The sequence below is a fragment of the Ictalurus punctatus genome, chromosome 11, assembly GCF_001660625.3.
Source record: "Ictalurus punctatus breed USDA103 chromosome 11, Coco_2.0, whole genome shotgun sequence".
Classification (NCBI taxonomy): Eukaryota; Metazoa; Chordata; class Actinopteri; order Siluriformes; family Ictaluridae; genus Ictalurus; species Ictalurus punctatus.
Genome location: NC_030426.2, coordinates 27043699 through 27096198, shown reverse-complemented (window position 1 = coordinate 27096198; position 52500 = coordinate 27043699). Strand labels below are relative to the sequence as shown.

General features: G+C 41.1%; 3 protein-coding genes and 1 long non-coding RNA gene across 10 annotated transcripts in view; 2 read left to right on the top strand and 2 right to left on the bottom strand.

The window, feature by feature from the left end:
• The window catches only part of stk35l (serine/threonine kinase 35, like), an 8568-nt gene extending 3244 nt beyond the window's left edge, over positions 1 to 5324 (bottom strand). The window contains exons 1-2 of one of the 2 annotated variants that reach the window (XR_001813946.3): positions 4613 to 5324; positions 2827 to 3644 (exon numbers count right to left, since the gene is read on the bottom strand). Coding sequence is in view for 1 of the 2 variants with exons in the window: in XM_017479662.3 (XP_017335151.1) it covers positions 2920 to 3644; positions 4613 to 5111 (1224 nt within the window). In the remaining variant the exon portion in view is untranslated. Of the gene's footprint in view, positions 3645 to 4612 lie in introns of both variants that reach the window. The other variant, XM_017479662.3, reaches the window with a different exon arrangement.
• Positions 5325 to 17356: 12032 nt separating this feature from the next.
• On the top strand, positions 17357 to 30110 carry cnga3a (cyclic nucleotide gated channel subunit alpha 3a). Of its 2 annotated transcripts, XM_053683564.1 has the most exons (9): positions 17357 to 17492; positions 23226 to 23363; positions 24062 to 24175; positions 25053 to 25229; positions 25500 to 25550; positions 26975 to 27145; positions 28113 to 28214; positions 28295 to 28401; positions 28488 to 29893. In XM_053683564.1, exons 2-9 carry the CDS (start codon positions 23263 to 23265, stop codon positions 29891 to 29893), a joined length of 2229 nt encoding a protein of 742 aa, XP_053539539.1. In that variant the 5' UTR covers positions 17357 to 17492; positions 23226 to 23262. The 2 variants fall into 2 exon arrangements, with proteins under 2 accessions (XP_053539539.1, XP_017334691.1); XM_017479202.3 differs by lacking the exons at positions 25500 to 25550; positions 26975 to 27145 and having other exon boundaries at positions 28488 to 30110.
• Positions 30111 to 32295: 2185 nt separating this feature from the next.
• On the bottom strand, positions 32296 to 45791 carry ube3a (ubiquitin protein ligase E3A). Of its 5 annotated transcripts, XM_017480119.3 has the most exons (14): positions 45633 to 45783; positions 44009 to 44077; positions 43801 to 43852; positions 43600 to 43694; positions 43421 to 43499; positions 41560 to 41873; positions 40211 to 41445; positions 39597 to 39741; positions 38232 to 38437; positions 37305 to 37469; positions 37032 to 37187; positions 36870 to 36943; positions 35865 to 36008; positions 32296 to 34908 (listed from the first exon to the last, which is right to left on the bottom strand). In XM_017480119.3, coding segments are annotated over exons 5-14 (2562 nt in total). In that variant the 5' UTR covers positions 43423 to 43499; positions 43600 to 43694; positions 43801 to 43852; positions 44009 to 44077; positions 45633 to 45783; the 3' UTR covers positions 32296 to 34787. The 5 variants fall into 5 exon arrangements, with proteins under 5 accessions (XP_017335608.1, XP_017335607.1, XP_017335609.1 ...); XM_017480118.3 differs by lacking the exon at positions 44009 to 44077; XM_017480120.3 differs by lacking the exons at positions 43801 to 43852; positions 44009 to 44077.
• Positions 37439 to 38250, top strand: LOC128634015 (uncharacterized). The gene is made up of 2 exons (XR_008397194.1): positions 37439 to 37505; positions 38078 to 38250. It is a non-coding gene; the product is annotated as an uncharacterized LOC128634015 (long non-coding RNA).
• Positions 45792 to 52500: the final 6709 nt, after the last annotated feature.

Below are 52500 nucleotides of genomic sequence, written 5' to 3'. Positions count from 1 at the left end.
ACCTATCTGTCTCTCCCAGTCCTCTCCATATATCTGTCTCTGGCTGCCCCCCCATCTGTCCATTTATCTGTCTGTCTGTCCCTCTCTCCCTCCATTTATCTGTCTGTCTCTCCCTCCATTTATCTGTCTGTCTCTCCCTCCATTTGTCTGTCTGTCCGTCCTCCTCTGCTCGTCTCTCTCTCTCGGCGTGCTATTTTAAGCTAACGTGTAGTCTTCCGAAGAGAGACACCCGACAGCCGCAGACTTCAGTTCTCGTTTCTATCCCATCCGTATAAAATCCTCACAGTGACCCCCACGAATCCGTAGCCAGAGTACAAACATTACCCCAAATACATCATCTCGCAGTGGCGCGGTCTTTCTCTCAGCGAAACTTCACAAGCACGACGGATTTCCGGGATCCAGTACCGAGACCATCCGAATGGAAAAAACGGCTTTTTTTCGCCTTCGTGATTTACTGACACTTTTTTATATTAGGTCACATTGACAGATCTGCTGTGCTACATGATGGTGAACTCGATCGCTTCCCCCTGACGTGCATTACGCCATGTACACTGGATATAAAATGTCTACACACCCCTGTCAAAATGGCGGGTTTTTGTGATGTAAGAAAATGAAACCAAGATAAATCCGGTCAACTTTTTCCCCAACGTGAACGTACAGACGCATAAAAGTCGAACTGGAGAAAAACTGAGCACATCCTGTAGCACATCCTGTAGCACATCCTGTTGTAACTGGACTTTCTCCACATCTTCTTGTTTCATCCGACTGCTGAAGACACGGACCACACAGAGCTTACAGAGCCTGTACGGTATCTCACCTGGTGAAAGATGTCCATCAGGAGAGGGGTACAAAAGAATGTCCAAAACGTTCAATGTAGCATGGAACACCGCGAAGGCCATCGGCAACAAGTGGAGAAAACGGAGCACCACAGTGACATCACCAAGTACAGGAACGTCCATCCAACATTTATAAAAAGCACAAGACAGAGAGACCAGCGGCAGCATTAAAGAGCTGCAGGAACATCTGACGAGCACTGATCACGCTCTGCATGTGACACCAATCTCTCAGGGTGGGCTGGCGAGACAGAAGCCCTTTCTCAGAAAATCAAAACAAAACCCAAACATCCAAGCTCAACTAAATCACCCAAACCCTGTGGCAAAAGGTCTTCTGGCCCGAGGAGACCCATTCCAAAAGCTGTAATAATTCCATAAGGTGTGTTTGGCACAAAAATAAATAAATAAATAAATAAATAATAAAAAATTTCACACCACCAGAACACTGCAGTGTGTACGGTGAAGCACGGTGGTGGCAGCATCATTACGGCTGATTTTCTTCAGCCAGAACTGGAGCTTTTATCAAGTGGAGGTAAAAATCACGTATAGCTACAAATACCATCTGATTTTAATCCGAAACCTTCAGGGGTCTGCTAGAGAGCTGAAGATGAAAAGGAGTCTCCCCCTTCCCTGACAATGACCTAAAGCACACACCCAAATCAACAAAGAACGGCTTCGCCACACGACGACCGATGTTTCTGGAGTCCAGATCTAAATCCAACTATAAACCTGTGGCGTGACCTGAAGCGGGCTGTGCACAGGAGATCTGACGGATCTAGGATGTTTTTGAGAAAATATCGCTAAGTCAAGATCAGATGCGCCATGCCGATGGACCCTTACCCCAAAAATACTGAGTGCTGCGATAACATCAAAAGGGGCTTCAACAAAGTGTTCGTTTAGGGGGGTGAACACTTACACAACTAGGTTACTGTCCCCCCCAATAAAAACAGTTTGAGTATACTAACAATTTGTAATAAATCCTTTCACACTGAAGGTGAATGATTGAAGGTGATTGACATGATTGATTGATTGATTTTAGTATCATTCTTTTACAAAAACCTGCCATTTTAACAGGGGTGTGTAGACTTTTATCTACAGTAATTAACGTCACGCTTCGTTAGCTACCACGGTGCTCTCTCTGATTACGTCCAGAGCGTGAGAACACGAGTAAAAGAAGAACGGTTCTTTAAATCGGGGTGAATGATCCGGACCGTGAGCGTTTGTGTTCTCCGTCTTGTTCAGAGAGAGAGAGAGAGAGAGAGAGAGAGAGAGAGAGAGAGAGAGAGAGAGAGAGAGAGAGAGTGAGTGTGTGTGTGTGTGTGTGTGTAGGGTGGAAGAGTGCGGCGGACAGCTGGAACACTCTCATTAGCACCGAGAGACAGATGAGTGCAGAGAACCGGGGGTGAACGGGTTCAGTTGTGTAACGTCTCGGCTCGATTAGATAAAGACAAAAGACAACACACACACACACACACACACACACACACACACACGTCTGGGTGTACAAGTACAAACACCCAGAGTTCATGTTAGATAACTTTACCCCCTTCCAGAAAACATCTAGATTTTATAAATTAAAAAAAAACAAACAAACACAATCTATGAATATGCAAACAGGAAACGGTCTCGAATCCCTCCTCTCATCACAAAATAATGAACTCTGTTTGTTTGGCTAACTAGCTCACATCACTCGCTGATTTGATTTTGGCCGAGCAATCGGGGATCTATTTTAACGTTACCATGGCAACCGCCATCTACTCACCGCTAACGTTAGCCACATTAAATAGCTAGCTCGCTCGCTTAGCATGCAGATTCTGCATGTCGAGAACATGATCATTCATTCGCCGTAATTTGCATATCATTTGGATATGACTGGATTAAACGGAATTGTGAGGTCACAAACTGAGGGTATATGTAGCCCAAACAAACTGTACCCAAACAAATCAACGAACATTCAAGAGAAACAAACTTTCAATTCATTTTTAAGACATACCTTTGTGTGTGTGTGTGTGTGTGTGTGTGTGTGAGAGAGAGAGAGAGAGAGAGTTTGTGTGCGAGAGAGAGAGAGAGAGAGAGATGTGAGAGATCATCCAGCACAGATGACGCGATTGATCCTGCCGTGGAGCTCCTGAGCATCGGGTCGGTCCTGCGGGTTGACGGCGAGCATGTCCCGCAGGAGTCTGCGGAGGTCGGAGGACATGTGCGAGCGCCGCCGCTGCGGGATGCTCAGAACCATCTTCGGGTTCTCGAGCAGCGCCTCGCCTACAGGTACAATGTCTGTGCCCTGGCGTACATACGTCCCGAGCTGCTCGCGCTTCGACTCGCCGTCGATGAAGGTGATCCGCTCGATCATGGCCCAGATGATGATGCCGAGGGCGAAGATGTCTGCCTTGGCCGTGTAGTGCCCCTCCCACACCTCGGGCGCCATGTAGAAGTCCGACCCGCACGCCGACGACAGCCAGAACTTGTTCACGTTGACTCCGGGTTTGTTTTTGTCCTCGGCGTCGGCGCAACGTCCGGGTCCGGACGCGAGTCCTGCGCACACTTTACTCAGCCCGAAGTCGGCGACCTTGAGCACCGGCGCTCCGGAACGCTCCGAGATCAGGATGTTGTCTGGCTTCAGGTCTCGGTGCACGATGTTATTCTGGTGCAGGAACGCCACCGCGCTGCTCAGCTGCTGCATGAAGCTGGCGTTGGTGTGCGGGTCGGGCTGCCGGGACAGGACGAAGCGGTTCAGATCGCCTCCTTCGCAGAACTCCATCACGAACCACAGGTAGCACGGCTCCTCCGGACTCGACAGCACACGCTCACCTGCGAACGACCATCACAGCAACGTTAATCAGGAGCGCACGGACATGACGACTAACCCCACCGCATACTGGATGATTAACGCGTCACGAAAGAGCAGAAGGTTTACACGACGTTCGTTTAACATCATTTAACTCAACTTGGCATCATTTTAATCACTAATACACTTTAAGAATAAGAAAGTTTTAGCATTAGTATTTAACACTCATCCCTGTCTTTTTAAGCATCAGTTATCCAGCCGGATATTGTTTTTAATGTATTCTGTATATTTTAGTGTTTTTATATTTGGTCAGTAAATAAATATTACACAAATAAAATGTACGTAACGCTAACGGGGATAGATTCGGTCCTGATTTCTTAATCAGTGGTCTGCGACGCTTATAACTCCACCCACACACCCCTGTTTAGCGCGCGGGGGGGGGGGGGGGGGGGGGTATTCAAAACAATTCTGTGTCATTGTTTGGGAGCGCACTAGTTTATAGATAACCTTCAGGCTGACATATTCACACTAAAAGCCACTAAACTTCCATTTTGATTTCACGGGGACTAAGAATAAGTCCCTGTCCCTTTAAACGAGCTGCCGACCAATCAGAGTCGAGTATCCGACACTGCGGCGTAAACAGGTTTGTCTTGGTTTTCTGAGCTTTTGTTTTGCTCGGTACAATCCAGGACTAGTTTCTAGACTTCCTTTGCGCCTTTAACTTCATTTTTGGTCTTCGTCAGAGCATTTGCTAAGCGAGGAAAGGGAAATTTGCGCCTTTAAAAAAATAAATAAATAAAAATCAGTGTAAGGCGAATCAATATGCGCTTCCGGGTCAAGGCTGTCCTTAGCCCCGCCCCGTTTGTAAAACACTGTTGCATAACCCAGACCCTGGAGATTTAATGGAGGAGAAAAACATGGCCCTCAGGTGTAAATGATGTAAATGTCAGCGCTGGAGGCAGGTTAGAAGACACGTGGAGGTGTTCAGTACCTTTGAGGGAGGTCTCCACCAGGCGCAGGTACTGTCTGGAGCGCTTGTTGCCGTGACTCATCTTCTGCGCCATGCCGTTCCTCTGGAGCACGCACTCCTCCAGCTGCACCACGTTCTCATGCCGCTTCTCCAGGCTGGTCAGGGCCCAGAACTCGGCCAGCGCCAGCTCCACGTTCTCGGGCGCGTCGCAGCGCAGCTTCTTGACGGCCACCACGGTGCCGGAGCTCCGCGCCACCGCCTCGTACACCACGCCGTAGCTGCCGCGGCCGACCTCCCGCACCAGGCTGTACCGCGGCGCCGACACCTTCTGCTCCAGCGGGTTGTCTCCTTCTCCTTCTCCTCCTCTTTCTCCTTCCTCCATGGCGCCGGCGGCGGTGTCGTTATGAGCTCGGACATTCCCGGTGCTCAGTGAGCGCAGGACCGGGACGTGTTCCCCGTGTTCTCCTGAGCGCTTACAGGCCCTGGTCATCCGCTTTCTCTGTCTCTCCGCAGCGTCCATCACATCTCCTCCTTCAGCACAACACACCTACATAACCCGCGCGCCGTGCTGCTGCTCCGCTCCCTCTCTGGTTTGTTTTGTTAGATATAAAGCGGCAGCCATGTTGTGACCCCGCGAAGCGCGTCACTCACTCTCTCACTCAGAGCACCGTTTGAATGGAGTCCGGACTGTACCATTATTCCTCAGGAGGGGGGAGGAGTTCAGTTCACCCGTTTCCCTCTAGTAGTCTAGTTGAGGAACTTCGGCCGGGTTGCCAGGTCAGCTACAAAAACTGTCCTGTTGCCAAATCTTTTCATAGTGAGAGTTCCTAATAAGTGCAGGAAAAGTCGCCGAGTGACTTCTTAATAATAATAATAATAGTAGTAATAATAATAATAATGATAATCATCATCACCATCATCATCATTTGCATATTAATCGAACCGTCCGGCTCATTTGCATATCAAAACGTGGTACATGACGAAGCAATATTTTCTGAAGACAATAGAATAGGGTTTTATCAGAACTGAAAATAATACACGGTAACTTGTGTCTTATAGAATGAAATGTTTATTCACATAATTATTATTTACATTTTAATGAAATTATTTCATTTGAATGCAAATGAAATGAAGCTGAAGGGAACTGGGTGGGATAACTTGGTGCTGTTGCTGATCAGTGATTGGTCAGTAGGAACAGTAGTGGTCAGTGATTGGTTGATGTGAACAATGCTGGTCAGTGATTGGTTGATGAACAATGTCGGGATGGGGAAATGAAGCCTCATAAATCACCGAGGCTTTCCCCTGACTGTTCCAGGAAAAGATAAAAAGTTTCAGTGTCGAAAACAGCGCCATCTGGTGGTTAGTAAAAATGAAAGTTTTCCCTCTGATAAGTTACACATTAAAGTATGAACTAATATAATTCAGTATGATGTAACAGAAGAGTAACATACACAGATATGACTAACAGAGTTGCATATGGCAAGTATTCTACCTGAAATTATTAGTATTCTTCATATTACTTATATGACTAGATATTTAAAAAAATTTTTATCCCACTGCTTTAGTTTGTGTCCATTAGTTTTCCGAGCATCGAAAACGTAGCTCATCAAAAATGCCATTTCATAATTCCCTGAGAAGCTTGTTTTCCGATTATTTATATATATATATATATATATATATATATATATATATATATATATATATATATATATATATATATATACTGTCCCTAATTAGAAGCTCAGTACAGAGGATTATTTCAATAAAATTTTAAATGTTGGATTTATGTCAGTATTAAAAATACACTTTTCCTAATTAGGTCTTTAACTGCAGTCTTAAAGTTGTTTCCTGATAATAAATAACATAAAAATATTGTAATAAATAAAGAGTATCTTTGAGTTTCTTTACTCACACACATCTAACATTCGTTCCATCAGTTTGAATGAATTTACTGTGCAGAAAATACGTCATATTTTTTATTGATATACTATTTTATCTACGTTTTAACTTTAAAAGTCAGACTATATTTACAATAGTAGGTGCGCTTGTGGTTTGGGTGTACAGAGTCAGCGTTCCTGAATGAACTGAATCTATAGCAAACACCCAACCCGAAGTTTAAAGGTACGCTCAGTTTTGTTCAGGAGAACCGACATGCAGAACTCTACGCTACTCTACGTTACGCCACGTCCGCCACGTCCGATGAAGTCCCAGAATTCAGTGCGGCAAAACAATGGCTGACCCAAAACTGTTAGTTTTAAGGTCTTTTTTAACAACAATAATCTATATGTGCATGTAAAAGGAATGATTCAGCTGCTTTAGATTGAGATGTATATGAGGTTGTTGAAGAGTCGAATTTATCCCTCAGAAATATTTTAATTAAACTACGCTAGCTTCCATCCTGAGGTAACAATAAACTCTTTAGCTTAGTTTTTAGTTAACATGAGGGCGCAGTTGCAAACAGTGAGCTCACTACATTAAAACATGCTTAAATAACTTCGGCTTAATCAGACAGGTAACAATAATCTATTATTTATACTGTAAACCTATAATCTGAAACATATTACTTAATGAGCACTGAAGAGACGATGTTGCTATAGATATTTTGGTTGTTAGGACACTGATATATATCCATCCATCCATCCATCCATCTTCTACCGCTTTATCCTTTTCAGGGTCACGGGGAACCTGGAGTCTATCCCAGGGAGCATGGGGAACAAGGCGGGGTACAACCCTGGACAGGGTGCCAATCCATCGCAGGGCACAATCACACACACACTCACACACCCATTCGTACACTATGGACACTTTAGACTCGCCGATCAGCCTACCATGCATGTGTTTGGACTGGAGGAGAAAACCGGAGTACCCGGAGGAAACCCCCGCAGCACGGGGAGAACGCGCGAACTCCACACACACAGGGTCACGGTGGAAATCGAACCCCCGACCCTGGAGGCGTGAGGAGAACGCGTTAACCACCGTCGCCCTATAACATAGCTAATGTTAGTGATAAATATCCTTGTAATATCCCATATACTGACAGGTTTGCTTGCTGTTAAACAAATCAAATCAGTATTATTAGTAGTGTTATTAAACTATTAACTAATCTATTATTAAATCTAGATTCATTTTGAATTTTGTTTTGAACAAAGGCAAAATAAACCCAATCTTCAGTTTTTGTTTCTATAAGGAATGATGTGTTGAAGTTCTTATGACATAATATTCATTACTACTACTACTACTACTACTACTACTACTACTACTAATAATAATAATAATAATAATAACAGTAATATGGATAGAGACAGCGCCAAAATTATTGCGTAAATAAAATATCACAATGAAAATATGAAATTAACTGAAGTAAATAAAATCCGTTCATCAAAAAAGCGCCATTTTTTAACACTACATGCATCACAATTATTGGCACCCCTGCATTTAGTACTTTTTTCATCTTCACCAAGGGTGCCAATAATTTCGGCGCTGCACCAACAGGAAACAGCAAAACACCAGACTATGAGTATGTTTATGCGGTGCGTTGTCATTTTTGCACATTTTCAAAAAATAGGTATGTTGAACACATTTATTGTTAAACCTGACGTCTCAGTGATCTTGTGTTTGTCGGTGAAAAGTTCAATTTAGCATGTGTACTTCTAGAAATGTGAAGAGATTATACTTGTAAAATAATAAACACTATGCAAAAAGCAAACAAACTATTGTTTATGCTAGTTATTCTTACCACTTACACCCAGAGTATATAAAGTGAATATTTTCTCATTAGGAGCACTATAATCAGACCTCATTAATTACAGGTTGTTTATAATTACAGGATGTTAAGAGCTGTTCTCACACTTCTGTTAGCATAAAGACACTAAAGTGCTGAATCTAAGTGAAGATGAGATTAATAAAAAGAGAGATTAATGAAATATTTGTCTCTGAAAGTATGAATGGATTTCTCCTCTCCTCTAGAGGGCAGGATCGGGATTTAATTACATCACATCACACACCTGAGTGGAGACTTCCCCATGTTATCTTCTGTTTCTTGTGACGTCATGTTTCTCGCTGTTTATCTACATTTATATTTATATTTATTTATTAGTTTGGTTGATGCTTTGATTACGGAGACGGGCAGATGATGCTCATTGAGGGCTTTGAACGAGGACAGAACAGTGGAAGTTGGCGGTACTGGGATTCGAACTCATAACCTTCTGATCAGTAGTCCAGACCCGTAACTGTAACTCATGTTCATTTTAAACATAAATTGATAGTAATGTGATTTGCAACATTACCATTTAGTAAATCTTGATTTTGTTTATTTATTTGTTATTTCAGGCTTCTAGTTACACTTTCTGGCCTGGAAACGAGCCCTGAGCTGAGAACCGATACCCAAGAGCCCTCAACTCTGCCCTACCTTAACTTTTATAATGTTTAAACGGAGGAGGTGTGGTTTGATTTGGTTGTGGAAAAGGCAGGAGTGAGGATTTGTTGATGTTTTCACTGTAATTGCTATTCACCCCTCAGGCAGCAGAGGGCGCTAAACATTATGTACCACAGCTTTAAAAAATAATGCTATATGGTCGACTAAAGCTGTAATCTGTTGTACTCGGGACTCAGAGTCGATTCTGGTCTAAAAATGTTCCAGTACTTCTGCTCGGAAAAACATGGCCGCCCTGAACAAGGTCATTAGCTATGCGAAAAATTGGAATATCGTATAAAACATTTGCGAATAAAGCCAGAAAGTTATTGCTAAAGTTTCCATCCCATGTGCTTAAGAGAACAAAACTGGCACATCTCGCTCGCTGGCATTTTTACTTTTCTGAGGCAGTCATCCAATCACATGATTTGCTGATGCAAAGTCACATGACTTTTTTGATGTCTATCGAGGAACGAAGCGTGTTTCCATCGTAGTTCATGCGCATGTCTTCTTATCACATAAAAGATTTATCCACCTCGATTGAGATCGTTTTTTTTAATGCTGGAAAAATCTATTTGGGAGATTTTAATCGCACCTGGCGTTTCCATCCAGCCTATCTTTTATGATATATCCCAAAATTTGCATACAAATATGTGGATCAGAACATGACTATTTTCGTATGGCTAGCCTCAGAAATTGATAAACAAAGTTGGAGAAGATTTACATGAAATATTAAGTATATAATAAAGTTGAACCGGATCTCAATCAGGTAATTAGCTCACGAAAATGATCGTCCACGTAGTTTTATCACCGGAACGGAAGTAAAATCGAGGTTTATCAAGTACCAAATGATGCAAAGGGAAATCTCAGTGTGCTACAGTGGTGGTTACCAACTGGGAATTCCGAGTGGATGACCGTACCATTGCACTTCTCCGTAACTCAGAATTTCTGATCTCTGACTACATAAAAAAAGACAGAAAGACAGTAAGGTTCTCCTGAACCCCAAGTTCAGCTTATGACTTCAAATCAGAACGGCACTTGCACCATAAATAAACAGTAAATAAATTACTACTTCAAATAATTAGTTTATGGTCTTATTTACTTTAGGCCAATCAAACCTGATGAAAAAAATACAATAGAAACTCTCTCATAACATTTGTAATGGTTATAATGGGAATTGTATTGGTTTTAACAGAAACTGTAATGGTCCTTGTGGGTCTCTACTGGTCATTTTTTACCTTCTATTGGTGGCATGTTATATCTAGTGGATACCATTAAGGACCAATAATTTTAATGGTTGGCTGATGGTTTATAATGGTATTTGTAATGGAAACCTTTAGAATTCCTGTGATTGTTTCTACTGTTTTTTTCAGTAGGGAACACAGACAACATTAGTGGGTTAAATCTATAACACTGAACAGAAGTAAATGCATCATAAACACATGATCAGTAATGTTATCTGGCTATCTTAATGCTAGCAAGCACATGCTGTAATGGTGGCGTCCATCCATCCATCTTCTATACCGTCTTTGGACTGGGGGGGGAAACCGGAGTACCCCGGAGGAAACCCCCACAGCACGGGGAGAACATGCAAACTCCACACACACGGGTCCACGGTGGGAATCGAACCCCCGACCCTGGACGTGTGAGGCGAACCCCTAAGCGGTGGCGTCCATGTTTTTTTCTTCGTTGTAGCTCGTAAACAACGTAACTCAGAGCTCAACGTTACATAAGATTTTACTCCGTTTTTGTTTGGGTTTCTTTTGTAATTGATTGAAACATCCAACACAAGCATGTTAAATTTAGTCTTATGGCGAGTGTGTTCATTACACACACACTAATGATCTGAACGTGTGTGTGTGTGTGTGCGTGTGTGTGTGTGTGTGTTTAAATCCTCAGAAAGACAGAAAGCACAAAGACGGACTGATGTACAGCGGATTGTCACGTAGAGCTCTTTCATGAAGAGGTCTCGAGGATCCAGCGCTCTTAGGCTTGGAGTGGCTGCCATGGCAACTTAAACCATTGTCACATCTGAATTTCTGAGAATACAATGCAAAAAAAAAGAGCGAGAGAGAATACAATGCAGACGCATGTGCAATGCAAATGCAACCTTCATGAACCCACGAACGAACCTCTGAATGAATCCTACAGCCTTCCCTCGCTCAGACGCAGGGTCAGAGGGTGTTGATTAATTCTCTACAACGGCAGCTCTGACAGCAGCGTCTGTTTATAGCTGCCATAACGTAAGCGAGTACAGGAACTAACTTGTTTCAGTAACTTTAAACATAACTATAAATGGATAAAAAGTGTCATTCGGTGTGTCATTCTTTAATATGTTATAATAATGCTGTTGTATGAGGGGAATAAAACACTTCAGGACGTGCTGCTATAGGAAAATAATCAACGTCAGGGTGGTAATGGTAACTCCACCTTCATCACACCACCCAGTCACTGTTTTTAAAAATAAATATTCTTTCTTAAAACAAAATCTTCTATAAATAATATCCATAACATATGCAATATATAAAATTATAAAACAAATGATTTTATTTATAATGAAATGCTGTATTTTAAACAGTGAGGGAAAAATTCTTGGACATTTTATTCAGTAAATATATTTCCAATGAGTTTATTCACATCAGATTTTCACCAGACATCAGAATCCACTCAAGAAATCCGCAAATATAAAGAATTCACAACATTAAAGTCTGTAAATAAAGTCATGTGTAATAAAGTGGAATGACACGGGAAAAAAGTACTGAACACGCTAAGAAAAAGCAGTTCTCCAAGGCAAGGTAAGGCAAGGAACCAGCTGAAACCTGTAAGTAATTACACCCCCATCTGTGTAAATTAGTATCAGCTGGTTAGTAAAGTGAAGGTCTATAAAAAGGCTTTTCGTTACCAAGATGTCACACAAGAAACATCTCATGAACGCATACGTTTATTTAATATATCAATAAATCAATAAAATACTAATAAATAAAAATAATAATAATTAATTAATTAAAAAATTAAATAGCAGATGAATAAATAAATTATATGCAAATTATATATATATATATATAAATAATACATTTTGTTTTATGTGCTTTCATTCTCTGCAGCCTTTGCTCATACACAGATTCATAATATAAAGTATCAAAAACTGCATATTAAACTGCTTTTTAAAATTTTTCCTTTTTCATTTCACTGTTTTCAGGGCGTCTGTGCAGACGAAAAGATTTTTCTGCATGAGGAGACGAGACGTGAGGATGTTGCCCTGGTTCCTGTTGTTCATATGAAACTTCGGTCTTCAGATTGCTAATCAGGAGTAATTAAGGTGTTATACACACACACACACACACACACACACGCGCACACACACACACACACACACACAGTGTGTTGGTTTGAGAGAAGTGCTTCATCACAATTACGGTCCTCCTGCTTCTGAAGAGCGAATGATTGTCTGAGAGTCTGGAAGCCAATCAGAGACTCGAGGACCTCGATGTACCGTTCCAATCCAAGAACCAAGATGTGTGTTTGTGTGTGGTGTTTTTGGACTGCGAAGCTCTTGGAGAAGCTGTTCATGTTTTAGTTTTCTTTTGATCAGTTTGCATGCTAACTACTCCCGTAAAACCTGACATCATCACATTATAGTACGCTCTTATACGACGACATTCCCAACCCTTAAGTGTTGTTTGGTTTTCCCTCTGGGGGAACAGAAAGGCTATAAACTTGAAACATTTATGCAGGTATCCATCCCATCAGCCAATCATGTGGCAGTAGAGCTTCAGTTAATGTTCACATCAAACATCAGAAAGAATGGCTCTGGATTGAGTATTTCAGAGCTTCTGGGATCAGCACACACGACAGTCTCTAGAGTTTACATAGAGCGGTGAGAAAAACAAAAAAACATGCAATCAGCAGGCAGGAAAACGCCTTGTTCGTGAGAGCGGATCAAAAGAGAACGCGCCCAGAAGGCTACGGTGACTCAAATAACCACTCTGTACAACCGTGGTGAGCAGAAAAGCATCTCAGAACAATATCGATGCGGATGGGCTGCAGCGACTGCCGAGTTAGACGGCGGCCAGCTGGACAGATGAACCAGGAGATGTTTTTTAGCCACTCGGATAAAATTCTACAGGTGTTTGGAATTTTACTGTTATATAAAACCATTTCTGTTCAGAGTAGACTTTATTTAATTGTTATTTTTTAAAATCTCATAAAAGTGAAAAAATAAAAGGTACTCAGCAGGATGCAGCGTGTTAAATCACCTCATGCTGACATGTGTAACACCCTGTGTATGCTTCATCATCATCATCACCATCATCATCCACCTGTTAGAGAGTCTGATCAAACCAAACTAGAGCTGGCTGAAGATCGTTTCTATTTTAAGCCACGCTTCGATGCCAAACCTGCAGTAAACAGAACATTAACGCTAATCTCCTTACCAGCTATATTTACTCACGACTGCACATGCTCAGAGCGCAAGTATTCAACCCCCACATGAACTTTTCCACATTTTGTAGCTTTACAACTTCACACTGAAATGGACTTAATTGAGATTTTTTGTCATGAATCTACACAGAACAGCCCATAATATACAAATGGAGAGAAAAGTCCATATAGTTTGTAAAAAATTGTTTAACTTTCCTATTATATTATGGGTCAATTTGACCCATTTGAACATTTGAGATGTCTGAAATACTGGTTTCTTTGAAATTTTTTCCCCTTTCCTCATTTAGGGTCATGAACTTATATCCAAGTATTTCTTATAAAGGCTTGTTTTGGACGAGCCGTAATAAAGGTGTACTGTTTTAAGCTGTTCTTTGCTGTTTTTGTGTGTATTTAAACTGTGGAAGTCATTTTGATCCATAACATCATGGATGTAACTTTTTTTCCAACATAGTAGGAGGATTAAAAAAAAACTCTAAAAGTTGTGAATAAGTGGTGTGAATAAATTGCCTTCAGAAGTCACATGACAGTCACATAATATTTGAATGGAGTCGACTGCGTGGAATTAAAGTGTCACATGATCTCTATGTACAGTAAGTACACCTGTCCGTGGAAGAACCCGGAGTTTGTTCGAGAACATACCTAAACACACGGCATCATGAAGGCCAAGAAGCGATCAAAACAAGTCCAGGAAAAAAGTTCTGGAAAAGTATCAGTCATCAGTCAGATGGATGAAGATGGGATTAGTCAGAGGGAAAAAAACAAACAGGCCAACGTTAACACTCAGTGTGATGCTCCCACCACCATGCTTCACAGTGGGAGTGATAAACAGTGTTGGGTTCCGGCCAAAAGTTTTACATCAATCTTCATCTCCACATCATTTTTTATTACAAATTGTTCATTTAAATGCAAGAGAAGCTTCGTATTCATGCAAGTTTAATTGAATCCTCCTTTATGATTTTATATACGTCCTGAATGTATTCCTCTTTCTTAATTCTAGACAGAAATACTTGTACGAGGATCATATACAGCTAGAAGTAATCTTTCTGATCACATGGTTACTCTGGATGGTCTTTCTGTTTCATCATGTGCAGCAGTTAAAGACCTTGGAGTGATTATTGACTCCAGTCTATCATCTGATGCTCATGTAGATAATATTACTAGGATAGTCTTCTTTCATCTCAGAAATATTTCTAAGATAAGAAATATATTGTCACTACATGATGCAGAAATATTAGTTCATGCTTTCGTCACCTCTAGACTAGATTACTGTAATGTCTTACTGTCTGGATGTTCCAGTAGGAGCATAAACAAACTCCAGTTAGTCCAGAATGCAGCTGCTAGAGTCCTAACTAGAACCAGAAGATACGACCACATCACCCCGATCTTATCCACACTGCATTGTCTCCCAGTGAAATTTCATTCTGATTATAAAATACTACTACTGACCTATAAAGCACTGAATGGTCTCACACCACAGTATCTGAGAGAACTTTATGTCTTTTATGATCCGCCACGTCTACTTCCATTAAAAGGTGCAGGATATTTGTTGGTACCTCAAATAGTGAAGGCTACAGCAGGGGGAAGAGCGTTCTCTTATAGAGCCCCACAGTTATGGAACAGTCTTCCTATTAGTGTTCGGGACTCAGACACAGTCTCAGTGTTTAAGTCCAGGATTTCCATGAATAGAATTTATTTTGCACAAAGTACACAGTCTTATCCATCACAGGATAGTAAGCATACTTAATAATCTTTCCCTCTCTCCTTCTGTCGAGCTACACATGATACTCCTGAGATGCCAGTGATCCTGACCCTTTCTGCTCTCTGGACCTGCCCGATCCATCCTGATGCTGGTTGGAGTTCTTCTCAACTGGAGGCTACATTTTGCCATTGAGGACGACCCCAAGCAGTGCAGTCTGGAGATCGCTGAGGACGGTGCCGCTTGAAGTACCGTGGAAATGGATTTGGACCTCAATTCCACATGGACGTTCTCGCTGTGGTTGCTGGGACTACGGTTGCTGCGATGGCCTTGGGACTGCGATCACCACATGCAGTTTTACACTCAGGTCTCCTTTAGTGAACAGTGGACTAGTTCAACAAACAGACTTCATATAAAAACCATAATGAATTTTCCTTTACTTTCACACTATCCGTCGTTCCCCAGATGAGGACGGGTTCCCTTCTGAGTCCGGTTCCTCTCAAGGTTTCTTCCTCATATCGTCTCAGGGAGTTTTTCCTCACCGCCGTCACCACCGTCTCGCCCAATAGAGATAAATTCACACGCTTAAAATCTCTGTCCTGTGTTTATATGTTTCTCTAAAGCTGCTTTGAGACGATGTCCACTGTAAAAAGCACTACCCACATAAAATTATATTGAATTTAATCTTTTTATGCCCCCCAAATGAACAAGAGTCACAGTTTCTTTTCATAGTGTATCACATGAATTGTTAAATTAGAAATATTTTTTGTTAATTCTTTAGTATAAACACTGTGTTCTTATCAATCACTTATAAGCTTTCAGGTGTTTATATAATGTGTACACGAGAGCTGGCGCTCTTACAGTGACAGATGGCTGAGGTTAAAGAGAATTAAAGGATGAATCTGCATAACACCAAGGCTAAGGGTCAGACTAATGGAAAGAGCCAAATGTTTTGAGTATGCTAATAAACCACTGTGTGTTGTGCTGTCGTAGTAAAATAATCAGTGATGGGACGGTGTGATGAAGTGGAGCTACCAGCTGTTACACCCTGATGTTGATTATTTTCCTATAGTAAAGTAAAACAGTACATAGTAAACTCGTCTGTCCTGAAGATGACGGAAAAGTTACAGGTTTACCTCTGACTGTTACAATGCGCTGACACTTGAGACTCCTTCCATACAAGTCCCTGTGAACGAGCTGTTGCTATAGAAACGATAACGTATCAGATCGAGCGCGTTAATATAAGCCTGCACTACTGTCAGAGCTGCTGTTATAGAGGATGAATCAACACCTTCTGACCAATCAGGTTGGAGAACCCCTGTCAGCGTTCCTCTTTGATGGTGACTCCAGCTCCGTGCAGCAGGTGCACATGTGTAACGTAAATCCGCGAAGGAGCATTAGAGGTGCTCAAAGCTAATACCGGATTAGCGATGTAGCTCTGCAGATCGCCTGGAGGATTTCTCCGGATTCTCCATGGGAGGAGGCCGAGAGTAATGCTGATTCTAGGCAGGTCATACCACCAACCACAACATGTTTATTCCAGAGAAGCTCTAATCACCACAAAAGTGCTGCTTCAACAGGTACCCTCTCTCAGAAAACAAATCTTCTGCATCAAGACACAATCACTGTAAGAGCTAAAGGCTGAGAAAAATACGAAAACACTGCAAATATGTTTTTAAAAAGCTGTTAGATACGGGTATCACCAATAAATAAATAAATACAGAATGATACTACTGATTATTACAATAATAATAACTAATAACCAATAGTCGATCACTTTGCACTACTTACGCTGTTTTAAGTGTATAATTTCTCTAAAGATGAAGAAATTTAGCATATTAAAATACGTGTTCTGAATAAACAGTTAAATTAGGACTAAAGATCCAATCCAGCACCAGCAATAAATGCATTACGATTAATATTAATGAGATGGCGAACTTGAACACGCCCCGTCAATGGTCTACAGAGCGCCACGCTGGCCCCGCCCCTCTATAAATTCTCCACTGGCTCCACCCTCTTGTCCATCACGACGCTGTTCGTTCAGGTTGTCAGACTGTCAGTCAGAACCTCTGCCTCTCTGATGAGATTAATGTATAAATAAAAAGCGTGGAGTGCACATATGATTTACTTATAACAAGAAAAAAAGCGGATTATGGCGGAAAATCCTCCGAGTGGAGTTTATTTATCAAGAACGGGATTGTATGATTCCCCGGTGAGAGGAGCCGTTGACAGGAGATGAGCTCGAGACTTGATGCGCTCGCGCTAAAAGAGTGTGACAGGAATCAGCTCAGCTAACGGCTAATAACAACTCTGTCTGTTCATGAGGAAACTTCAGCTACCTGTGTCTCACTCTGGTGAGTAGGAGTGAGATTTGAGTTTTAAAATGTAAACTTTCCTCTTATTCTCTGTGTGTGTGTGTGTGTGTGTGTGTGTGTGTGTGTTCAAAAATATATTTTACTATATGTTATTACTTTTTTAGTGATTCAGTACAATTTGCCCACTAGTTCGTAATCATATTAATATCGTGAAATTCGATATACTAAAATGATTCGATTTTTCAATTTACATAGTTGTAATAATTTAGTTCGGTACACTAAAATGATTCGACTCTACTAAAATGATTCGAGTCTCTAATTTGCTCACGAGTTCGTAGTCGAATTTTCGGTACATTTTAGTGTACCGAACTAAACGATTCGACTTCGAACTACGAGTTTCTAATTTACTCTCTACTTTGTGGTAGAATCATTTAGTTCGGTACAGTAAAATGATTCGACTCTCTGATTTGCTTGCTAGTTCGCGGTCGAATCATTTAGTTCGGTACACTAGAATGATTCGACTCTACTAAAATGATTCAGCTCTACTAAAATAATTTGACTCTACTAAAATTATTCGCTTTATTAATTTGCTCGCTAGTTTGTAGTCGAATCGTTTAGTTCGGTACATTAAAATGATTCGATTCTACTAAAATGATTAAAATCTCTGATTTGCTCACGAGTTCGTAGTCAAATAATTTAGTTCGGTACACTAAAATGATTCGACTCTACCAAAATGATTCAACTCTACTAAAATGATTAGAGTATAATTTTCTCCCAAAAATTTGTAGTTTATTCATTTAGTTCGGTACACTACAATGATTCAACTCTATGAACTCGTGAGCAAATTAGAGAGTTGAATCATTTTAGTGGTCCAATCATTTAGTTTGATACACTACAATGATTCAACTCTACTAAAATGATTCAACTCTCTAATTTGCTCGCTAGTTCGTAGTCGAATTAGGGCGGGTTTATACAGTGGGATTTTTGCCTGTCATGCGAGCTCTCAAGCTATCCTGTCAGGAGAAGTCGTGTGGCCACGGCTCGCATCATGTGAGAGATATTACGAGCAGAGCTGAGCCGCTCACGAGCAGTTTATGACCTTCCGAACATTTGTAGACATGTCGGAAAAAAATCGGGCGCTGTCGGCTTGAATTCGTGTGGTGTGTGCGGTTGACCGAGCCGATTCATTCATCACCGACCGAGACATTAAACGTCATCACGCTGAACAGGAAAACTCATCTACTACAGCCTCGTTGTGGTTATACTCGCAAACTATTCCAACTCAAACTTTCCACCTTGTAGATTTATCAGTTTCTAGTATTTTCCAGTTGTAGTGTTTTATAAATAAAGATTGAAAGAATTGTCGGAAGTTTAGTGGTGGTGACATGTGACCGTGGTGTAGTTCGTTTATAGCCTAACGTTAGCTTTTTACTTCTGCCAATTGAATTTAGGCTTCAAAACCCATAAAAGTTGTGTTCATTTGTGAAGATTATATTAATTAGCAAAAAATTTTTTCTGCAATAATCTAAAAGTCAGTGGAAAAAACCTATTGGATGTTTGACGAGGGAACCAGGGTGATGCAAACTTCCGGGTTTTCTGACAAAAATACCTCATCCCTGCAGCGCTCTACTGATAAACGGTGGTGAAATTCAGGTGGTTGCCAGGTTGTAAAATCTTACGGTGTTGTGAAATCATTGTTTCAAATAATCTGACTCGTAACGGGGATGGGGGTGGGGCTCACGACCTCAAGACGGTCAGTTCGGTACACTTTCTAATTTACTCATTAATTTGTAATAGAATGATTTTAATTGGTACACTAAAATGATTTGACTAATTTACTGACTAGTTCGTAGTCTAATCACTTAGTTCGGTATACTAAAATGATTCGACTCTTCAACTTACTCACTAAATCATAGTAAAATGATTTAATTCAGTACACTAAAATGGATTGATTCTACTAAAATGAATCGACTCTATTAAAATGATTCATCTTTTCAACTTACTAAATCATAGTATAATTATTTATTTCAGTACACTAAAATGAATCGACTCTACTAAAATGATTCGACTCTTCAACTTACTAAATCATAGCAGAATTATTTATTTCGGTACAATAAAATGATTCAACTCACCTAATATGATTCGACTCTTCAACTTACTCACAAAATCATATTAGGAGTTTTTAATTCGGTACACTAAAATGATTCAAATCTATTAAAATGATTCGACTCTCTAATTTACTTGACTCTTTAAGAGAATATAAATGCCAGAAGTACACTTTTTAAGTGATGTGTTTGTAATGTAATATCACTGGCGGTGTAACTCCAGTCATGATTCAGTTCGGTTCGATTCATGATACTGCGTACACAGTTGTAGTTGTTCACAATTCCACTCGATTCGATTCTCAGAAAATTTGAACAGAATTTGATTGAAGCAAAAATGATGGCTGAAAAGACTTCATTTTTTATTGATTTATAAAATAAACGTGCATTTTTGTCTGTCTTTTGTTTAATATTGTAAACAAAATGTACATTTATTACAGGTTCACCACATCTTTAGAAATAACCAGGTTTGGGAGGGTTACTTTAAAAAAGTTTTTTTGCATCCTGATTACGTAAGAATGACACGTTACATGTGTTCCGTTACTCCCCAAGCCTGGAAATAAATAAGTAAATGTATAAATTCTCCCAAAAACTGTGATTGAATAAACAAAGTGTCTGACCCAGGAACTGTGAAAACACATCGATTTATTTTAAAAACTCAGTATTTTGAAAAAATAAAAAAAAGGAAAAGATTTAAGTAACGAATGCAGTTTATATCCATGACTTTTGTGCTCTGGTTATCATTAATACAATGATCAGGCATGTAATGGTGTTTAAATTAAATATTAAAACACTTTCAATATGTGCATACTGTCTTTTGGTTACGGGTGTGTAGGATAAATATGCATGCTATATTTTTACACTATAAGCTGGTACTCATTGTTGAATTAAGGACCTGCTGGGTTTTTTTCTTTTGCAGTTTTGCATGGTTCATATATAATTGAGGCCAGTTAGGTCATGTGCTGAAATCTGCAGTGTATTAGATAAAGGTTTCATAAATTAATCAGTCACAGCGCAACAGTTGTACATACTGAACACTAGCTCACTCGTTCCTGCACAAGGACAATTACGTGCCGTAAACTGCTTAACCAGATTTACCCAGTTTACCCGAGGATACGGGCTGCAGAAATGAGATACATGCATGCTTTTAGCATGTGCAGGTTTTCAGCAAAAAATCATGTGGAAGCATATTTTTCTGAAACACGGATCGTTGTTTCATCCTGTGCCCAATTTCAGCAAACCAGACGTCAATTAATTAATGAAATCTTTTATAATTCTACAAACTGCCTTTGATCACAATTTACAGCAATGAGCAATTCTTTAAAAAGTCCAATTTTACAGTGTGTGTGTGTGTGTGTGTGTGTGTGTGTGTGTGAGAGAGAGATTACTCAGTAATCAGCCATATTGCTCAGGTCTGTTAGCTGTTTATGAGTTGATTATTCCAGGCGATGATGTTTCCTGGTGCGGTGTATGATCAGATTACGTCCTGGATGGCAGGATATCGCTGGATTTACCGCTCTCTTGTTGCTCGTTTGAGCTTTTTTAACTATTCGCTGATGTGAAGACTGAGATGCGTTGAGTGTTACGGTGAGACAAGTAGGTGTTACGGGGAGACGAGCAGAGTGTTACGGTGAGACGGCAGAGTGTTACGGTGAGACGAGTAGGCGTTACGGGGAGACGAGCAGAGTGTTACGGTGAGACGAGTAGGTGTTACGGTGAGACGAGTAGGTGTTACGGTGAGACGGCAGAGTGTTACGGTGAGACGGCAGAGTGTTATGGTGAGATGAGTAGGCGTTACGGGGAGACGAGTAGAGTGTTACGGGGAGACGAGCAGAGTGTTATGCTGAGATGAGCAGAGTGTTATGGTGAGATGAGTAGGCGTTAGTGAGACGAGTAGGCGTTACGGTGAGACGAGTAGGCGTTACGGTGAGATGAGCAGAGTGTTACGGTGAGATGAGCAGAGTGTTACGGTGAGACGAGTAGGCGTTACGGGGAGACGAGCAGAGTGTTACGGTGAGACGAGTAGAGTGTTACGGTGAGACGAGTAGGCGTTACGGGGAGACGAGCAGAGTGTTACGGTGAGACGAGTAGAGTGTTACGGTGAGACGAGTAGGCGTTACGGTGAGACGAGTAGGCGTTACGGTGAGACGAGTAGGCGTTACGGTGAGACGAGCAGAGTGTTATGGTGAGATGAGTAGGCGTTACGGTGAGACGAGTAGGCGTTACGGTGAGACGAGTAGAGTGTTACGGTGAGACGAGTAGGCGTTACGGTGAGACGAGTAGAGTGTTACGGGGAGACGAGTAGGCGTTACGGGGAGACGAGCAGAGTGTTACGGTGAGACGAGTAGAGTGTTACGGTGAGACGAGTAGGCGTTACGGTGAGACGAGTAGGCGTTACGGTGAGACGAGTAGGCGTTACGGTGAGACGAGTAGGCGTTACGGTGAGACGAGTAGGCGTTACGGGGAGATGAGCAGAGTGTTACGGTGAGACGAGCAGGCGTTACGGTGAGACGAGTAGAGTGTTACGGTGAGACGAGCAGAGTGTTACGGGGAGACGAGTAGGCGTTACGGGGAGACGAGCAGAGTGTTACGGTGAGACGAGCAGAGTGTTACGGTGAGACGAGCAGAGTTACGGTGAGACGAGTAGAGTGTTACGGTGAGACGAGCAGAGTTACGGTGAGACGAGTAGAGTGTTACGGTGAGACGAGTAGGCGTTACGGTGAGACGAGCAGAGTGTTACGGTGAGACGAGCAGAGTGTTACGGTGAGACGAGCAGAGTTACGGTGAGACGAGTAGGTGTTACGGTGAGACGAGCAGAGTGTTACGGTGAGACGAGCAGAGTGTTACGGTGAGACGAGCAGAGTTACGGTGAGACGAGTAGAGTGTTACGGTGAGACGAGTAGGCGTTACGGTGAGACGAGCAGAGTGTTACGGTGAGACGAGCAGAGTGTTACGGTGAGACGAGCAGAGTGTTACGGTGAGACGAGCAGAGTTACGGTGAGACGAGTAGAGTGTTACGGTGAGACGAGTAGAGTGTTACGGTGAGACGAGTAGAGTGTTACGGTGAGATGAGTAGGCGTTACGGTGAGACGAGCAGAGTGTTACGGTGAGACGAGCAGAGTGTTACGGTGAGACGAGCAGAGTTACGGTGAGACGAGTAGAGTGTTACGGTGAGACGAGTAGGCGTTACGGTGAGACGAGCAGAGTGTTACGGTGAGACGAGTAGAGTGTTACGGTGAGACGAGCAGAGTGTTATGGTGAGATGAGTAGGCGTTACGGTGAGACACGTAGAGCGTTACGGTGAGACGTGTCGCGCGAGATGTGTTTATCCGTCCTTGTAGATGTGTAATGTGATCATTGCGAGGCTCAGCCGTCTGATCCAGATCACTGTTTAGACTCCCCCACTGAGCAGAGTATTTTTAGGTCCGGTGCTCAGATGGCAGATGCTGGGATCGGATTGTAGAACAGCTCTTCAACCGTCGCAGTCAGATGTACACCTCTGCATTCTGATTGGTCATTAGGTGTTGATTAGTTCTCTATAACAGCAGCTCTGACAGTGTTGCGGGTTTATATATATTAACACACACGTTCCGATACGTTATCGTTTCTATAGTAACAGCTCATTCACAGGGACGTGAACTTTAACCATGGCGTGTTTGTTTGTGGGCAGTGCTGTAGCTGAACGTTTCAGAGTGAAAAGGAGAAGAATGGAGAAGATCTGCACCGAGCGCTCGTACCCGTCTCATCACCGGCTCTCGGTCCGGACCTCGGACGACGACCTGGACCGACTCGATAACGGCGCCGGCAGGTTGGACGTCACCCTGACGCTCACTGTTTATTTTGCTTTCGTGTCGTTTTTTTAATTTATCACCACATGCACACATTTTATTTAAACAACCCAAATAATAAAACTAGCAAGATCTCACGGGTGTGAAGAAAGACGACGGAGCTGAAATAACAGTAAAGTTGTTTTTCTGCTCATCCAACACAACACGACTTCGAGTGTTTCTTAACAAAACATTGGGTTCTGTTTCCTTAACGTGAAAAAACAGAAAAACTCCTTTTGATTGGTCGTTTGTTTAAACAGCTTATAGCTGAACTATTGAAAAAGACAGGTTCTGGTGATGAGGATTTTAAATTTTGTCACTGATAACACGAGTTTTTCTCAATTCTATGCAAATTAGGTATAACTCACAACTTTAGTTCCTACTTGCAAAAAGGTTTTAAGCTTGGTTTCATTTTATTCTGTAATATATGACGGGTATTAGCTTTGCTAATCCGATCCGAGAATGAAGCTAGCACGAAGGCAAGCAAGTATATAGCTACTACCGTTTCTTATCACAACCCTGGACAGGTCACGCCCACAAGAGACAAGCGACACGAGCGACGATAGACCTGCTAGCGTGTTCTACGTTAACTGCCGTCACTTTGTCTTCCATGTTCACGAGCTGATTGGTTGGGAGCTTTTTTTTTTCATGTTTAACATGCCGTTTGTTTATCTATAAGTCTCAGGACGCACTCGATATGCGACGACGCCGTCTCTGACATGAACACGGTAATGTCCAGTCAGCTCCAGGAGTCTCGCAGGAGCTCGTTCACTGGTGCAGGGGCCATGGCCAGGTAGCACACACACACACACACACACACACACACACACACCTCCACGACTTTTACTAGGGCTGTCAGATTCCTTTAACAAACATTCAAATTTTCATATTTGACTGCATTTGAATATATGCATATTCAATGAATATTTAATAACTTTCCCGTCACTATACATGCTCATTACATAGGGCTGACAGCTCTACGATCTACACATCCCCATCCTCTAGTGCGGTGATTCCCAAACCTGGTCCTGAAGAATCTCAGCTCTGTTATCACTTTAATTATCTAATGTGTTAATAAATCACTTCATTAAAGGGACGTGTGTGAGATCAGATCCATCAGATAAACCTGGATTGGGAAAACACTACATAGAATGTACTGTTTTATAGAAAATATAACACACTGCGTGAAATGCACAACTTTCTCTTACACACACACGATATTTAATCGTGAATTAACAAGGGAAGCGTTTTATTAAGGTCCACTCTGCGACTGGTTTCTTCCCATTAAGCTCTGGATTCTGATTGGTCAGAGAAGACGGTGGGGGGAAGAATGTTTATAGCTGCTATGACGTAAGTGAGAACTCGTTTCGCAGACATTCCACAAATGTAACCGTAAAAGGATAAAAAAATGTACGACGCTTCGTTCTTTAATACATGGAAAATTGTAATCGTTGGCAAACCGTTGTGGTGTAAGAGGAATAAAACACTTCAGGACGTGCTGTTGAAGGAAAATAAAAAAATAATCCACTTCATGGTGGTAAAAGTAACTCCGCTTCATCACACCACCCAGTCAGTAATCCTTGGACCTCGTGTGAGTGTGTGCATTTGACGCAGAACTGGAAGCTACATACTGTACCGAGATGCGTGTCTGACCTGTGCTGCCGTCCCAGGCTGTCCCACTTCCTGTTTATGCTGAGGAACTGGGCGTCCCGCAGGCTGCAGCCCGAGGTCGAGCGGCCCGACTCCTTCATGGAGCGATTCCGGGGTCCCGAGCTCAAAGACCTCTCCAGCCGCGGCAGCAACGCCCGCTCCTCCCTAGGCCACCCTGAGCTGCCTCACAAGAGGAAGTAAGTCACGGTGTCGCCTCCGCATGCTCACATAACAAATAAAGACCAGATCGATACAGTCTGGTGTGAAGTCACATGACCCGAGTGGAGAAAAATGGGGACTTGATTCATCACAATGACGAATAAACTTTATCATCATGATCCAGAGGAGCAGTATGTAGAGTTCCGCTTAGCCTTCATAACAGGGATTATTAGATTAGATTATTAGTTAGATTTATAAACAGTAGCTTTATTAGAAATAACAACACTGAATGATTCTTTCCTCTGAAGTCGCTGGCCACTCGCACTTTACAATACGAACAACTCCAACAACACAGACGAGTAAGTATTTAACTGTATTCACAGAGAATTAACATCGTTTAGTTTTGAGGCGTTTAGCAGTTTTTAGCGGTAGGCCTAGCTAGAAATGGATTAGTAACCGAGGTGTTTCTACTATTTTACAGCGTAAATGTGTAAAAGTAGTGACTATTAAAATGTACTTTAATTACATTCCTGGGGCTGTATTCTCAAGCATTATTCAAAGCCTTAAATTTCGCCCCTAACAGGCTGCTTTACGTTAAAATGGGCGCGTTAGATTGAAGATCTCAGTCCTAAAGTCATTCACCAGGAAGTTTAGTACAATTGGGTGCATTAGTCCTAAATTTAAAAAACTCCTCATGTTTCAGTCTATAACATTGTTTCAGTAAAAACTGGTAGGTTAGTCTTAAATTAAATCTAAGACTCTTAATTATTTTGACTAAAAATTAAACACAAAAATGTATGTAAAAATGGCTAAGTTAGTCCTAATATTACGATTTCAAAATTTACAGTCTGTGCATTTAAAAAAATTGAATTGTTTATGTTCATTCTAATTTCAAAACAAATACTGTTTCAGTTTAAAAACAATTCACTGAGCATTGTAATAAAAGTGGTTACTGTCGTATTAAAATTCCTAATTTTAGAAGCTCCAGTTTTAAGACTTTAACTATTTTACACTTTGTAAGTTTTAGTTTTAAGTTCGTATTAAGACTCCTCATTTTTTCAATCTAAACGTAATTCACCAAGCATTTCAATAAAGCTGTTTATGTTAGTCCTAATTTTAGTTTTTCAGTCTAAAAATGATTCAGCAAGTATTTTAGTAAAAAAAAAAAAAAAAGAAGATTAGTCTAGGTTTTAGGACATGTAATTATTTTAGACTAAAAGACTAAAAACATTTTTTAAAAATTGAATACGTCAGTCTACAGTATATGCATGTTTAGTAAAAATTGGTAGTCCAAATTGGTAGTTGTAATGTAACCCTGTAATAAATAGTAGCATTAGTCTTACGTTTAAGACTCCTAATTTTTCAGTTTAGGCGTGTTTAGTAAAACTAGGTATGTTGGTGTTAATTTCAAGAACCTAATTTTTCAGTTTAAAAGCATTTCACCAAGCATTTTAATAACAGTTGGGCACATTGGTCCTAATTTTAAGACACTAATTATCTTAGTCTAAAAATAAAACACTTTTTAAGACTCTAATACAAATTTTTCAGTAATTCACAAAGCATTTCAGGACAAAAAGAAGCAACTGGTGCTGAAACAGCTAGATTACAATCTGTAAATTATATTACTGGTAAAACAATATTGTTTTTTTTTTTTTTTTGTCGGTACAGCTCCAGTGTATGTAGTAATGGACATGTTGAACGTTTGCGCTAGTCCCGCTCCCTATAGGTGAATAAATTAGTGCACCCTGGTAGAACACTGCTTTAGGTCTTTAGTGGTCCCTAGCAGAAAACTCCTTAATCTTAAACTGAACAAATCCAAAAATGTCACCTTCAGCAAAAAAGAGGAAACAAAGAAAGATGAGAAAAAAGATGGGGAGAAGAAGGAAGAGAAAAAAGATGAAAAGAAAGACGATAAGAAGGATAAGAAAGATGATAAAAAGACAGAAGAGCCTCAGTAAGTATGCAGCAGGTACCAGGTAAATCTTTGGACACATCTACTCACCTGAAGGGGAATTTATTATTATTTTTTTTTACATCATGAACACGCGTCCAAATACCCCCTCCAATATTATACTGTATACACCCATTATTATAATTCTTTGTAGAATTTCTACAAAGTAGAAATAAAGTTTGAAATTCTACTTTGTAGAATAAAGTTTCTTCCTTTATGTTGTTTTTATTAGCTTTTTTCCCCTCTTTTCTCAATAAAACATTTTTAATGGCAGAAATACAAAAATGTGAATCAAATTGTAGGTGTACACTTACCTACTGCGGTCAGTCTATGGGTTTGGGGGTGCCAATACTTTGTGCCTCGCCACAGATTCACTACAGTCAGTAATTGTACTCTTTATCTCCATAGCGACCTGTATGGTAGGTGGAGCTGATAAACTCGACGAAGGGCTTAATGTGAAGGAGCACTTAGTTGGAATATTTGTTTTCCCCATGTCGTCCATTTTAAATTTCCATTTAAGGAGAATCACTAATGTGAACCTCAACTGCTGGGCAACAAATCATATAATTGTCACTGAGTAACCGTGACTTTATATACATTTTGTCACTTCCTATCGAAAGAAAGCGATTAGAGCAAAACTAATGGCACCTCATATAAGGAGGAGTAGTTAGTGTGTCTGTGGTAGCTAATGTGCTGCAATGGCTGAGCTGCAATTATTGGAAGATTTAACACATTTAAGCAAGCTTAGGAGGCATTCTTTCACCATTTAGTCGTCATTTTGACGTTTTCAGCTCTTTGTGAGCTTTTTGTGGGTGTGGCTAAATAGAAATTGTGCCGTGAACATGTTTGGTAATTTACGATTGATTGTGAATCATGAATCCTTTGCTTTCAGCTCTAATGAACGTACACGAATAAACTGATAAAATGGTATTAGCTGCTGCACTCCTTGTAAGATCTTCATATTCTTTAGGAAGAACTTGTGGATCATGGATCCAGCCACGGACACATACTATCGATGGCTGGTGATAATAGCAGTGCCGGTGTTTTACAACCTGATGATGCTCGTAACGAGGTCTGAACTTGAACACAGCTCGTTTTGCAATTAATTAAACGGTGGCGGTAGGAGTTCTTACGGTGTTCCTATTTCTATAGATCGTGTTTTAACGAGCTTCAGGACTCGTACACGACTGTGTGGGTGATACTGGACCTCTCATCAGATGTGATCTACTACCTGGACACATTTGTGAGATCAAGAACAGGTAAAGAGAAAATAAATCAGAGCCGTTAGATAGATCAAAAGTCAAATTTTCCAGAATGAAACTGAGTTATTATCCGTGACTTACAGGTTTCCTAGAACAAGGACTTCTGGTGAGAGACACCAAGAAGCTGATGGAGAACTACAGAAAAATGGCACAGTTTAAATACGATGTTTTCTCTATGCTCCCGACGGATATATTCATGATCAAGGTGGGATACAACAACCCCGAACTACGCTTCAACCGACTGTTCAAAATGGCGCGTCTCTTTGAGTTCTTCGATCGGACTGAGACCAGAACTAACTATCCCAACATCTTCCGTATCAGCAATCTTGTACTTTACATCCTGATCATCATCCACTGGAATGCCTGCATTTTTTTCGCCATTTCCAAAACCATCGGCTTCGGGACGGACACGTGGGTGTATCCGAACATCAGCCATCCGGAATTTGGGCGGCTGGCGAGGAAATATATCTACTGCCTGTACTGGTCCACACTCACGCTCACCACCATCGGAGAAACCCCACCTCCAGTCAGAGACATCGAATATTTGTTTGTGGTCACCGACTTCCTCATCGGAGTACTGATCTTCGCTACTATCGTCGGTAACGTGGGCGCGATGATCTCCAACATGAACGCGTCGCGCGCCGAGTTCCAGGCCAAGATCGACTCCATCAAGCAGTACATGCAGTTCCGAAAGGTCACCAAAGATCTAGAAGCGAGAGTCATCAAGTGGTTCGATTACCTCTGGACGGAGAAGAAAACCTGTGATGAGAAGGAGGTGCTGAAGAACCTTCCAGACAAGCTTAAAGCGGAGATCGCCATTAATGTCCATCTGGACACACTGAAGAAGGTGCGGATCTTCCAGGATTGCGAAGCCGGACTGCTTATCGAACTGGTCCTAAAACTTCAGCCTCAAGTCTTCAGCCCTGGAGATTACATCTGCAAGAAGGGCGATATCGGACGAGAGATGTACATCATCAAAGAAGGGAAGCTCGCCGTGGTGGCAGACGACGGCATCACGCAGTTCGTTGTGCTCAGCGATGGCGCGTACTTCGGAGAAATCAGCATCCTCGGGATCAAAGGCAGCAAAGCCGGAAACAGGAGAACCGCCAACATCCGCAGCGTGGGCTACTCCGACCTCTTCGCTCTCTCCAAAGACGACCTAATGGAGGCACTGACCGAGTACCCCGAAGCCAAAAAGGCACTGGAGGAGAAGGGGAGGGCTATCCTGAGGAAGGATAACCTCCTGGACGAGGCGGCGGCCAACGCCGGGGCCGACCCCAAAGATCTGGAGGAGAAGGTCTTACGATTAGAGAGCAATCTCGACGTAATGACCACCAAGTTCGCCAGACTGCTAGCGGAATACACGTCCTACCAGTGCAGGATCAAGCAGAGGATCACCAACATGGAGAACAAAGTGAAGAAGCTGAGGGAGGAAGATCTCTCTGAGGTGGTCGCCGATAAAAAGGAGGAGGAGAAGAAAACCAAATAGTCGACAAGTCCTGGAATATAGGCAGAAGTTTTGTTTATACATTTTGGTTATATGTAACTTTGTATATAAGACGAGTATAAGACCCAGACTGTAGATCTTTAAAGGTAAACTATGTTTCCCAATCTGTCCAGCACTGTAGATCATATTCGTCCTTTAATTTGTCCAAAGTGTGAACTTTATACAACTTTACCTGTCATCTTGTCGTAGTTACCTGTAAAGGTGTACTCCAGTGTTTTCCAGCCTCCGCTGCATCTCTTTACACGCTCTCACCTGACTGTTACAAAGCGCTGACACTGGAGACTCCTTCCATAAATGAATCCAGAAGCACTATGGTGTAAATATGATCCGTAACACGTAGCCTATAAGGTGGAAAAGTAACCGAATATAACTGAACTCCATTGTGAAGAAATAAATCGAGATTTAAAGGATTATTTTTTTTCTGTCTTCAGACTTTTGAGTGCAGCAGTTCAGGAGAATGAGGTGAGGGAGTGATGAGAGAGGACGAAAGAAAAGGAGAAAACAGGTGAGAGAGAGAACAAGAAAAAAGAAAGGAAGGATATTTATTGGCATGAGGTTTTTTTCTTGATTTTTTGTTTTAGTCAGAACTCAACACGTAGAATCGGATCCTTCTGAGATAGAACTACTTTTCAGAGGGAAAAACGTGTAGTTATGAGACTCTGATGGCGTATGGATACCACTAAACCTTAACTGGAGCTACTTTTGACTGTACTGCAAAGTCCAGAATTTGGGAATATTTTCTCTCTTTCAGTCGTACAGAATTTTAAACATTTATTGACCGAGATCAACATCGACCCCTTATCCAACATTAAAGCACGAATTCGACATTTTATGTTAGTGAGTCTCAAATCTGTCACTTAATTTATTGATCATGACGCAGTTTTAAAAAATTCCAGAAGCCCAAGAGACACGATTGTATAACTTTAAAGGGATAGTTCAGCCAAAAAATGAAAATTCTCACCCACCAAATCTGTGCATTTCTCTCTTCTGCGGCAAATTAAGGAAGATATTTTGAAGAATGTTTGTAACCAAACGGTTTTGGTGCCCATTGACTTCCATTGTATGGTCAAAAAAAACTCTCAAATTATCATGGAAGAAGGGAAAGTCGTACATGTTTGGAACAATATGAGGGCGAGTAAATGGCAGAATTAAAATTTTTCGTGAACTAGCCCTTATGTATATGCAAATGAGCTTTTTTTTAATAATAGAAATAATAATAAAAAAAAGTTAGTCCCTGCCTTTTATGTCATTGGTGTTGGTCCTTCCACACTCTAGGTTATAATTATTTTAAAAAAACATTCAATGGATTAATTTATCGATGCTGGTGAGATTAGTGTTGTGAGCTTTGAGATGCAGTTGACGCCATCTTGGAAAATACCCTTTTAATGGAAATTGCTTATGACACTAGCGATATAAAATAACTCCAGTGATGTAAAGTAATGGCACCACATTAAAGACAAAGAATATAATTTAGTCATTCTTAGTCAAAATGTGCAAAAACGTTAACAGTTTGCTGATCAGGAAGTCAGGAAGAAATAATTTATGAAGGACTATTCCAAACGAGAGGTTTATACCACGCATTTTTCTGAACATGACGTCCTTGTAGTTCATCGATGAAACAACGGTTCTTATACCACTGATGAATGAAAAAGACACACTAAAGTGAAATGATTTTGAAACATCGCTATATGTATATTAGTTTAGGTGATGCTGAAGGTTATTATCCTGACTAATCCAGTTCAGGTTCAGGTCACTTGCACCATCACGGAGGTACAATATTAATACATCCCTGCCACCTAGTGGATAGGTTTTGAACTGCAGCAATAAACAAACAAACAAACAAATAAATACACTACTACTTTATTAGAACATCCGTAATTGTTAATGGCACAAATTCTACGAGGTGTTGGAGACACTCCTTGGACACGATTGCATCATATAATTGGTGCGATTCTTACGGCACCCCAAAGGTGCTTAGATCTAGTGATTGGGGAGGCCACTGGAGGAACTCTGAATCATGTTTGTGGAAGCAGTTTGAGATGACTCCGTGACATGCCGCATTATCATGCTGGAAGTTTCTGTACGATGTGTACACTGTGAGTATAAAGGGATGACCGTGGTCACCAATACTCAGAAAGGCTCAAACTGATTTTGAACAATTGGTATGATGGTGCCCCAAGAAAACATTCCCCACACCATTACACCCCCAACCCCAACCCCATCCCCACCCTGAACGTTTCACACCAGGCATCGTCCATGGATTCAAGATGCTGATTCTGATCATAAGCACGTCTCAGAAAAAAAAAAAATCAAGATCTTTTCAGTCATCTGTCCAGTTTGGGTGGCTATGGAAGGCCATTTCCACCACAGAGAATTTATTTAAAAAAAAAAAAAAAAACAACAACAACAAAAAAACAATTTTAAAGGGGAATTGAGACTTTATCTCGCAATTCTGAGTTAGCATCACACAGAATTGACTTTATTACTCGCAATTATGAGTTTACACCTCACAATTAGGACATTTTCCCCCTCGCAATTAAGGCATCCACTCGACATTGAACGAGTTACAAAAGTATGCACCGACAAGGCATCAATCATTCCCTATAAATAGGTGATATACAGCAAGAACACCACATCACTTAGTCAAGACAAGTAAAACCAGACGCTAGCACGCGCTCATTAGCTGAGATTAATCACCTTTCAGGTACTGTGCCGAGTGAACATTTAAATTGCAAGAGTGAAAGGAAAAAAAAAAAGATATATAAAGTCGCAATTAACTTTTTATTACTATTTTTACTCTGTGGCGAAAACGAGCTTCCACAGGTGATTCAGTGCCCACTGTATCCTCAGATTCCTGATCTTGGCTGCCAGGCATCTGTCAGAAACTTCTCACACTGACAGAAAAACTTCTTGTAGTTAGCTATACAGGCTTTCTCAGCACTGGAGTATCTCTCCGTCGACACGTCGCAAGGTAGTTTTTTTGCTTGTGGGCGTGGCCTGTCCAAAACCACAACAACACACGTATTTCAGCTACTATATAGACGGTAAGTACGCGGTTTGGGACGCAGCCCACGGATTCAATCAGTCTTCTATTAGCACGTACAGCATGACTGATAATTAACCGCACTTGAAGCTTTCGTAAAATTAAAACTAAAAACACCCAAAACTGTATACGGTCCCATAACGAAGACCGACTGTACGTCGATACGTGAAATTCTGGCGGGAACGTCGGACGGCGTGGTGCGGTGATGTGTGACGTTAATCGATCTACGTTCTGTAACATGTAAAACGGGAACATGAAAGGAGTATTCTAAAAGCGACTCACGTAAACACCTTAATCAGAATATTGTCTTATTCAGAATAAGGTCTATAATTACATTATTGCCGTCCATGTAAACGTAGTCACTGCTGGTGAAAACGCAGTTCTGCCACGCCTGTACGTAGAAAATGAACAACCGTCTGTCGCTCTCCCGAAGCTGTCCCACTGGTCCATACGCAAACCTGTCCGTGTACAAGCGAGATGTGTGTAGTCGTCACGTTCTCGCTGAAATAAATGACAAGAACTGTGGACTCGTATTAACCATCTCTCACACAATTTTTCCAGTTTTTTTTAAATTTATTTAAGAATAACTTGAAACAATCCATTAAATGCTTTCATACTTAATATCAAGTTCTTTAACGTGAGCGCCGTCAGCAGTGGAACAAACCACAAACACCTTTTTCATAGCTTTTTTTGGAGGAAGATGGAGGAAAAAAAAAAAAAAAAAAACCTAAAAATGACAGCAAAGAACACTTTTTTTTTTGTAAATTATTATTATTTCTGGGTCCGGGGCGTCACTAAAGTGGATCTCCAGCTCTAACCTGATAGGTATCCTGCTGTAACCTGATGTTTGGCACGTCATGACGATGAGACAGTTTGTGCCAAAACCTGTTAAATCATTCGTATCGTTAACGTACAGACAGACCGAAGCTACTAAGAATGATGCGAGAGGTTGGAATTTCATTATCTTGTTAGTTTAAAAAGTCTGAAAAAGAGATCCTGACATTAAAATGAAAAATATTTTGCTTTCTCTTTTGTTACGTGTCCATCACACCGAAGCAAGACCCCAGACTCTGCAGCTAAATACAGAACACTGGTCATAAGCAAGCAGCACATCCTCGCCGACGTGCTGTTCCTCAATAAATACCTGCTGAGAAGGTTCTGGAAACCGGAACTCGCTTTGTACCTCTATTTTAAAAAAAAGAAGAAGAAAAAAGAAAAAAAAAAACCATAGCTGGCACACGGGACTGACCTGGGAAGACCTACGAACTGTGACGAGTGGCCGAGATGACACAAAAAACGCGGACAGACATTCTGAATATTAATTAAGTGCACTTTCACAGTTCAACCATATAGTTACAACGATAACCACCGATTATCAGTCCTCCTTCTCTTCCTCCTCCTCACCCCTTTGTTCGGTTTCAGATTTCTTTAGGGTTTTACGTATGCAATGATGAGTCCTGAAGGTCTTTAACCTTGAACAAGTGCGCTGGACAAATGAAATCCCTTAAAATAAATAGTGCTATATTTCAGTGCATACAAAAAACAAAAACAAAGGGAAAATTAACACTTACATGAGAGGAGCAGAGAGAGAGAGAGAGAGAGAGAGAGAGAGAGAGAGAGAGAGAGAAAATAGTCCAGTGTGGTTTTATCTACTTTAGTTAGGCACAGGCACTCGGTCACCACAACTTCCCCGTTTTAGCCCATTTCACATCCTTACACTGAAAACTTGATATTGTTGGTGTTGTCGATTTCACCTTTTACGAACAGGTGAAAAAAGTTCCGCTTGTTTGTTTGTTGTTTTTTCTTTTCTGCCGCTGTTTTCCTCCTCGCACCTCAGAGCATGCCGAAGCCTTTGGCATAAGTGATGGCTTTGAGGAGTCTCTCTCTAAGTTTCTCCTTGGTGGAGTATTCAGGCAGGAGCAGCACGTTAAAGCAGGTGTGAGACGTCGGTAACCTGAGGGATTTTACAAAAACACACCAACAAACAAAGAATATCGGTGAAACACTTTCATCCAAGCATCACATTTTCCTCAAGGCCTTTTCTCAAAGCAGTAAAAACTAAAACAACAACAAAAAAATCTGTGGTAATAATAATAATAATAATCATAATGAGGAAGAAGAAACAAAAGAACCAATAAGATGTCCATCAGACCACATACTGACCAATCAGAGAGCACTCACACTCAAAGTAGAGACAGCATAACAAAAATGGAGTGAACACTAGAGGTGGAGCGATAGTGGATGTTACCGATACCGGACCTGCCGATAAGCGATTAATCACCTCATGTGTTTTCATTCAGTATCTATTTTGAAAACTAACACTCGAGGTAAAATGTTGCTGAACTTTATTACAAAATTAAAGAGTACTGGCTGTACCATGAAAATGTACTGTACTTTTTAAAAGGAAATAAATATTCATTCATATTAACTATTAATAAATATTAAAGTAAATAAAAGATAAACATCCAACCTGAACCAAAAAGTAATGCTCCGAATAACAAATATAAAACTAGAAGTCCAAAATGAATATAAATAAATAAATACACTTCAAATTAGTTTTTAGTTTCTATTTTGCCTCTAGAGGCCGCTCTCCTACTGTACGCAACCAGGAAAAACTAGTTCAAGAAATCGGTTATCTGTGCCGATTAATTGGCAAAATGCATCAATTGGTCGACATAAAATGCTTCCACTTTTTTTTTTTTTATAATGGATAATGTTTTGCAGAAAAAAAAGAGGTGAAGCACTGTCCATCATTCCCATCAGTAATCACCACAATGCTTAGTTTCTTAGAATCTCATTTCCCTGTTCACACCACTCACTTTCCTCCTCCTCCTTTTGCTGAAAACCACCATTTCTCAGAGAGCATGTACAAATCGAGTAGAGTAACGCTGTGCTAGGTGCTATCTTTACCTGTCCGAGTCTGGCCCGTTTTTGGCGATGATCATCTTCAGTTTGCCCAGGCCTCCCACTGGCGCTCTGTCTGTGCCTGTGGTGAACTGCAGAAATAGCCTTTTCTGCTCTTGTTCGAACGAGTGCACCGTCTCCCAGAAGTACCTGCGGTCAATTACAACCACGTCGACATTAAATACCATCAGCGTATAACCGAGAGACGTCCATCAGCCTTTTATAGTAAAAGGTATCAGTTAGAGGTACAAGAAATATTTCAATCACCACCACAACTGGTGCGTTATATCACAAACTTAGCAGTTCTACAGTTTAACTCTGTGGCATTCAGTCATACTGAACAGGCCACCATACATCCTGGGGGCGGAGCTTCATGAACAAGGGTGGGAATGTGGGGAGGGCTCAAGAAGTTAAAAATAAAGCATTTAGCGTCAAATCCACCTACTTAACTGCTGAGAGACTCAATCTTACTTGGTGCACCTTTAAGTTCAATAGCACTGTAAATAATTACACGGGGAAAGTTCCTCGCATTCAGAGTCGGGTTACGCAGCTGCTTTAAGCGGATTATCTGCACTCTTCATTCACGGCTCTGAGGATGTCAGATGTTTCTTGAGGGGGGTTTTCATTAGCCTTTCAACACAAACACTCGGCTCTAAACTGAAAATAATAATAAATATAAAAATAAATAAATAAATAAATGAAAATCATGGATAGAAAAGAATACCGACTGCACACAAAGAGTGTAGCGTCAAAATAAATCGAATAGGACTCTAGTATGCAGTCGATATATTGCTGCATGAACAATCCTAGTTGTAACGATGACATTAATCGCTGATTTAACGTAATAAAATGGCTTGCGTACTCACTATTCAGCAGTGAATAGAATAGCACTTGATCCAGCACATCATGTCATTTTGCATTTAAACGATCGTATCTTGTGTGCACAAACGAACTAAATGAACCCCTGGGATACACCGGGGAGCCCGGTGATACGATGCGTCTTTGACGTACTTAATAATGCGACAGTCTTTGCTGTAACCGCCGTCGTATTCCGTCGTCTCTTCAAGAGCTTGAAAGTCAAGATTCTGGAAGTGAACAACAGACACAGGGGTGTTATCCAAGCACGGCGCGAGTGAGATCACATGACTGTAACCCTGTACGGCGCTCACGTACTCTGCTGCCGCATATCAGCAGCTCGATTTCCTCCGGCCGGAACAGATACTTCAGTGGAGACTCGTTAGTGACCATGTGGAAGCCTCTTCTGAAGGCCTTGAACTGTTTCTCCACACTTTTGTTCAGCATGTATTCAGCATAAAGTTCTACAAATTCCTGCACACACACACACACACACACACACACACAGACACAGTTAAGAAAAAACGTACTACTGGTCAATTTAAACTCGTATTTTCCCTCCACCCTTTGCAAAAAATGCGAACAACGAACCTTCCTGTTATCGTTAGTGACCGGGATTTTGTCTCCCCCTTCCCTGAGGTCGTACATGAGAGGGTTCCCGAACAGGTCCGTCTGGGAGATCTGGAAGGTTATCATCATGTCGTCCTCCACGTTGCCTTCATACTCCTGCAGTTCCTTCAGACTCTGATGTAGAATCTGACCAAAGCAGAAGCACGCTGAGAATCATCCAGAGTACGCTGATGTGATTTTCTTACATAAAACATTTTAAATGTTTTAATAATGTATAATAAAAAAAAATAAAAAAATACTCCGCCAAAACAAAACCATGGTGCTTGAGCTTCTTTGAGCTCTCAGTATTTCTATGAGCTCAGCTTGTGATGTCACAAAACAGGCATAAACCAATCAAGACTGATATGTAAATTTTGTAAAACGATGATGATGATGTAGTACCTGGCTGACTTAACTGATGTCAGCAATGAACGGAAGTCTGAAACTCAAAACCGAAACTCCACTCGCGGAAATAAAATAGCTGGCTAGTTAGCTGCGATTTCGAAAGTATGTGGGGGGCGTTTTCTAATTTGTGTAATTCGTTTTCTAACTGTGTGTAATTCATATTCATAGAGCCGGGTTTTGTTTTGGTTTTTGAGGGTAAAAGTATAGAGATTGTTTAGGAATTGCTTGAAAATTACACAAAAAACCCCCCAAAAAAACAGTATATTATTTTACAATAGCTTTTTTACTTTTAAATTGTTTACCTGTACAATTTATACAGTTATTCAACGTTTGTATTTTTCATCTCACAGCACTGCTGAATTATGGATCCTGATTGTATAACGTGTACTTTTGAGATTTGGCTAGTAAAAATATCGCCTGGCTGTTATGTCTAGCCACACTGGATCCCCGTTTCATGTCATTTAAAAGAGAAGAACAGAAGAGAAACGGCCGAGTCAGTGTTACCGGATGAGAATCTGCGAGGTCTCGGAAAGTTCCTTTCTTCCCCATGAGCTTCCTGTACACCACCATGGGGAAGTGCACGTCCAGAATGCAGTTGTTGTAGATGGCTAGGCCCAGGACAATCCCGATCAACGTGAACTGGCCTTCGTTCTCCAACGACGAGGGGTTAAACCAGAAGAGCTTTGTGCTTTCGTCGTAAGTGAACATGCCTGCAGAGAACACGGACAGAACACGCATGAGGTACGACGACATCACTAACACGCACACGAGAACCTCATGGACGAACATATGCTTAGAACTGTACCGACAGGCAGAAATGTAAACGTAAACAGGAAGCCATCTAGCTAAGAGTGGACGATATAACAAACATCGTATCACGATTCTCAAAGGCGTATCTACAATTCTCCATACGCATCACCGTATTTGCTTCGTTTTAACTTCCAGCAAATCTGTGTAGCATTTAAGACAAAAACTGTTTGATGATACTTATTATTTTTAGATTAAAAATAAATAGATATATATTTAACTACGAACAGAAGAAAAACTGGTAACTTTTTACGATTCTAGATTCTAACATGCAAATGTGTTTTTATCCTAATTTTAGCACTCTCAATACATGTGCATATTAGCACTAAAAGTAGCAAATTTAGAAGTATTTCTAACAAATTTAGAAGAATATTTGCAATTGTTTTTTCCCCTGAATTTGACATTTTTTAAGTTTAAGAGTAATTCTATTAACAATAAAAAGGGTGGGGTTTTTTAAAGCATAATTTGAACAATAAAAATAGCTTTTATCTGCCAGATTGATCATTTTCCCCCCTAATTTTAAGAATTTGAGGTTTTTTTTTTTTTTAAGGCTAAGACTTATTTAAAAAGTATTTTAGCATGCAAAGTAGCTCATAACTAGCAAATTTATAAGTTTAGAAGTAGCAGTTAATGTTTTTCTTTTTTGTTTTTTAACTGTTCTTTACATTATTTTAAGACTTGACCTTTCCAGTCCAAGAGTAATCTCTCAACAATTTTAACACTAAAAGCATCTCCTAATGGGAGAAATGCTTCATTTTTGGATTTTATACTCATTTTTTTCCAACTTTAAAAACATAAATTCGTGTTCATTTTAACAACAAATTTAGTACTAAATAATATCGACTCTTTGTTTTTTTTAAATTCAGGAGTAATTCACAAAGCAGTTCAGCATTAAAAGCAGCTACTAAACCTACACAATCCTAAAAGGAATTACAGTGTTTAAAAAAAGGACTTTTAAAGCGGTTACTGTAAACTGTTGCCTCCGCTTGCCTGAATTTTGGCGCATGCATCCGTGAAATACCCCACAGACAGATTTTGAGAAAAACGGTCTTAGTTGAGTACCTATATCTGGATTGAAGATCTCTTCTACTACGAGCTGAAAAAACTCTTTGGAGACCCCTCCTTCATCAACGCCCTGTTCTCCTTCAAACTCCACATACAGCTGTTTCTTCAGATCGGCCGGGTTCTCCATGGCGATCATCTCCAGCTGACATCACACACGAGCACAAATATCTCAATGTATTTAAATGTATTGTCTCTATGTATTTAAAGATTTTATTAATAGGTTGGTGTAAAACACTAACTACAGTGTCCTCCACTAATAATGGCACCCTTGGTAAATATGGGTAAAGAAAGCTGTGAAAACTTGCCATGCTGTTTTCTTATATCCACTTCCCATTGTGTGAAGCTCAACAACATTTTACAGCACATCACAGCTATATTCTTTGGTCTTACCCATTGTTATGAATGACTAATGGAATTTGGCCTATGTGTTACCTCATATTTATACCCCTGCGAAACAGGAAGTCATGTTTGAACAATTGCAATTGTTTGATATCCATGAGCGCAGACTATTTATGTGATTTTTTTTAAACAAAAATCTAGAGGTTAAAACTCATTTACCAAGGGTGCCAAGATTAGTGGAGGGCACTGTAGCTAGCATGTTGAGGACTCACCCTGACGAGCGCGTCGTCGATGACGTGGTCTCTACGCACTTTGAGACGCAGGTAGGGGTTGAGCTGTTGTCCCTGCACCAGGCTGTAGAGCGCGGTGATCCTGCGCTCACTGTACATGCGGATGCGGTTGTCGTAGTAGAGGCCAAGGTTCTTGGTGACGGCGTTCAGGATAAACGGGCAGGTCATGAAGGAGAACTTGCTCTCTGTCTCCACCTTGAAGAAAGTGTAGTCTTTGTCCATTTCCAGCACGTCGTTGAGAGGCTCGTTGATGAACTCGTCAAAAGGGACAAGGGGGCTGCGGCAGTCTGAGACGCGTACGCCAAGCTCAGTTTCGAGCGGGTCCACACGGGGGCCTTTCTTGGCGCGGCGCTCCTCACCCAACAGCTCCTGAAGCGTGAGCTCACTCGATTCTGCTATGGGCTCGTCGTCTTCGTCTTCGCTGTGCCCAATGTCCAGGTCGCCCCCCAGGATGTTGGCGTAGTAGACCACCTTGAGGCACTTGGTGGCCGCCACAACGCCGTCATCCTCGTTGACAAGGTTGTCGCCGTTGAACTCATTGCTGATCACGGTGTATGTGATGAGCTGCTGGAAGGTCTCGAGTAGACGCCGGATGTGTTCCGCACCGTGCTGTGCCCACAGTCGTGCCAGCTTGGCTAGAGCAGGAAGGGGCAGCTTGCTCATGGCCTTGCAGAACTGCGGTAGTGCCATTTCCAGGTACTCGGGGCTATGCAGGTTGCTGTTCTCCATCACGATGATAAACACGTTGAGGTAGTCGGGATCGGCGGCGTAGGCGTTGTGGTAGGTAAGGTCGCACTCCACATTGGGCGACAGGTACACCAGCGCGTTCAGGAAGGCTGCCTCCACCTTCTCATTGGACAGCAGCCTGTCGTAAACTCTTCGCACCGCCTCAATGTCCACCGACACCTCCACAGGCTTCCGGACGTTGACGTCGGAAGCTCCTTCGCTCGAGGATGCCGCATCCGGGTCCACTTCCATAGCAGCTGCGGCGCAAGCCGAGGCGGCCTCTTTCTCGTCTTCATCCTTGTCCTCGTCTTTGGCCTGCAGTGACTTCAGCTCCTCCTTGGTGTGCTGCTTGGCTTTGCGGAAGCTCTGCACCAAGCTCTCGGCGTTTGAGAACACCCTCCCGATAACACGGATCAAAGGGGAGTAGTCTTCCGTCTCATCACAGACAGACAGAATTTCATAAACCTTCTCCTCCGTCAAGTAATTCAAATCTGAAATGTTCAAAAAAAACCAAAAAAAACAAAACACAACAACAACAAAGAAAAACATGACAACCATGATAAAACAAAAACAAAAACAAAAACAAATCAAGGGCCTACGCTTACCTCTAAAATCTTCCCTGGTGGGAGGCAGGTCCTTGTGGTTCATCTTCCCGTTGCTGCAAGCTGAAAAGTTGAGAGCTCCTTTGGCACTGTTCTCCGGGAAAGCCGAGCTGGCACCTTTCTTGGAGGGATGGGGATCACACAGTTTGGCGTTATTCTTATACAGCTCCAGGGCCTTGATGGCCGCTGCATTGTTATCCATGCGCCGGAAACCTGGGGAGGAGCCACAAGCCTCATTCGTGCAGGCCTCATTTCCACAGCCCTCGGTTAACTGGTGGTAGTAGCGCTCAATTAGATGTTTTGCAGCCGCTCGCTTCCTGTAGCACACATTCAAACCGGACAGCGATGGATTAGTACGGTTCGAATCTGACAGTCTGTACAGTGAGTGAGACCCCTTCTTGTGCAATCAAAATGTTCAGGCTGTACATCAATCCAGGACCACAGAGATGATCGAGGACCAGAAAAGCTTAAGCACTGAGTTCACAACCAAAGCTTTATGTTTTATTAAGAGGATGATTACCATAAGAGACGCTCTTTTATGTGCCAACATGCATGCAACATAGCTTTTGCAAGAACTGTTTCATGCTAGCTGCAATCTGGCTGCATGCCTTATTTATTTACACCTGATGCCATGTAGAAAGACAGGCAGTATCTTACTGACAGTAGAGCTGCAACAACTATTCAATAAAACCAATAATAATCGATTATGAAAATTGTTGTCAACGAATCTCTATCAATTAGTTGGTCTGTGTGTGGAATGGGGCATGTTTACTCACTGCGTTACTTCTGTTATGAAAACATGCATTGGAGCGTACAGACCAAAATTGTGTCCCAAATGACGTACTGTACACTTGCACCGTGCACTATGTACCATACCATCTAGTGTATGAGGTTTAGAAAGGTAATATAGTCTCAAATGGAACATTAGCTTTTTTTTACTAACCGGAAGTATAAACCGTTTCCCGGTCGATGGCACGTGACGTTAAACGCACCTAAAGCAACACCGTTATCTTTAGCCGATACCCAGAGTCAGCGAAAATCAATTTCTTCAGTTTACTGTTTATATCAACGTTACCTTTTATACCCAACATGACCTCAGTGTCACGCGACTGAGGAAAAAAGTGTGCGACCTCCACATCCTCTAAGGCAGGGGTGCATTTTATATTAAACACTGTGAAGAAGACTGTAACCTGTAAACTTTACAAAGCGGACCTCGCGCAGTACGGAAGCACGACAGTGATGCTCGAGCACAAACTGATGTTTATAAAATGCTCCACTGTGTGCAGGGGGTTGGGGAAACTGGTGTGAGTTGCTTAAAAGGTTTATAGTTTAATTCACGTTTATCATCATTACATGCTGTATCTGCACACTTGCAGTGTAAATTCCATCGTTTATTATAACAGGAGTGATCCGTAAGTGATCTATCTGTAATGAGGACGTGTTAAACATCACTCGCAGTGTAGACGCGGTGACAAACGGTGTGGACGCGGTGACAAACGGTGTGGACGCGGTGACAAACGGTGTGGACACGGTGACAAACGGTGTGGACGCGGTGACAAACAGTGTAGCATCTGAAACGTCTGATTAAAACACTACGATCAAAGTAAACAGTAAAACAATACGTCTAAAGGCAGTGAGTAACAGAAACTGTAAGGTGCAGTGAAAGTGAGATTTGATTATTTAAACCAACGGTATAGAATTTTTTTAATTGAAAGAATAATCGGCCGATTAATCGATCACGACAATAACGGTTAGTTGCAGCCCTAATTGACAGGTAAAATACCGTTCAACATGCCACGCATATCCAATTTTGCCTGTACAATAAAGTTGAAATAAAGTGAAAAGGGTGACAGCAGATACTTACATTAGACTTGCTTAAAGTTTCCAAAGCTGGACTCCTTCTCTGAACTCTAGAGAGAACAAAACGTGGTCAGGAAACAATCCTGTTGACGATGAGAGGTTGAGTTAGCTCTGAGCCAAACCACACAGCTTTTCATTCTGAAGTTGCACTTGGAGTACAACGAAGCGTAGAACAGTAAGTACTTCGTACGGATGGCTCATGTTTTCATGTTTCACCGATCGAAAGTTCGCGCCAATAATCGAGGATTCCGATCTACAAGCGACCGATCCTCTGATCCCTACGAACAGCAACAACAGATAAAAACACAGCAGGTATTCGCCAGACATTTAAATGAATCAGCGAAGCAATCCTTAATGTTTAAGAAGCATTTCCAACATACTTACGAGCTAAAGTGTAGTACACGTGTGTGCGAAAGTTAGCACCCCCACCCCTTGCCTGAAAGAGTCAAAGGTATCACTATTTTACATCTCATCCACAACTCTTTGTTCAAGATCCAGAACGACTTACAGAAGTTAAAGAACATTACATTTTACGTTAAACTGAGCAGTTAAGGGTCTTGCTCCAGCAGGGGAAGCTGGGATTTGAACTCACATGATCACTCACTGAGCTACCACTGCCCTCGAGGCTCGAAACATCTCAGTGGCATCTGGGAGTGAAGATCTGCGATACAATCGTGAGTGGAGAACGCAGGATTCAAAACGCTATTCCACTACAGCGAAATACAAAAAACCTCGCTTTTTTTGTTCCGCGCCCTTTTTTATTTTCGTTATAGACTCCCAAGATTCCAAACAGAACACGCAAACACTGCGTCAGTACAGTGTTTATGTTCCTGCGTGTTTATAAACGTTTCAATCAACCGAAGACGGGAAACGAAGACACAGCGTCGCTCTGACTGGTCAGAAGCTGTCGATTAGTTTTCCGTAACAGCAGCGCTGATAGCAACGCGCTCGTTCTAATATGTTACCGTTTCTATAGTAACAGCTCATTTACAGGGACTTGCGCTTTAAGGAGATGTTTGTTGAATATTTACGGAAGGAGTCTCCAATCGCAGTTAAAACGTAACTAAGTTTTCTGACATGTTCAGGACAAAGGGGTTTAAGCTTTCTTCTTCTCTTTTGCAGTTATTCTGTAACTCGACAAGCCGCGTTTCTGCTTTGTCGTCTGCTGTAACGTAAGCGAGAACAGGAACTAACATGTTTCGCAGAGCATTATACGTAACTAGAAACGTGTAAAAAAAAAAAAAAAAAAAAACCTGATTTAAAAAAAAAAAAAAAAAAAAAAAAAAATAAAAAAAATCGACGTGTCGTACTTTAATAAAATTATTAAAGTTTTAGGTCAAACTGCAGTGGTGTAAGAGGAATAACACACTCCGGGGAAAACAATAAAGTTTGTGTGTGTATGTGTTGACAGAAAAAAAAAAATCTTCCTTCGCTAATTATGACAATTTTCTGAATATGCAAATTAGGACGTGACGTCACATTGTGCCCTTTTTTTAAAAGCATGCATTAATTTCTTTTGACACAAAAGCAAATGATCGTGTGATGAGGGTGCGAAAACTTTTGCACTCCACTGACAGGGAGCGTGTGTTACAGGTTAAAAGGAGGAGACGCAATAACACAAGGTGTGTGTAGAAACACAACACACACTCGGTGTCGCAATGGAGAAGTGTGTGTGAAGGCTGTAAGCTGATTCCCATGGAGGACACGGGGGTATGACTGTGCACAAACACCTCAACAACCGCAGAGGCGCAAAATCTCCAAAGAACGAGCAGGAGGAGTAAATATGAATCCTGAATTTGGTCCTCAGAAAGCAGGACAGAGTCACAGGGGCAGAGGGACACCGGGCTGCAGCTGTCAGCGCGTTTAAACCGAAAAACAACCAGCGCCGATTCAGCTAGTTAGCAAACAACTAGCTAACTAGCTAGCATATCAAGTGTTAGCTAAAAGCAACCTCTGCGCTTTCGAGTCACGCAATTAGATAGAATTTTCGCGCAATCGTTCTTTATTTACTTATTCTTATGAGCTTATATTTTGTCTACAAACCCCATTCGTAGTATTCCTAGCAGAACCTCACCGATTAGCCAACTTAGCTAGCTAGCCCGCCGAGCCAACACCTCCCCCCCCACCAAAGGAAAAAAAAAACCCCACCACGCTTTTTTTGCGTTGCGTCAGATTTTTAGATTCAACCATAGAAGGTTCCAGTTTGACAGTCTTACTTCTGTAGATGCTCTGTTCGTGGTGAATAAATCCTGCCGCTCAACATCACAATCTCCCGCAACCCAAATTCCGCTCCTGCGATTTCAACTCCAGTCCGTGAACCAAATATTATCCGCCATCTTGATTAGCTAAAAACGAAACGCGAAACTCCGAGCGCGTCCCGGCATGCAACGCGAAAGCTCATACCGGAAGTGTGACGCTGGGAAGCCGGACGCGTCGAATGCATAGCCATCTTGGAAGGGGAACGTCATCTGTTCCCTGTACAGTGCTGAATTAGATTTGATTGCTGATACTCCAAAATATTTACAAACAAAAGAACAAGGAATTACTTTTTACGATTAATATTATTATTATTTTTTCTTTCTTTTTTTTTTTTTTTACATGTGTGTATTGGGATATTTAAGAATTTTACCCAAAACTTTATTCAGGAGTTTATAATAGAAATGATGTTAAACTATAGATATATTTATTTTACATTTACCTCACATGTGGTATTCAGACAGTTCTGACATCTATCAAATAAGCAACCATTTTAGTGAAATTCTATTGAGCACCAAGCAGATGAATATCTCTCCATAGACTATAGGCTCGCTCTGGCCCAGAATTGCCCTTTCAAACATGGCGGACTAATTGACGTGTCGTTACAGCTAGTAAAAGCGGTTAATTCGGCCTCTGCTGTTTATGTTTATAACGGGCTCAATCCTAAATGCATACAAAGTGCATTTAATAAAGTGTGTTATCTAATTCTTGATATAGATATCCAGCAGTGTGATAGATGTGATTCCTGTTTTTGTTTGTTTTTGTTTTTTTAAACAGGCAAATTTGCTACAACATGTTCAACAACTTGTTAAGGTGTAATTAATGTTTTATGTGTTTTCTGAGACTTTTGTAATAACATGACATGTCACCAGGTGGCACAATCCGTATTAGAAACCGAAATTCAGTTTAACCTCAGTAAACGCCACCTGCTGTTGCTAGCTACAGTGGTACGCCATGCGTCCGCCATGTTGGAGAGGTTCAATAAACCCCGTGCAGGACCAACCTGATGAAAACAGTAAATTGCTGTTATGTTACACAGATTTGAACCTTTGCTGTGTAAAAATCTTTTACGTTTTTACATTTACAGATGTCATACATTTCTGAATATCTTTCTGGAGGTGGTATAAATAAAAATACAGATGCAGAGTTAATATTTTGATGTGGCAGTGGGATCTGGGGCCTGAACCATGAAGCTGGTTTAGGGGGCTAGTCAGGTAAGTTTCAGTATAGTTTGTGCCAACCCTCGTGTATGTACCATGAAAATGGCTCGGCTTTTACCGGGGTTCATCAATGATAAACAAAATCCCCTGATACCTGCACGAAAGATTTGGATTTTCCGCAGATGGAACCTCATATCTTTGTTAACTTCTTGAGCCGAACATAAAAGATTATTATTCCTGTCCAAATATGTTTTCACAAATTGATTTTTATATATTATATATATATATATATATATATATATATATATATATATATATATATATATATATATATATATATATATATATATATATATATATAAATAATCTATCTATCTATCTATCTATCTATCTATATATATATATATATATATATATATATATATATATATATATATATACTTTAAAATAAATAATTAAAACAATTGACATTTATATTAAAATTATTTACATGAAATATGTTGGAGTTATATGTTTTCAATCTGTTTATTCTCATTGTGAGCCTACAAAAGTAAACTTACACATTTACACAAACAGCAAATGTCCGCCAGCAATATTTCCGAGCTTTGGCAGCCGCGACGGTGTTGCTTTTTCCTGTTAGTGTATGTTTAAATTTCTCATATATCTGCATAATAATTTCTCATTTTCAGTCAGAAGCATGCTGCTTTTTTCCATGTTGAATGCTATTGGCTGTTCAGTGCAGACGTCATGCATTTATGTGCACAATCTCATGGACTAATCATAGCGTAAGGATCAAAGCCGGAGTCGACAGAGAAAATTGATAACCAGCATCATGGTACCAGTAAAGCCTGCTTGGATTGGGGGGTCAAAACTAATCCCGTAACCCTGAGTTTGTTCAACTACCTTCATGGTACAGGCTTGTGGCTAAATTAGGTAGTCATCAAACTTATCATCGTAAACCAAGGTAAGTGTTTTACTGATAAAAATACATTTACATATACACCGGTTATTACAAATAATTAAACTAATGCTCCAGAAGTAATACAAAAAAATCAGAGTAGCTACACTAAGTATTTTTTGAACCTCCCAAAATTACTATAAAAAAACACAAGTAATATTTGTATATACACAGTATATCATTACCTCAAGTTAATAATCACAGATCAATCACAAACCCACAAGTTAATCTTATTGACCTTTGAATTAAAAAGTCACAAATAAAGCGACATTGTTTGTACAAATATGGATTGCTAATAATTGTTAGAATGGTCCATTCAGGATGTCAGAGTTTTTTGTGATTCTTGCGGCCAAAAATGTTTGATTTTGCTGCAGCTTTTTATTGATTTATTTTTTTGCAATTTACAGTTTTTATGCTTTTTTTTTGTAAAAAAACAAAAACGACTTGAATTGGCGAAATTGCAATTGCACGAAATTGTTTTGTATAGTCTATACAACTGTAGTGAGGGAACAGAGGTCTGTTTCGTACTGGATAATAGAACAGTAATATGACTTCAACACATTCGTGTGTCCAGAATCATGAATATAGACAGGTGTTTAAACTCAGGTGAACGAGTTTCGCTGATTAAACTTCGCTCACACAAACCTGATGAGGTCTAGCGAGACAGAGCGACTCAGTCGAGCCAAACCCGGCTACAGCACGTGGAAACTTAATCTCAGAATTTATTTATTGTTTTGCAACGCTGAACGCCTGGAAGTCCCACCTCAAAATAAACAATCCAAAATGAAATATTAAAATTCAGACTTCAAATCGAATTCAATAGATTTTTAAACCGATTCAATCAAATTGATACCAAAATGTAAACATTAAAGTTTTATTTTAATCTCATATCTATTTTATGCTAATCGAACTTCACAGTATATTTAGAGTCATTTTAAATCTCGTAAATATTTATTACTCTTTTTTTTTTTTACAGTACATTTTTTTTTACAATACTTTTAATCTTGAAAAGTAATACTGAATTTTACAGTAAAATTAAGATTTAATTTTAATTATGTGTATTTAATACCAATTTAATGCAACATTAATCAAAACAGCTACTTAATGTCAAAGTTAATTTAATCTTAATCCAATCAAATTGTACAGTAAATTTATAGTAACACTTAATCATGGATTTTTAAATCCAGATTAAATAATTTATACTAGCTTTTAATATCACAGCAATTAATGAATTGTTTTATTGTCAAGTATTTATATCACAATTAATACTAACGTCATTATATTGTAAAGATTAAAGTAAGTTAATCTCATGGATATTTCATAAATTTAGAGAAACGTTTAATCTCACAGCTATTTAATGTCAGAGTAAATTTGATTTAATCCAACATTTATTTAAAACTACTTTCATTTGAAAGTAAATGTAACTTAATCACATGGATGATTTTACTAACTTACTTTCATATTTAATTAATACTAAATAAATTACACTGTAAATTTTTTTATGTTCTTTAATTCTTGTTGAAATTTAAATTTTACAATAAATATATGGTCACTTTTATGCTAAATATGCACAGTTATGCTAAGTTTAGCATAACTGTTAATCTCACAGCTATTCAATAGAAATATAATTACACACTCACTTCATTTAGAGAACATTTTCATCCTTCATGGATTTTTTAAACCTGAATTTCTTCATTATCACTTATTTTATTTATAAACACCGTTATGAGACAGAGTAATAGTGGTGGAGTGACAGCATGTAATATTTATGTTATTAAATATTATAATAATCTCATGTTACATTTTACATCATAGAATTGTTTAAGAAAAATGAACAGCCTTCAAATATACCAAGAAGAAAAGAAAAACCTTCTTTCATCACTAGAAGACCACGCAAAACAACCACACAACTGCCTGAAATGTGTGCTTGTGTGTGTGTGTGTGTGTGTGTGTGTGTGTGTGTGTGTGTGTGTGTGTGTTTGCTCAGCACTAAACGAGTAATTCTGAGGAGAACCTGAGCATCCAAGAGAATCCCGGAGGTTTGTTTTCTGCAGTGGTTTGACGTGATGGAGCCTGTGGCTGAGAGAAACATTCCCACAATGCCCTGGGGCTTTATCTCAGCAGTGTCGTCCCGGGGGATTTTCACAGCAGGGTATCAGAACAAGCAGGCCTGAAGAGCGTGACCAGAACTCAGTTCACACACACACACACACACACACACACACACACACACACACACACACACACACACACATCCAGTATTCATAAAGCTGGCAACACCGCAGGGAATACCGGCACAGAGAAAAGCTGCAGGGGATCACAGCTCTGTACCGGGGCAGGTGACTCGGGGGTGTTCTATCCCCTCTCAGGGAGCGTGTTGAGGTAGTGGGGTGCTGTTCCAGACAAGGTCTTGTAGATAAAGAGGGGTGTGACATGGGTTCTTCTGGGCTGGTTGAAAACACGGCGTGCTGCTGCATTCTGAATCATCTGAAGGGGTTTGATGGAGCTGACTGGGAGGCCCGGGAGTAGCACAGTGCAATAGTCCAATTTAGAAATAACGAGCCTGGACTACAGTGAGGGAAAAAAGTATTTGATCCCCTGCTGATTTTGTACGTTTGCCCACTGACAAAGAAATGATCAGTCTATAATTTTAATGGTAGATTTATTTGAACAGTGAGAGACAGAATAACAACAAAAAAATCCAGAAAAACGCACGTCAAAAATGTTATAAATTGATTACTATATTGAATACTTTTTTCCCTCACTGTAGTTGCTATGTAGCCTGTTCAGTGAGATAGGGCTCAGTGGGTTCAGTGAGATACCTCTTAATGTTATATCCACACCTGATGTTAAATTCACCCCCTAAAGTTATATACACACACTCCTAACATTATTTCCATTCCCATAATCTATATCCATCCCCCTAACCTGATTGGAAAGCTGAGCTTGCTGGTACTAAACACCTCCCTCTACAATTTGATCCTGGACTTCCTGGACTTCAGTTAGTCTGGATGGGGAGCAGCATCTCCAGCACCACCACGCTGAGCACTGGGGCCCCCCAGGGCTGTGTGCTCAGTCCACTGCTGTTCACTCTGCTGACTCATGACTGTGCATCAATGCACAGCTCGAGTCAACTCATCAAGTTTGCAGATGACACGACTGTGTTGTGTCTCATCAGCAAGAATGACAAGTCGGCATACTGAGATGAGGTGCAGCGGCTAACAAACTGGTGCAGAGTAAACAACCCGTCTCTGAATGTGGACAAAACCAAAGAGATAGTTGTTGACTTCAGGAGAGCACAAAGCGACCACTCTCCACTGAACATCGACAGCTCCTCTGTGGAGATCATCAAGAGCACCAAGAGAACCTCACCTTGTCCCTCAACACCAGCTCCATAACCAAGAAAGCATCCTGAGCAGCTGCATCACTGCCTGGTTTGGAAATTGCACTGTTTCGTAATGCAAGACCTTGCAGAGAATAGTGAAAGCAGCTGAGAAGATCATCGGGGTCTCTCTTCCCTCCACCACAGAAACCACCCGCTGCATCCGCAAAGATGATGATTCGACACACCGCCACACAAACTCTTCATCCTCCTGCCGTCTGGCAAAAGGTACCGAAGCATTCAGGCCTCACTGCCAGACTGTGTAACAGCTTCTTCCCCCAAGCCATGAGACTAATCAATACTCAGAGACTGGACTGACACCAACCCCAACCCACACAGATACACACACACACACACACACACACACACACACACACACACACACACACACACACACACACACTCATACTCAACTTTACATCCACCCCCTGACATCACATCCACCCCCTGACATTACATCCACCCCAACATTACATCCACCCCAACATTACATCCACCCCCTGACATCACATCCACCCCCTGACATCACATCCACCCCCTGACATTACATCCACCCCAACATTACATCCACCCCCTGACATTACATCCACCCCCTGACATTACATCCACTCCCTGACATTACATCCACCCCAACATTACATCCACCCCAACATTACATCCACCCCAACATTACATCCACCCCCTGACATTACATCCACCCCAACATTACATCCACCCCCTGACATTACATCCACCCCAACATTACATCCACCCCGACATTACATCCACCCCAACATTACATCCACCCCAACATTACATCCACCCCCTGACATTACATCCACCCCCTGACATTACATCCACCCCAACATTACATCCACCTCCTGACATTACATCCACCCCAACATTACATCCACCTCAACATTACATCCACCCCAACATTACATCCACCCCCTGACATTACATCCACCCCCTGACATCACATCCACCCCAACATTACATCCACCCCCTGACATTACATCCACCCCAACATTACATCCACCCCCTGACATTACATCCACCCCAACATTACATCCACCCCGACATTACATCCACCCCGACATTACATCCACCCCGACATTATATCCACCCCCTGACATTACATCCACCCTCTGACATTACATCCACCCCAACATTACATCCACCCCAACATTACATCCACCCCAACATTACATCCACCCTCTGACATTACATCCACCCCAACATTACATCCACCCCAACATTACATCCACCTCCTGACATTACATCCACCCTCTGACATTACATCCACCCCCTGACATTACATCCACTCCCTGACATTACATCCACCCCCT

What these genes read in the sequence shown, in the direction of transcription:
- cnga3a (XM_053683564.1), top strand. Translation starts at nt 23,263, where the DNA reads ATGGAGAAGATCTGCACCGAGCGCTCGTACCCGTCTCATCACCGGCTC. An exon ending in CTCGATAACGGCGCCGGCAG is followed by an intron (nt 23,364 to 24,061) that starts GTTGGACGTCAC and finishes TTTATCTATAAG; the next exon opens with TCTCAGGACGCACTCGATAT. An exon ending in CTGATGATGCTCGTAACGAG is followed by an intron (nt 28,215 to 28,294) that starts GTCTGAACTTGA and finishes CTATTTCTATAG; the next exon opens with ATCGTGTTTTAACGAGCTTC.
- ube3a (XM_017480116.2), bottom strand. An exon ending in TCACTAACGATAACAGGAAG is followed by an intron (nt 37,188 to 37,304) that starts GTTCGTTGTTCG and finishes GTGTGTGTGCAG; the next exon opens with GAATTTGTAGAACTTTATGC. An exon ending in AACGGGCCAGACTCGGACAG is followed by an intron (nt 34,909 to 35,864) that starts GTAAAGATAGCA and finishes AAAATCCCTCAG; the next exon opens with GTTACCGACGTCTCACACCT.